The following is a 72,089-nucleotide window of genomic DNA, read 5'->3' on the forward strand; positions in this document are numbered from 1 at the left end:
GTCGAGTACATAACATGGAATACATGATAGATCCTATTGTAGATGCATATGGAATCTTATTCATGCGATCCCTTTCTTCCTCAGTTGAAGGGGATTGTGTTTTTGATAGACACAGGTCATATTGCATAGGTATGAATCCTTTCTTGGAATCATGCATATTAAAACGTCTCAGCACTTTGTCTATGTATGTACTCTGACTTAGGCCAAGCAGTTTTTATGATCAATCTCTATAGATTCTGATTCCTAATATATAGGCTGCTTCACCTAGGTCCTTCATAGAAAAGCATTTCCCCAACCAAGACTTTGCTTGTTGCAGGGTAGGGATATTGTTTCCAATGAGTAATATGTCATCTACATATAATACCAGGAAAACGATCATGCTCCCACTAACCTTCTTGTAGACACAAGACTCATCTTCGTTCTTGATGAATCCATATTGTTTTACTGTTTCATCAAAACGAAGATTCCAGCTTCTGGAAGCTTGCTTCAATCCATAGATTGACCTTTGTAACTTACATATCTTTTGGGCTTCTTCTGGTATGTCAAATCCTTCAGGTTGTGTCATGTACACATCCTCAAGAAGATTCCCATTAAGGAAAGCAGTTTTGACATCCATCTGCCATATTTCATAATCATGATATGCAGCGATAGCAACTAAAATCCGAACAGATTTAAGCATTGCAGCTGGTGAAAAGGTTTCATCATAGTCAACCCCATGAATTTGTTTATATCCTTTTGCAACTAGTCTTGCCTTATAGGTATGTACCTTACCATCCATGTCAGTCTTCTTTTTGAAGACCCACTTGCATCCTATAGGGTTGACACCTACAGGAGGCTCTACCAAGGTCCAAACTTGGTTTGCGTACATGGAATCTATTTCAGATTTCATGGCTTCTAGCCACTTCTCAGATTCGGGACCAGTTATGGCCTCTTGGTAGGTCACAAGCTCATCTTTATCCATGAGTAGTACATCACCTTGATCTGTTATGAGATATCCATATCTCTCAGGTAGGTTATGTATCCTGCTTGACCTACGCTGGTCTTGTTCTACTTGAGCAGGTTGCTCTTCCATAACTACTTGTGTTTCCTGCTCTAATTCCTCCATAGGTGTATCGATGCTTTGTGATTCTTGAATTTCTTCAAGCTCTACTTTCCTCTCACTGATTCCTTTGGAAATAAAATCCTTTTCTAGGAAAACTCCAGTTCGAGCGACAAACACTTTGCCCTCTGAAGGATTGTAGAAGTAATACCCTCTTGTTTCTTTAGGATACCCCACAAATAAGCATTTGTCAGATTTGGGCTCAAGCTTAGTTGAAATTTATCGTTTCACATAAACTTCGCAACCCCAAATCTTCATGTAAGACATATGTGGTTTCTTACCACTCCATATCTCATATGGTGTCTTCTCAACCTTTTTGGATGGAACACGGTTAAGTGTGTAAGCTGTTGTCAATGGTGCATGTCCCCAAAAGGAGTTTGGAAGATCGGCGTGACTCATCATGGATCGGACCATGTCTAAAAGGGTTCGATTTCTTCTCTCAGATACACTGTTCCATTGGGGTGTTCCAGGAGGAGTAAGTTGGGATAGGATCCCACACTCTTTCAGATGGTCATCAAACTCTAGGCTTAAATACTCACCACCTCGATCTGATCGAAGAGTTTTAATATTCTTACCTAGTTGGTTTTGTACTTCATTCTTGAATTCCTTGAACTTTTCAAAGGACTATGATTTGTGTTTCATTAAATACACATAACCATATCTATTGAAATCATCAGTAAATATGATGAAGTACTGAAAACCTCCTCTGGCTGGTATGTTCAATGGTCCACATACATCAGTATGTATGAGGGCCAAAATATCATTAGCTCTTTCACCTTTTCCTGTGAATGGAGACTTTGTCATCTTTCCAATTAAACAAGATATGCATGTCTCATATGATTCATAATCAAAAGAGTCCAACAGTCCATCTTTATGGAGTTTGGAAATGTGTTTCTCATTTATGTGGCCTAATCGACAATGCCAAAGGTAAGTTGGATTTAACTCATTAGGTTTCATCCTTTTAGTATTAATGTTATAAATAGGCATTTCAAGATCAAGGACATATAGTCCATTGTTCATTTGTGCAGAAGCATAGAATATATCATTCAAATAAATTGAGCAACAATTGTTCTTTATTATAAATGAAAAACCAAACTTGTCCAAACAAGAAACAGAAATAATATTCCTGCTAATTGCAGGTACATAATAACAGTTCTCTAACTAAATTATTAAACCACTAGGTAAAGTCAATACATAAGTTCCTACGGCTAAAGCAGCAACCTTTGCTCCATTGCCAACTCGTTGGTCGACTTCACCTTTTGCCAAATCTCTACTCCTTCTTAGTCCCTGCACATTTGTACAAATGTGAGAATTGCATCCAGTATCTAATACCCATGATGCTGAAGTAGATAAATTACTTTCAATAACAAAAATACCTGAAGTTGAAGTCTCTACTCCATTCTTCTTATCTTCCAGGTACTTTGGGCAGTTTCTCTTCCAGTGTCCGGTCTTACCGCAATGGAAGCAGGTTCCTTCATTTGCTATGCCTCCACTAGGCTTTAAAGCAGCAACAGTGGGTTTGGGTTTGGCAACTTCCTTTCCTTTCCCTTTATCACCCTGCTTAGTGGGTCTTTTATTCTGTCTCTTTCCATTTCCGATCATCAGAATGGACTTCCCTTTTGACTTCAGATTCTGCTCAGCAGTTCTTAACATGGCGAGCAGTTCAGGAAGAGATTTTTCCATATCATTCATATTGAAATTTAGGACAAATTGACTGAATCTATCTGGCAACGATTGCAAGATCAAATCAGTCGCAAGTTCCTTTCCGAGGGGAAAACCCAATCTTTCAAGGTTTTCCACATACCCAATCATCTTGAGCACATGGGGACCTACAGGGGCTCCCTCAGCTAACTTGCCTTGAAAAAGGGCTTTTGAAACTTCAAACCTCTCATGCCTCGCTTGCTCTTGATAGAGCATCTTCAGGTGTTCGATCCTATCGAACGCTGCCATGTTCTCATGTTGCTTTTGAAATTCTGAGTTCATGGTAGCTAGCATGAGACAAGCAGTTTCATTGGCATCATCGACATGCTTCTTATAAGCATCTCTTTCTGCCTTAGGTGCAGAACTAGGAGGTTCCTCTTCAGGAACAGGTTTCTCCAAGACATACAACTTTTTATCATGTTTGAGGAAAATCCTCAGGTTTCGGTGCCAATCCAAAAAAATTGTCCCAGACAATTTTTCTTTATCAAGGTATGATCGCAAGATGTTGTTAGAGGTGTTTGTTGTCATGGTAATCTACATAAGAATTAATGAAAATATAAGTATCATTGACATATTTAATTAGGCCTTTAATTAAATATGCTCCCACTATTTTACTCAAAACAAATGACCCTCATCATTTGATTCGGAAAATCCCGTTGGAAGATTTTCTAGTGGGTCGAGATCCATATTTCACTTCGTTCTAAGTCTGCGTAGGCGGATTACACAAAACTAGGTTATTTAGGTAGGAACTCCTTCCAATTGTATCTAATACAACTCTCGAATATTTTAGTTGGGTGAATAACTCCTTATTTCAATCCATCACATGGATAATTCCCAACTCTTGCTTCTAAACATATATAATCTTATTATAATTTGTTTAGTCAAGTTTGACCCATTGTTTTAACAATTGGATATTACAATTATCCCATCGCACCTTACTAATATAGAACATGCACCTCGCGTAGGCGAAACCTACAATATCCAATACTAGTCTTGATGAGTGTTAAAACTTGTAAAGCATAAACTTAATATTTAATTTGAGGGAATTTGCAATTATTCTGATCTCACCGGATTATTTATCATATAAATCGTCTCTCACATACATCAACATACATACACATGCATCAACATACATATATAATGAAACAGTTATGGCCCCTAGCGCAATTGTTCTCCCAAGCCAATGAGAGAACCTAAGCTAACCTAATAACGATCTAAGCTTCTCCAAGCAAGATCTTCAAGGTTGTCCTCCTTTGGCACTGACTTCTTTGCTTTCTTCATAACATTACATTACATAAAGAAACTCGTTTTACATACGAGGGAGTGAGATGAGAAAAGAAGTTACATGAGAGATTAAAAGAGAGGCACAACACGCAGATCGTATTTTAAAACCCAAAACAAAATAACGGAAAACTAAGGCCATAACCGATCACCACAAGACAATAATAAACACATTATTATTATTATTAATTATTTTAATTAATTAAAACCAAATTAAATCTCGACGACCGATCACATTACGCAGAGTTAGCCGAACGGGTGAATTTTGCCTTACGTTAACCGGTTAACCATATGCGTTAACCAGTTAACACTGTTTGAAAATTTGTTCATAATTTGTATTCTGTTTTGCGTTAACCGGTTAACCAAATACGTTAACCGGTTAACACTGTTGAAAAACTGTTAGAAAGATGTATTCCGTTTCGCGTTAACCGATTAACCATATACGTTAACCGGTTAACACTGTTTGAAAATCTTTTAGAAAACAGTATTCCGTCTTGCGTTAACCAGTTAACCATATGCGTTAACCAGTTAACACTGTACGAAAATTTGTTAGAAAGCACAACTCTTGTGCAGTCACAACCCCAATCGCATAACTCTCTGACAACACAACCCTTGTGCCATCACTAACCCTGATGCACCAATTTCAGACCGTCAAACACATCTCGATTGTTGATTCAGTATGATTGATCAACACATCATTGCTTCACCATACTAATGTCGGATCAAGAAGCAAACGACCATTGATCGCTCAAAGGAAAACAACCATTAAGTGTTTGAATGAACGAAACAAGAACACTATATCATATATAGTGTATTTTGCATCAGGATTACTTATATCATATATATAATTTGATCGATCTCAATTTAATCTTTGATTCATTCAGTTTTAATCGTATTAATACAAAAAAATAAACAGTTATCAGATTCATGGTTTCGTAAGTGGCTCTGATACCACTAAAGGAGAATTGCCATCCAAGGCGCAGCGGAATTTAAAAATTTCTCCATTTAGTGATCCTTACGAATGGGCATGATCAGTGATGGAATCGTTACCTCTTGTGGCGATCACGAATGTTGAACGATGACAACGTCTCTACTCAGACCACACGAACGGATTCCTGCAATCTTACTGCTAGCGGCTACGAATGAAGGCTTTGATTGAGAGAGAGAGATAGAAACGAAATGCAAGAGTGACAATGCTTCTACCCAAGGGTTCTATTTATAGAACCACTTGTGTGGGCTTCAAGCTAAAAAGCCCACTTAAGTGTATTTTGGCCGATATCTTATAATATGCCCAAAATCACTTAAGCGTGTGGTACCTTACCATATTTCGTATTCCACTTAAGTGCACCTTACCTTACGGTGTTCCTTAGTTACTCTATTTCTCATCAATCCGTCATTTGTGTGTGACCCTATAGGTTTTCACGACGTTGGCAATTATATTAAATCACACATTTAACATAATATACAGTGAGCGGTATCTAGCAACACATCACTGCTACCCAAGACACGAAAATGTCATGTGATCTGACAAATCCTTCTGTGATAATAATTATGTGTATAATTACCCTTTTGCCCTTATGTCTATATTGAACACAAGGCATAGACCGTGTTATCCTTGTCCAGTTCAATATTGGGCCCATAGACATTTATCCTGTTACGCAGGATGGGAAAATTCCATCTAGGTAGCTTATATCCCTTAGCATGCTTCGTGGAGTACCCATCAACTATCTTTATGGTTATCTAGTTACGGAAAATGTTGGATCATCAATAAAGCACTCGATTCTACATCGAGGGTCCATAGTGGTTTCAGGTCGAAGAGTGGTATACACCATTATCACCATGAGAATAACTTATGACACTTTGCATAACATTTTATATAGTATTCTCATAGCAGGTCAATCCAGTATGAATATTACTCTTAATATTCATACCTATGTTTAATACTTGAAAACTCTTTATCCATGATCCATGAGACGTGATCATCATTCTACAAACATAATAGTCTTCATGCTTTAATGTTATCCCACTTCACAATAAAGCTTGACTACGGATACTTTAAGAATAGTGTCCTTATGTTTAATGTGATCTCATGATTAAGTCATACTTGATACATTAAACGGACTATCTATTCTAGGGACTTTATTAAACAAACATAATAAAGAAAAATGCCTTTTATTATTAATAAATAATTCGATACAAGTACCAAAAGTATTGGCCTCTAGGGCTTACACCAACACAATCACACTCAAAGATCAAACAAGTCACACCACACAAAGCTCACGGGATGGCTCAAGTCATCGTCAATATAAATCATCCATTTTGGTGGATTATGTTTTACACCTTATTGTAAGACCCCAATTTTGTCCCTAAGATCCCTCATGGCATCATATTATATCATATCATTGCCTCAAGGATCATTGTGCACTTTGCCTCCTTCCTTGTGGGTGGGTTATCTTGTGAGTGTGATTCTTGATCACCAAGCATATTTTGCATATGTATATCATTGCTTTTCATTTGTTTACTAACCAAAAGTACCAAAATATGTCATCTAACCTTGTTACTTGCAGATGAAGCAACAATAGGTCAAACCAGTCAAAGGCAGCCATTGAGTAATGGATGGTGGCCATTCTTAATAATTTGGGCACCATGATCATTCATAAGAGTTCATGTGAACCATGATATCATTTTGAATCAATATCCCAAGTGGTAGAGGCTTGAATCTCATCAAGGCATTCTTCAGTCAACTCAAACCCTAGAAAAGTCAACACAAGTCAACTGTGCATTCAATCATGGATTTGAAGGTGGGAGATGGTTAGAAAGACCTCATTCATGTCCATACAAGTCTCATTTGACATTTCAAACATCAACAATGAAGAATTTGAGGTCAGATGAAAACTTTCCAAAAATAGTAAGTGACTTGTAATTTGAAATTGTCAAAAATGGAAAGGTTTTCTCCTCAAGATTACATGTCCAAGAAAGCTTCAAATGAAATTTTGTCCAACATGTAAGTTGAATATCTTGCTCTCACCTTTCCAAAAAGTCCAAGAACATGAATTTCTCATTTGTGTTTGGAAAGATATGATCAAGACATGGCCAAGTGTGGATGGAATTTCAAAAGGGCATAACTTTCAAACCATTGCTCCAAATCATGTGGTTCTTTTTGCCAAACTCTTGTCATGACCTATAATTTCCCAATCTTGCATTACATTGCATCATTTCTCATTCCATGAACATTTGCAAAAATCTTGATTTTTGGAGGGAATTTTTTAAATTCCAAATTGGTAATTCATTTGAACATTTTCCAATTACCAATAGCTCCAAAATATCATTTTAAGTGAATTTCCACCAAATTTGTGCAATGTTCATTGCCATGCACATGCATAAGGGTGATTTTGCCAATTTGTCCAAACACTTTGGTTTCACTAATTTTTCATTACCAATTGATTAATCATGATTAAGTTTGGTTAATTAGGAGTATATAAGTGAAATCATAACAGAAAAACCCTAACCACAATTCATTTTTTCAGATCTCAAAATTTTGCTCTCAATTTTCTCTCATTTTTTTCTCTCAATTTCTTCAAAGCAATTCCATAAATTCGTGCTTGCTTCTTCATCTAGCATCATCCTTGATCATTATTCAAGCAAGAATCCTTTGAATCCGTGCATATTGAAGTTGCTCCAAGCAAGAACATCAACAATGGTGAAGTCCTCATTCTGTTGATTCAAGCTCAATTAAGCATCAAGAACTTCTCCAATACACTACACAAGCATGCAAGAGAAAGATCCAAGCATTACAAGGCCAGGAACACACGATTTTGAAAGCTGCTATTCAAGAGGTGTGGAGTTCGACTCTCTCTTTTCTCATTTTTGTGATATGAATGTCGTAGATCTCGTTTGTGTGATGATTCTGAGCTTCGTTTCATGTAATTCCATGCTATATTGAGAGAGAACCGATTGATTTAAGTTTGGTTATTGATTTTCATTTTGCTCGATTCATGCATGATATGATGTTATTTGATGGAATAATTGTTGATTATTGATGCTGGATGTTGGATCTACATGATGCAATGCATGATTTGTGTTTCTGGAAACTTTCAATTTTTCTGGAAAAATCGTTGATGAAGATCATGAAGATCTTCATCATGTTCTTGCTGGCTGGAAATTACCTGCGGATTCTCTTATAACCTTCATAGCATTACCTGTGTTTTTTCCTGCGGATTCATGAGCTTTTCCTGCGGATTAACGTTTCCCAGCATGCATGCATGTGGCTAGGGTTTCGGTCTAAACGACCGTGTTTTGATAAGGCGCGCTTGGACATTTGAAATGGCGCACGGTTTGAATACGGATGTTGAGCATTTCCATTTAGGCCTTAGCATTTTATTTCATTTCACTTGTCCATGTTCATATACTTCATCATGCATTTTTTATTTTTTCTCATCATTCAAAAATCCATAACTCCAAAAATAATGATCCAAATCACATGAATTTTTTTGCATATTGTTCCTTATGATGTCTACTATCTTATGATGATTTTTCCAGAATTTGTGCTCGGTTGGAATTTAAAATTGCCTAGGGTTTGTTCATGCATATGCTATCTTGCACCTTGCTTGCTATTTTGGTTGTGAAATGATGATGATTGATCCAATGAATGTGAAAATTTACATGCTTAAACTAGACATCCTAATTGACATTGTGGCATTGAGTTTGCAATTTTTGCATTTCTGGTTGTTGAGATATGATGTGATTAATGTAGGTGTGACAATGTGTGTCACACCTTTGCTTGCTTGATTTGCTATTTTATTTACCATGCCAAATGATGTGAATTTTTGCATGATGCTTCTTCTGGATGTTAGGTTTTACCATGAATATTTGTAGAATTTTTGGATTGATTTCCAATTTGTTTGAGATTTTCCTTGCTGGTTGGTCATGTTTAGACTTTTGATGAGTGTTGAACTTTCATGATTTGTGAAATGCTTATGCTTTATCATATGAGCTTGAAATTTTTTACATTGATTGTTGACATGTTGAAGTTTATCTTGGCTTTGGTTTGAGTCATTTATCACTTGTCATTTCTGTTTTAGGATTGCCTTAAGTTGGTGTACCAATTTGTGCCTCCTTTGAGCTTGTTTATGCTTACCTTGACTTAATGAATTTGATTGACATGCTTATACTTGTCTAAATGCCTTGATTTTTGGTGTGTAGTTCCTTTGATGTGTTCTGTTTAGCCATGATTTTTCTTGGAATTTATTGAACCATTTTTGAATTGATGTAGAATTGATCATTCTGTTGCTCCAATGTGATTTCAAATTGCATACTTTGACATGATTTGTTTATGAAATGAAATTGGTTGATGCTTTTGACATGAGACCACTTGGATATGGTTATTGATTGAATAATCTTGATTCTTGTCAATTTTCATGTTCTGTTTTGGATTATTTCTCCTTCTTTTACCCTAGGCCTTGTCCTAGTGGTTTGCTTCTCATGTTTGAGTTTGTTTTCAGGTTAAGAAGCATATGGCCTTAAGGAGATTAATTCACATGGCTTGAGTTGGTTTATTTGATTGTTATTGACTAACATTGAGTTGTTTTATAGGATGCTCTTAGCTCATTTGAGTTGAGCTTGTGCCTTGCACAATGTAGCCTTGCTTGTGTGATTGTGTATTATCTGTTGACTGTTGGTTTATCTGTTTGACTTTTGTGACTTGTATACTGATTGAGTTGGATTGTTTTCAGGTACATTAGTTGCTTAAGTTCATTTTGAACTTTGCTTTTGCTTGGTTGCTTAACCAATTAGGTATAACTTCTCTTTTTCATGTAGTCTGGAAGACCTGGCCTGTTATTTGGTCAGGCACCTGTCTGAAGTCCTCCTTAAGAGGCAATGTTTGTGATTGTTTATCTTTGTCCCCAAGCAGGAAAAGTCCTTTGATAAGGCAATTGGAAGATCACAAGAGATGTACAATCCATCTCCTGCTATTCAGTGTGTCATCCCTTTGCTCACATTACATGTTGTAGCATTGTGGATATTAACCCAAGATCTATAGAGTCATTAACTTGTGGAGAGAGGTCCAACTTTCTGAACTCCCACACCTTCTATCATTTGAAGCTCTCCATGACCAGGGATAAGAGCATGAGGCACACCCCTCATATCCTTTCATCTGCCTCACCTTAACTCTCAATGTTAAGGTTAAGAGCACCATTCACCCCATTCCAGTTGACTTTAAAGTCTAACCCTTGCTTGAGCCTAATTGCTTGTGTATAGTGTGTGCTAACTGAATCATTGATTGCTTGTTGGTTCCTCCCTTTGTACATGTTTGCTTGTGTGACTTTGTGCATTTATCATCATTAATTGTTCATTATTGCATGATCATCATTTCATATCTTTGTGATATCTTTGATTGTCCATTGAGGAATCAATTGTAAGTCCATATGTTGGCCATTATTCCTATGATTTGGAAGGGATTGAGTGTAAGACCATTCATTGGCCACTTGTATCCTCTTTGCTTATTGCTTCTGTTTGTTTGTTGTATGTGAGGATTCAATTGTAAGTCCATGTTGTTGGCATTTGTATTCCTATGATCATCTTGTGGAGATTGGAATAAGTCCAGATAGATTGGCATCTGATATCCATGTTTTTTTTTGCCTTGGGAGATTGGAGTAAGCCCATTTACTGGCATCTGGTATCCTTGTTTTGTTTTGCTTTAGGAGATTAGTGTAAGTCCATTGATTGGCATCTGATATCCCTGTTTGTTTTAGGAGATTAGTATAAGTCCATTGATTGGCATCTGATATCCATGTTTGTTTTAGGAGATTAGTGTAAGTCCATTGATTGGCATCTGATATCCCTGTTTGTTTTAGGAGATTGGTATAAGTCCATTGATTGGCATCTGATATCCATGTTTGTTTTAGGAGATTGGTGTAAATCCATTGATTGGTATCCGGTATCCACCTTTGTTTGTGAGATTGGTGTAAGTCCATTGAGTGGCATCCGATATCCATTTGTGTTGCTTATTTGTTATAGCTCATTTGCCTATTCCAAAGGACACACTTGAATCATCTTCTATATGATCTCAAGAGGTGAACTTCTAGGAAGTTTTATACTCCTTCATCCATACCCTATTTGTTCCAAAATCCCTTTTCACATGTTGCTTTCAAAACTTGAGATAAATGTTGTGAAAACATCTTCATGTCTTTTCAAATTAGAAACCTGGACCTTAAGTCCTCGACTTTTCAAACTTCACTTTTGATAATACTTCTTTCTGAATTGAATCCTAATCATACTTTGACCATCCTTTTGTGAATACTCATAATCAATTAACTTCACTCATTCAATTGTTTTGTGGCTTTATCCATTCTTGTTAAGTTTTCATACATTAGCCATAGGTTTGATTTATCCTAGTTGGTTGATGTTAATCTCACCTTTTTGTCCTTAGTGATTGAATTGTAAGTCTTCCTTGCTTATTATAGGGTTAACCCCTCACTAGCAAGTTGAAGCTTTTCTCACATGGTGGACTTGTTGTTTGTATAAGGTTGAGTTTTCTCCCGTGGATAACGTAAGACCTTAGGGCTTGTGTTTTAAAATGAAGTCACTAACTTTTGGAAATCTTTTAGCCGAACTATGGCGTTTTGATCCTTTGCCTTTTCATGGAAAGGTACGTAGCCAACGGGTTCATCCGTTCAAACACAAAAATAATAACTTGTATATTCTTTTCTCATCATCCCATTCATGTTTGCATAATAAATATTTCAAAACAAATAACATTTTCATTCAACAAGTGTGAAAAGGGATCCCTAGGAGTACCTAGGATGTTTTGGGTGCCTAACACCTTCCCATTGCGTAATTTACCCCTTACCCCGATCTCTGATCTTTTCATTAGTTTTCTATGTGTAAAACTTCTTAGGCTTTTGTTCGCTTTTTAGCCAATCCTTTGGATAAATAAAAGTGCGGTGGCGACTCGATTCCTTGTATGCTTTGCTTTTGGTTTAATCAATAAATCATAAAGTGACGAATACACCGCTATAGAAAAATGGCGACTCTGCTGGGGACTCTCATCCTTGGTGGTATTGCCTACTTTTCACCCTTGTTGTGTGATATATTGTTATTTGTTATATGACATATTTTTGTACAATTTGGGATAACTGTATTGATTGTAATGTTTGAATTGATTGATATACAATTGCTGGCTGCTTTGGTGATCTCTGTGAGATGAGTTCTATACCCGAACTCGAGTGCACCTTAGCATAGGAGAATGGCATAGTCTTGTTGACTGGTGTGGAGTATTCCTTAGCCAGTTGACTTCCGAGTCCATTCACTTGGTGGAGGTCATGTTGGATTAATAATGTCACACAAGTTATTTGTGGTTAGGAATTATTCTTTCAATCATGTGCCGTAGAAGCCAAGGACCGTAGTTTACCAAGCCTATCTTGGCCTATTTTTAGGACGTAGTGCGGAGGTCGTTCAGATGTCAGTTCTGATGCGATTGTTACGCGATATTACACTCATAAGAGTCTCTCTTGAGAATATTTTTGGAATATGAGTATTCGTTCCTCCGATAATATCCGAAAGATGGGATGATGATTATGGGAACCTCTGGTAGAACATGTCTGGCAGGTTTAAACCCTAGTACACTCCCTTTGGGTGGTTCTTAACCGAGACTCCATGCTCGTGACTCTCAGCAAACCCATGATTCATGGTTGAGTCGTTCAGACAACCTTAATATCAATGGAACCTGGGTGTTGATAAGGTGTAAAACCTAAATCCACCAAAACGGATGGTTGATATTAAGGATGATTGAGCCGGTTCATGTACCGTTAATATCAATGGAACTTGGGTGTTGATAAGGTGAAAACCTAAATCCACCAAAATGGATGATTGATATTAAGGATACCATGAGCTTTCCCATGATATTTGTTTGGTGTGACTTGCTTGATCCTTGAGTGTGATTGTTGCATTCATGCATTCATGCATTCATCTGCATTTCATGTCATCAGAAAATCAGAAAATTTTCAAGGAACTTAAAAGGGTTTATTTGCAAAATTTTCAGACATGGAAAGACCGAAAAGGCATACAAAGAAGTACAGCTTTAGACAGCCTGATGTGAAAGAGTTAAGGAATCTGACATCTTATGTACTAGATCCCTTGGGTTTCAAGGCTCGTTATGGGAAGCTTCTGCCTCTGCTGACTACTCAGGTTGATGAGGGACTGATGAGTACTTTGGCTCAGTTTTATGATCCTCTGTATCATTGCTTCTCTTTTCCGGACTTCCAGTTGTTGCCTACTTTTGAGGAGTATTCTCATCTTATTGGGATCCGGATTCTGGATCAGATGCCGTTTAGTGGCTTGGAGAGTATTCCGACTGCTCGAGAGATTGCAAGCTTGTTGCACATAGATGAAGACTTGATTAAAGCTAATCTGACTACCAAAGGTGGAATTCAGGGTTTTCCTTCCGAGTTCCTCATTGCTCAAGCTACCTTGTATGGGAAGACCAGGAGTGAGGATGCCTTTGAGGCTTTATTTGTGCTGCTCATCTATGGTTTGGTGTTATTTCCCAACTTCGACAAATTTGTGGACATGAACGCCATTAGGATCTTCTCAGTTCTTAATCCCGTTCCTACTTTGTTGGGTGATGCCTATGTCTCTTTGCACCTGAGGAATGCAAAGGGTGGAGGAGTTATTGTGTGTTGTCTGCCCCTGTTATATAAGTGGTTTATTTCGCACTTACCGCAGACGGATGCTTTCAAGGAGAACAAGGGATGTCTACGGTGGTCTCAGAGACTTATGTCTCTCACTAATGATGATATCTCTTGGTATGATCGCGTGTACGATACTGTTCAGATCATTGACTATTGTGGTGAATTCCCTAATGTGCCTCTTCTTGGTGCATGTGGTGGGATCAGCTACAATCCTATCTTAGCACGTCGTCAGCTTGGGTTCCCCCTAAAGGATAAACCTCATAACATTCTGTTAGAAGGTGTGTTCTTTCAGGAGGGTAAAGATCCCCAAGGCCTGAAAGCCAGATTTGTCCACGCTTGGCGCAATATTCATAATAAGGGTAGGAATGAGCTAGGTCCTAAGAGTTGCATTGCTTTGGAACCCTACACTTCTTGGGTCAGACAGAGAGCTGTCGTGTACCTCATGCCTTATGATCATCTGAGACCTACACCGTTGGATGTGGCTGGGCCTTCAACCCTCCCCAACCAAGATGTAGAGGAGTTGAGAGAAGAAGACCTTTCACGTGCTTAGATCCGTGAAAGAGAAGAGTTGCTTCAGCAGCTTAAGGAGAAGGACGCTCTGATTGAGTTTCTCGAGCATCGGGTGATCGACGATCTGAATGATACTTGGACTTCTCTGCTTCCTCAGTCTTCCAAGTTCTGGAAGAGGAAGTATGATCAGCTTGCAAAAGAGGAAGCGGATATGGAAGCAGCCTATGAGAGGGAGATCAAGAAGCTTTGTGTATCTCATCGTCCAGCATCTCGAGCTTCTAGGGATCCATAGGATGTTTATTTTCCTTTTCTCTTTGTAATGATAAAAAAATGTTGTACTTTTTTTGTTCCGAATATATTTGATGAGATATTTTCCATATGCTATTAAATGCTTTAAATATTCAAAACTTGCAAATAATACCCTGAAAGTTCCTTGAAAATAAATAAAGCATATGCCTAAGCATTTCATGCATCATTTTGCATAAGTAGGTACCTTGTTTCTGATCTTCTTGTCTGTGGCCTAACTCTGTGCTCTTCATTTATTTTGAAGACAAGCTGACTCACCGGTACTACACAACAGCCAATTCTGCAAGAGTTATGGATCAATTGGAACAAGAGAACCGTGAGCTGAAGGAAGAGGTAGCTCGTTTGAGTGCTCTGATGGAGCAGTTTCTGTCTGCTCAGAATCAACCTTCTCTGCCTCCTACAACTCCTCCCCAGAGGACTGTTATATCAGAGGTCGTCGCTCCGACTGTGCCAACTGCTAGTGCCCATTTCGTGCCCAATGTTATGCCAGTCGGGTTTCCTTGGGGTATGCCTCCTGGTTTCATGCTTGATATTCCTGCTCCAACTTTTGCTCATATGCCGGCATCTAGCCCGGTCCTTGCTGTTGTTCCTCCTGTCGTGCATACCATGCCTAGGGTAGACGACACCATCTATCATTTTGAGCCGTCTGAGGGCCCAGATGTTAATGAGAAGATGGAAGCGATGAATGATCAATTCTTGAGCTGAGAAAGGAATTGAAGACCCTCAGAGGGAAGGATCTGTTTGGCAAGTCCGCTGCTGAACTTTGCCTAGTTCCCGGTGTTAAAATTCCGATCAAATTCAAAGTGCCTGACTTTGAAAAATATAAGGGGAACACCTGGCCTCTTGCTCATCTGGTCATGTACGCCAGAAAGATGTCTACTCAAATAGATAATGATCAGCTTCTGATCCATTATTTCCAGGATAGTTTGTCCGGTGCGGCTCTTCGTTGTTATATGATCCTTGATAGTGCAAACATCTAGTCCTTCAATGATCTTGGCGAAGCCTTCGTCAAGCAATACAAATATAATGTTGATATGGCGCCTGACCGTGATCAACTCAGGGCCATGTCTCAGAAGGATAAGGAGACATTCAAGGAGTACGCCCAGAGGTGGCGAGAATTGGCTGCTCAGATTACTCCTCCGCTGGAAGAGAAAGAGATGACTAAGATCTTTTTGAAGACTCTTAGTTCTTTTTATTATGAGCGGATAGTAGCGAGTGCTCCCTCTGATTTCACCAAGATGGTGAACATGGGGATGCGTCTGGAGGAAGGAGTCCGTGAAGGACGATTGGCTAAAGATGAGAGCTCTTCTAAACGGTATGGGGCGTTTAAGAAGAAAGATAGGGAGGCACATGTTGTGCAGTCCCATGCTAAGCCGAGAAGACCCTCTATTCAGAGGAAGCCTGCACGTCGTGCCAGTAGTCAGCATCAGGTGGCTCATATAGCACATGTCTTCAGAGATAATTCTCAATATCAGCAACCTCAGTATCAACATCAGCAACAACAACAACCTCAGTATCAGTAACAACACCGTCCACAGCAACAGGCTTACCAGCCTCGTGGCAGTACAACTAACATGGCTAATCTGAATTATGATAGGAAGAAGATCAGCTTCGATCCAATTCCTATGTCATACGCTGAGCTGTATCCTTCCTTGTTGGAAAGGAAGTTGGTTACTCCCAGAGATCCTCCTGTCGTGCCTGCGAATCCTCAGTGGTGGTACAAGCCAGACCAACACTGTGTGTATCATTCTGGTGCTCTAGATCACAACATAGAGAACTGCTTTCCATTGAAGACCAAGGTGCAAGACCTTATGAGATGTGGCATTCTGAGCTTCGAGGACTCAGGCCCCAATGTTATGAAGAACCCATTGCCCGCGCATGGGAAGTCGGTTAACATGGTCTAGGGGTGCCCGGGGAAATACAAAGTCAAATATGTCAGTCATATTAGACAGTCATTGGTCGAATTACATCGTTTGCTGTGTCAGTACAGTTACATGGAGCATGACCATGACAAATGCCGCATCTGTTCTGTCAATCGTTTGGGGTGTCGCCAAGTGCGCAGATAACTTCAAGAATTGCTAGATGAAGGAACCATTGAGATTCTTCAGAATCGAAATGTGGATGAAGATGAACCAGAGGTAAATGTGATCTCTCCTGTGTTCAAGCTACCCGAGCCTGTTGTCATTCGTTATGATAACAGCAAGCCGAAGGTCTCTCCTTCATTAGTGATCAAGCCTGCAGGCCCTGTGCCTTACTCTTCTGACAGAGCTGTGCCGTTCAGATATGATCCCGTTGCTGTGGAAGATGGGAAAGAAGTGCCTTTGCCTTCAACTTCTGTGACCAATATTGCTGATGTGAGCGGGTTGACCCGTAGTGGTCGCGTGTTTTCTGCACCCCCAAAGGCTCATGTTGTTTCTGATACTGTTGAGCGTCCGGTTGGGACGGCTGTTAATGTTCAGAGCCCGACACTTGCTGTTGCCAAACCCTCCTCTGTACAAAAGACTCCTGCTTCTTCTGTTGGCCCGAGTGGCATTGTAAATGAAGAATGTGATGAGATGCTGAGGCTCATCAAGAAGAGTGAGTACAACGTTGTAGACCAGCTTCTACAAACGCCATCCAAAATTTCCGTTTTATCTCTGCTGCTGAATTCAGAACCCCATAGGGAGGCTTTGCAGAAGGTTTTGGATCTGGAATATGTTGATCACGATGTCACTATAGAGCAGTTTGATAGTATCGTTGTAAACATTACTGCTTGCAACACTTTGAGTTTCTGTGACGCTGATCTCCCTGAGGAGGGAAGAGACCACAACATGGCTCTACGTATTTCCATGAATTGCAAGTCTGATGCCATTTCCAACGTGCTGGTGGACACTGGATCATCTTTGAATGTATTGCCAAAGACCACTCTCTCCAAGTTGTCATATCAGGGGCCTCCCATGAGGCAGAGTGGTGTTGTTGTGAAAGCTTTTGATGGGTCGCGTAAGACTGTGATTGGGGAAGTTGATCTCCCAATCAAGATTGGACCAAGTGATTTCCAGGTTACCTTCCAGGTTATGGATATCCACCCATCGTATAGTTGTCTCCTTGGTAGACCATGGATTCACGAGGTTGGCTCCGTGACATCCACCCTACACCAGAAGCTGAAATTCGTGAAGAATAAGAAACTGGTTGTGGTAGGGGGAGAAAAGGCTCTCCTGGTTAGCCACTTGTCTTCTTTCTCCTATATTGATGCTGAGGATGAAGTTGGAACGTCGTTCCAAGCTTTATCTATTGATTAACCAATTGAGAAGAAGTCTCCTTCATTTGCTTCCTACCGTGTTGCGAAACTGGCCATTGAATGTGGTGCAGTCGCTGGTTTGGGGAAGGTGATTGAGCTTGAAGACAATAAATCTCGGGCTGGCATTGGCTAGTGTTCTGGGGCATTCAATGAGCAAGGTCTGTTCAAGAGTGGAGGATTCATCCATGATGATCAACCTGAAGAGGCTGCTGCAATCTTGGAAGAGGATGCAGAGGATTTGAGCAACTTCATCATACCTGGTGGGGTCTGCCACAATTGGGTCGTTGTAGATGTTCCTACAGTCATCCATAGATCAGAGTAATTGTTCACTTTGTTTAAAACCCTTCTCCCATGCCAAAAGGAGAAGTGATGACATTGTTGGCAGCATTTATACAATGATATTTTCATTCAATTAACGCATTGTTAAACATTTGTTTTTCCATTTGTTTTCACTTTTTGCTTTTTGCATTAAATCAGTGATCACAAAAAACCATAAAAACAAGAATAAAAGCAATCCTTTTTCATCTGCATAATGGTTTTCTTGTTTAAATTCTAAGGTTTTTCATTAACCAAAATCATTATGCAGGTTGGTTCTAAAACCCGTTGAACATAATGATCCAACGCCATCTCCCAATTTTGAATTCCCTATATTCGAGGCAGAGGAAGATGATGTTGAAGAGATTCCTGATGAGATTACCCGTCTCCTTGAGCACGAGAAGAAGATCATTCAGCCGCACCTCGAAGATCTGGAAACAGTCAACTTGGGGTCTGAGGATTGTGTTCGTATGGTAAAGGTTGGGGCACTCCTTGAAGAGTCTGTCAAGAAGGGGTTGATCAGCTTGCTACGAGAATATTCCGATATCTTTGCTTGGTCATATGAAGACATGTCGGGTCTGGATACAGATATTGTGCAACATTTCCTGCCTTTGAAGCTTGAGTGCGTGCCTGTGAAGCAGAAGCTCAGAAGAACTCATCCAGATATGGCAGTGAAGATCAAAGAGGAAGTTCAGAAGCAAATTGATGCGGGGTTTCTGGTGACTTCTACATATCCTCAATGGGTGGCCAATATTGTGCCTGTTCCTAAGAAGGACGGAAAAGTCCGTATGTGTGTTGATTATAGAGATTTGAATAAAGCTAGTCCGAAAGATGATTTCCCTCTACCACACATTGATATGTTGGTAGACAATACAGCTAAATTCAAAGTCTTTTTGTTTATGGACGGATTTTCCGGATATAATCAAATCAAGATGGCACCCGAAGATATGGAGAAGACAACATTCATCACACCTTAGGGAACATTCTGTTATCGAGTGATGCCCTTCGGTTTGAAGAACGCCGGAGCCACGTATCAACGAGCTATGACTACCTTGTTTCATGATATGATGCACAAGGAGATAGAGGTCTATGTTGATGATATGATTGCTAAGTCCCGAACGGAAGTTGAGCATATTGAGCATTTGTTGAAGCTTTTTCAGCGTTTGAGGAAGTTTAGACTTCGTCTGAATCCGAATAAATGTACATTTGGAGTCCGTTTCGGCAAGTTATTGGGTTTTGTAGTCAGTGAGAAGGGTATTGAGGTTGATCTTGCAAAGGTCAAAGCAATACAAGAGATGCCTGCACCCAAAACTGAGAAGCAAGATCGAGGTTTTCTTGGCCGCTTGAACTACATTTCCAGATTTATATCCCACATGACTGCCACATGTGCGCCGATATTCAAGCTCCTCCGGAAAGATCAGTCTCATGATTGGACCGAGGATTGCCAGAAAGCTTTCGACAGTATTAAAGAGTATCTATCTGAACCTCCGATCCTGTCTCCGCCTGTGGAAGGAAGACCTCTGATTATGTATTTGACAGTTCTTGAAGACTCGATGGGTTGTGTATGAAGGTGAGAAAAACAAGAAAGGGGGGGTTGAATTGTTTGGAAAAATAAGCGCTTTTCAAAATGAAAATCACACAAGGATTTTATACTGGTTCGCTTATAACACAAAGCTACTCCAGTCCACCCGGCCGAGGTGATTTCGCCTTCAACAAGGACTTAATCCACTAATCTTGAAAGATTACAAACAACGTCTAAGAGAAAGATCTCTTAGTCCTCTCAAGTATACAGACTACACAGAGTCACTTGAGGAAATAAACAAACACTAGATAAAAGATTTATGTAATCTAGAGTGCTTCTAAGAAAGCAAATATTACAATGTTAAGAACAAGAGTTTTTCACGTAATAAGCAAAAGCTTCGTGAATATTTTGAGAGCAAGAAGATTTCTTGTGCGTTGATGTTTCAGTATAATTTTTGCTTGTTAGCTTCTTATCCTTCAATGTTGATTGCAGCCCATTTTATACTTCAGTGAGGTAGTGGTTGAAACTGGTGGATATTAAAATGAATTTACGCCATCACTTTAAATAGCTTCTGCAGGATGACTTTCTCTCCTTGAGATGACTACTTACCACATATAGTATCTACTTTATTGAAATTGGAGATTAACGTCTCTTTCTGTATTAGGAAATCCATTTGCAAATCTTTACTTGACTTTAACGTTACTCTTTCATAATTAGCAATTCCATGATCAGAGTCTTCGTGTATCTGAGAATCTTGGAATCTTGCTTCTGATGTTGATCTCTTTTGAGTTCAGATAGTTTCTTCAGACAGCGCTGATAACTTCTGGAATTTAGAGATAGCGTTGTTCAGAGTCAGAACATCTAGAGCTTACTTCTTGTTCAGATGCTTCTGATACTTTGCTGTTTTGCTCAGAGTTAGACTTTCTTGAACGTGTTTCCACTTCAGATGCTTCTGATCATTTGATAATTTGTATCTGATCTGGTTCTGTATCTGATGACGTTATCAGATTTCTCCCTTCTTGCTTTAGAATCCTGCACACTTAGAAACTTTTCGTTAGGGTGCCATTTTTGGTTTCATCCTTTGTTATCATCAAAATCAAGGAATCTGTTGTAGAACAATTTTTGTTCTTACAATCTCCCCCTTTTTGATGATGACAAAACAAACTTAATTAGCAGATGAAATATGAATAATATCAGATCAGATAGATAAGAGCTCCCCCTGAGATAGTGCTAGGGAGTTCAGAAGTTCTTACCAGAGCTTCCAAGCGATGAAATTTCTTGATACCTTCTGCAATTTCTTAAGTCTATTGTTAGATAAATTTAATTTAAGAAAATATATTGCAGAGTGCTTAAGGTATTTAGACAGTATTTTCATCAGAGCTATTAATGACTTCTCCCCCTTTTTGTCAGAATCAAAAAGACGTAGCAAAAATAAGTGCCTAGGGGTTCGGAGGTGGAGGCATTCTCTGAAGCAATAGAGCAAGCATGTTCTAGATGTTGTCGTTGACAGTATCTTGCTTGTCCATTCTGGCCCGGAGTTCATTCTAATCTTGCTTAAGTTCTTTCAGAGTCTGGAGAACCATAGGGATAACAGAAGAGGACTCCCCCTGAGTCAGAGCCTGCTGTGCTTCAGCTTCAGCAGCAGCTTGTGCTTCTGCATCCGCCAGAGCCTTAGCTTCAGCTTCCTTTATCCTTAGGATTTCAGCTTCCCTTGCTCTTTCTTCTTCCAGCCTTCGAGCTTCCTCTTCAGCTTCTCTTGCTAGCCTCTCTTCCTCTAGCCTTCTGGCTTCAGCTTCTCTTGCAAGTCTCTCCTAGAGTCTTGCCTCAGCATCTCTGATAAAGTCATTTCTGACTTGTTCAGAGATGTGCTTCAGTTTAAAAGCCTCGAAGGTCATCCAGCCAATGACTCTGTTCCAGTGTGTCCTTACAGAATCAGGATCATCACTGATGCCAGAGTTAGTGGTCAGAGACTTGACCTTTTGTACCGAAGCCCCTGCGAACAACATGATGACTTCCTAAAGGGTAGGTATAGAAAGGTCAGGTTCAGAGGTTTGAGGTGAAGATGTTGGAGGGCTGAGATTTAGTGTGAGAGGTTCAGATTCTGCTTCAGGTTGAGGTTCAGATCTTTGGGGTGAAGCGTAAAGAGGGTTTAAGTCTAAAGGTTCAGTTTCAGCTTCAGGTTCAGGTTCAGGTTCAGCGGCGGTGTTTCGAGGGGTGATATCAGAGGTGTGGAGGTCAGAGGGTTGGTCTTCAGAAGGTTGGTCTTCAGAAGGGATGTTGGTTGTTTGTTGTGGAGGTGAAGTTTGGAGAGGTGAAGTTACTTCAGATTGTGTTGGTTGTTGAGAAGCTAGGTTTTGAGCCTGAATTTGGGCTAGAGTTGGAGAGTTAGGGTCAGAGCATTCTTGGTCAGAGGAGATTTCAAGGTATGGGGGTGATTCTGGTTCTGAAGATGATAAAGAGGAAGTGCTTTGGTTTATTTGTTCAGGTTCAGAATGAGGTATGAATGTATGGGCGATATTTAAAATTGGTGAAGGTTGTGAGGTTCTGGTTGTAGAAGGTGGGATTTCAGAGGTTGTAAAAATAGGTGGTGTTGGGAGAGGATTAGAGGAAGGGGTAGAGGAAACCATCAGAGGTTCAGAGGTAATAGGAGGAACAGACGTACCAGTAGAAATTTTCAGAGGAGCTGGAGATCTGCTTCCAGAAGATTCTTCAATTCTTGCCTTCTTTGCCTGTGAAGCTATCTTCTTCTCAGAGAGACCTCTCTTGTATCTGACGAAGGCTTCTTCTGAATCCAGACAATCGTCGAGGATGAAGTCAGAGATGTCAACACTTTCATCCAGCAGACGCTGAAGATAGATAGCAACAACATCTCTGGGTTCATTTTTGTAGAACCTGGCAAGACCATGAGGCAGCTTCCTCTGATCTTTCAAGGAATCCCAGGATGTGTCCAGTGTGGGTCTGACTTGAATCTTCTTAATTATTCCCATACTCTTGAGATTTCTGGCGTTCAGAGGCTTCCCAGTATCTATTGCCAGATCTTGCATCAGCTTGACCTTCTCCAGATGATCTACCAGCCCATTCTCGATGAAAACATCAGATAACAATCTTCCCAGAGGGATGTAAGATCTGGGCTTCATGTTATTTCTGGTCTCCCTGACAGAGTCTCTGAGGTATCTGAAAAGGAGTGCAGGGAGGCAGATCTTCACACCCTTGTGAATGCAGTACATAACGCACTTCTGATCTGCATTGATGTAATCAGATGAGTTAGATGCTGGGCGGTGGTGAATAGTTCCCAGAATGATCTTCAGCCACACTTTGAGATTCTGATGCAGCTCTTTGTTCTTTGAAGGATTTCCTTCAGTGTTGGGTTTGAAAATGGTTGGATTGATTACTTTAGCAACGCGCCTTGATCTGGGGTTGATGTTGTAATACCTTTTTCCTCCGTCTCTCTCCATGTTCAGTAAAGAAGCAATTGATTTTTCATTGATTACTATCTTTACCCCCAAAACATAGGAGACGATGAAGTGGTTATCAGCATCTGCAAATCTCCAGAACTCCTTGATGAGAAGTGGGTAAACAGGACCATAAAGCCTTTGGAAATAGTTTCCCCAACCTTGTTGACGAAGTTCTTTAGTAAGATCAACGCCATTTCTCCTCAAGTTGTCGAAATCTACCAAAGTTTCACACAACACTTCCAGTCCCTCAAAAGGAGTTGATAGGTTAATATGGGGTTCACGATCAAGAACATGGGGTTCCTTGTAAACAGGGGTGATGGAGACGCCTGTAACCGTTGGAGTTGGAATGCTTGAAGTTTGAGCAGTAGAGCTTGATTCCATTTGTTGTGAAAAGTTGAAAACTTGTTGTTGTTGAGCGTCCATGGTTTGAAGAAGAAGATGAAGATTGATGAAGATGAAGAGTTTTCAGAGAATGCTTCAGAGAGGTTTAGGGTTTTAGAGTGAGTGAGAGTGATAACTGTGTGAAATGTGAGAAAAGTGTTTAAATACCCTAAGTTAAAACACATGCAAAACGACACATAATATCGCGTTAGCACAAAGCTCAAGTAAGCACGCTTGGGGGAGAAATGATTACAGCTAATTAATGAATGTCTAATCCCAACAGTACGCACACTGCTCGAGGAGAACACAAACGTCTGCCCTTTGAATTTCTTTTGACAGCTGTCTAGAAGTTCTAAGGTTAGATGCTCAGTGCTCCACGTGTTTTGATATATCTGATCTTCAGGAATACCAAAGGATTGGTTCCTGGAGATTTCTAACTAAGATATCTTCTTAACTGGTAGAAGTATCAGAGGCAGAGGCAGAAGCACATTTGTTTACATCAGAGTCTCATTTTACATTTTCAGAGCCATACTTCATTCAGGGCAATTTTTAATGTTCAGATTTTCTAAGATGAAAAGAAATCTATCTTCAGCTAGAGGATTAGTAAAGATATATGCCCATTGATGTTCTGTATCAATGAACTTCAATGTTACTATCCCTTTCTGAACATAGTCTCTGATAAAATGATGTTTTATTTCTATGTGTTTGGCTCTGGAATGTAGAATGGGATTCTTACTTAAACAAATAGCAGCAGTATTATCACAAAAGATAGGAATGTTACTCTCAAAGATTTGTAGATCTTCTAACTGATGCTTCATCCAGAGCATCTGAGTTGTGCACAGTGATGCTGAGATGTATTCTGCTTCTGCAGTTGATAGAGCGATTGTTGACTGTCTTTTGCTAGTCCAGGATATCAGATTGTTTCCCAGAAGCTGGCAATTTGCAGAAGTACTTTTTCGTTCTATTCTATCTCCTGCATAGTCTGCATCACAGTAACCCGAGAGTCTATACTCTGATGTTTTCTCATACATCAGGCCCAGGTTAGGAATTCCTTTCAGATACTTGAGAATTCTCTTAAAAGCTGTTAAATGAGATTCTCTAGGATCTGATTGGAATCTGACACAAAGACAGACACTAAAGAGAATATCAGGACGAGTAGCAGTCAGATAGAGAAGAGAGCCTATCATACCTCGATAGAGCTTCTGACAAACCTTGTTGCTTACCTCTTCCTTTTCCAGAATGCAAGTTGGGTGCATGGGAGTTTTTGCAGAGTTGCATTCAGTCATGTCAAACTTCTTCAGAACATCTTTAATGTATTTACTTTGATGAACGTACGTGGCTTCTGAAGTTTGATTAATTTGAATTCCTAGGAAGAACTTTAGTTCTTGCATTAAACTCATTTCAAATTCTGCCTGCATTAACTCAGAAAATTCTTGACAAACAGAGATATTAGCAGAACCAAAAATAATGTCATCAACGTAAATCTGGCATATCATGAGATCATTATTAATGTTTTTGCAGAAGAGTGTAGAATCAACTTTCCCTCTGATAAAATTTTGTTCCAGAAGAAAATTGCTTAAACGTTCATACCAAGCTCTGGGAGCTTGTTTAAGTCCATATAAAGATTTTTTAAGTTTAAAAACATGTTCTGGAAAGTTTGAATTTTCAAAACTTGGAGGTTGATTGACATACACTTCTTCTGAAATATAACCATTAAGGAATGCACTCTTGACATCCATTTGATATAATTTGATAGAGTGATTAATAGCAAAAGATACAAGAAGACGAATAGATTCTAACCTCGCGACTGGAGAAAAGGTTTCATTATAGTCAATACCTTCTTGTTGACTGTAACCTTGAGCTACCAGTCGAGCTTTGTTTCTGACAGCTTCTCCTTTCTCGTTCAGCTTGTTTCTGAAAACCCATCTGGTTCCAATGACGTGAGTGCCTCTGGGTTTAGGAACGAGATCCCAGACATCATTCTTTGAGAATTGATCTAATTCTTCTTGCATGGCTGAGACCCAGTCATTATCTTGAAGTGCTTCATCACAAGACGTAGGCTCAATCAGAGACACCAGTCCCAGAGGAGTATCTTCAGAAGTCCTGAAGGTAGATCTGGTTCTGACAGGTTCGTCTTTGTTTCCCAGAATCAAATCTTCAGATACGTAAATACGACTTTTAACTTTCCTTGGGATTTCTGGAGATTTAATTTCTTCAGAGTTCTTAGTGATAGTTGCTTCTGGAGTTTTATCAGATTCGACCAGAGTGATCTCTAAATCTGCAAACTTTTCAACTAGCTTTGACTTTTCAGGGTCAAGCTTATCATCAAATCTGACATGAATTGATTCTTCCACAATTTTGGTTTCTGTGTTGTATACTCTGTAGCCTTTAGAGCGTTCTGAGTATCCTAACATAATACCTTTCTGTGCTTTGGAATCAAACTTGTTCAGATGTTCTTTAGTATTTAAGATAAAGCAAGAACATCCAAAGGGATGAAAATATGAGATGTTTGGTTTTCTTCCTTTACACAGTTCATAGGGAGTCTTTTCCAGAATAGGTCTTACAGAGATTCTATTCTGAATGTAACACGCTGTATTTACAGCTTCTGCCCAAAAGTGCTTTGCTACATTAGTTTCATTGGTCATGGTTCTAGCCATCTCTTGGAGTGTCCTATTCTTCCTCTCTACAACTCCATTTTGTTGTGGAGTTCTAGGGAAGGAGAAATCATGGGATATTCCATTAGAGTCAAATAATTCCTCAAAATCTTTGTTTTCAAATTCTCCACCATGATCACTTCTGACTCTAACAATTTTAGAGTTAAATTCTTTTTGCACTTTGGAACAGAAACTGGTGAATACAGAGTGAGACTCACTCTTGTGCTTTAGGAATTTCACCCATGTCCAGCGGCTGTAATCATCAACAATTACTAGTCCATACTTCTATCCATTGACTGATGCTGTTTTCACAGGACCAAATAAGTCAATGTGGAGAAGTTCCAGAGGCTTAGAGGTAGAAACAACATTTTTCTTTTTGAAAGACGTTTTTGAAAATTTTCCTTTCTGACATGCTTCACACAGAGCATCTGAAGAAAACTTCAGTTTAGGTAGGCCTCTAACTAACTAGAGTTTATTTAGCTGAGAGAGTTTCCTCATGCTAATGTGGCCCAAGCGTCTATGCCATACCCATTGCTCTTCGTGAACTGACATTAGACATTTAACATTTTGATTTTTTAAATCAGAAAGATTTACTTTATAAATGTTGTTTTTCCTCTTGCCTGTGAAAAGGACAGAGCCATCGTTCTGATTAATGGCTTTACATGTTTTTTGATTAAAGATTACATCATAACCGTTATCACTTAATTGACTTATGGATAACAAGTTATGCATTAATCCTTCTACATAAAGGACATCAGATATAGAGGGAAGAGTACCATTACCAATAGTTCTGGAGCCTCTGATCCTTCCTTTCTGATCTCCTCCGAAGCCTACAAATCCAGCGTCTTTAAGTTCCAGACTTTGGAACATAGACTTTCTTCCCGTCATGTGTCGCGAGCATCCAGAGTCCAGGTACCATGACTGGTGTCTGAACTTTGCTGCATAGGATATCTGCAACATAGATAATCTTATCTTTCGGTACCCAGAATCTCTTGGGTCCTTTCAGATTAGTTTTTCCAGAGTTTCTTATAACTTTGGGTTTTCTAGCATTTTTAAATTTTTGTTCTTGTGTGTGTGTGTAATGATATGAAAAAGGAGATTTAAGCTGGTCACTTGTAGAAGTTTTATCTTCCTTAGGATCATACCCAATTCCCTTTTTATTGTTTCGACTTACTCCATAAATCATGGATGCCATAATACTCCTATCTATCCCATTCTTCAGAAATTCTTGAAAGGCTTCTTCATATTGATAAATTATTTTATTTGAAGTTTGTGGTGCTTGAGACAACGCTTCTTCTAATTCTGAGCTTTTTGTTTTTGCTCCATCTCTTTCTAACGTTAAAGATTTGATTGTATCTTCTCGTGCTAGAATTGTTATCTCAAGCTCACTACATTCTTCAAATTTTGCTTTAAGACAGCCTTTAATGTTTTTAAACTTTTGTTTTAATTTCTGATATGAGCTAAGAGTTTCTGACAAGCATGATTCTAAATCAGATCGAGAAAGTTTAGAGAATACCTCTTCAGATTCTTCATCTGAGCTACTGGATGTGGTAGCCATAAGAGCTACGTTGGCCTGTTCATCAGAGTCAGATTCTGATGATCCAGATTCACTATCATCCCAGGTAGCCATCAGTCCTTTCTTTGTCCTGAAGGTATTTTTCTTGAAGCTTTCTTTTCTAGAGTTGTCTTTCTTTAGCTTGGGGCATTCATTCCTGTAATGACCTGTTTCTTTACATTCATAACAGGTAATATCTTTGTTAGCTTTACCTTTTGAAGTTGACTCTGATCGATCCCCTCTGGGTCTTGGTCTTCTGAAGTTGTTGTTCCTCTTTTTCCAGAGTTGCTTAACTCTTCTGGTTAGTAGGGATAACTCTTCTTCATCATCAGAGTCTTCTGGTTCAGAGTCGTCAGTATCTTCAGTTTTTGCCTGGAGAGCTTTGGTTCTGTCAAGTTTCCGTCTTTCAAATCTGGACTTTAGCGCTACGGACTTGTTCTTTTTCTGAGGCTCATCCTCCTCTAGTTCTATCTCATGGCTTCTGAGAGAACTAACAAGTTCTTCAAGGCTGATATTGTTCATATCCTTTGACAGCTTCAGAGTAGTAACCATAGGTCTCCATTTCTTTGGCAGACTTCTGACTATCTTCTTAACATGATCTGCAGTTGTGTATCCTTTGTCTAGCACCTTGAGACCTGCAATAAGAGTTTGGAATCTAGAAAACATGGCCTCTATAGCCTCGTCATCTTCCATTTTGAAGGCTTCATATTTCTGGATAAGCGCCAGAGCCTTCGTCTCTTTGACTTGGGAGTTTCCTTCATGAGTCATCTTCAGAGAGTCAAGTATATCTTTGGCTGTCTCTCTGTTGGTGATCTTTTCATATTCGTTGTATGATATAGCATTTAGAAGTATTGTTCTGGCCTTGTGGTGATTTTTGAAGACACGTTTCTGATCTTCTGACATCTTATTTCTGGGAACTTCAACTCCATTTTCTAAGACTGGAGGTGTGTATCCATTTGTGACAATGTCCCAGAGGTCAGCATCATAACCCAGAAAGAAACTTTCGATTCTATCTTTCCAGTAGTCAAACTTCTCTCCATCAAAAACAGGAGGCTTAGCATTGTAACTATCTCTTTCGTTTGAGTGGGCCATAGTTTTTCTCGTACTGGATCTCTCTACACGGTTTAGTGTTTGATTAGAAAATCAATAACAGAGTCGGAGCTCTGATACCAATTGAAGGTGAGAAAAACAAGAAGGGGGGGGGTTTGAATTGTTTGGAAAAATAAGCGCTTTTCAAAATGAAAATCACACAAGGATTTTATACTGGTTCGCTTATAACACAAAGCTACTCCAGTCCACCCGGCCGAGGTGATTTTGCCTTCAACAAGGACTTAATCCACTAATCTTGAAAGATTACAAACAACGTCTAAGAGAAAGATCTCTTAGTCCTCTCAAGTATACAGACTACACATAGTCACTTGAGGAAATAAACAAACACTAGATAAAAGATTTATGTAATCTAGAGTGCTTCTAAGAAAGCAAATATTACAATGTTAAGAACAAGAGTTTTTCACGTAATAAGCAAAAGCTTCGTGAATATTTTGAGAGCAAGAAGATTTCTTGTGCGTTGATGTTTCAGTATAATTTTTGCTTGTTAGCTTCTTATCCTTCAATGTTGATTGCAGCCCATTTTATACTTCAGTGAGGTAGTGGTTGAAACTGGTGGATATTAAAATGAATTTACGCCATCACTTTAAATAGCTTCTGCAGGATGACTTTCTCTCCTTGAGATGACTACTTACCACATATAGTATCTACTTTATTGAAATTGGAGATTAACGTCTCTTTCTGTATTAGGAAATCCATTTGCAAATCTTTAGTTGACTTTAACGTTACTCTTTCATAATTAGCAATTCCATGATCAGAGTCTTCGTGTATCTGAGAATCTTGGAATCTTGCTTCTGATGTTGATCTCTTTTGAGTTCAGATAGTTTCTTCAGACAGCGCTGATAACTTCTGGAATTTAGAGATAGCGTTGTTCAGAGTCAGAACATCTAGAGCTTACTTCTTGTTCAGATGCTTCTGATACTTTGCTGTTTTGCTCAGAGTTAGACTTTCTTGAACGTGTTTCCACTTCAGATGCTTCTGATCATTTGATAATTTGTATCTGATCTGGTTCTGTATCTGATGACGTTATCAGATTTCTTCCTTCTTTCTTTAGAATCCTGCACACTTAGAAACTTTTCGTTAGGGTGCCATTTTTGGTTTCATCCTTTGTTATCATCAAAATCAAGGAATCTGTTGTAGAACAATTTTTGTTCTTACAGTGTACTCGGTCACCAAGATGAATCAGGGAAGAAAGAATCTGCTATATACTACCTCAGTAAGAAGTTTACTGATTGTGAGTCTCGGTACTCAATGCTTGAGAAGACGTGATGTGCTTTGGCTTGGGCTGCTAAGCGTTTGCGCCAGTACATGATGAATCATACAACTTGGTTGATATCCAGAATGGATCCAATTAAGTATATCTTCGAGAAGCCTGCTTTAACTGGGAGGATTGCCCGTTGGCAGATGTTGTTGTCTGAGTATGATATTGAGTATCGAGCTCAGAAAGCTATCAAAGGTAGTATCTTGGCTGACCATTTAGCGCACCAGCAGATTGAAGATCATCAGTCTGTTCAGTATGACTTCCCAGATGAGGAGATTCTGTATTTGAAAATGAATGATTGCGATGAGCCTACACTTGATGAAGGTCCAGAACCTGGTTCCAGATGGACGATGGTGTTTGATGGCGCTGTGAATCAATATGGAAATGGAATTGGGGCAGTAATTGTTACTCCTCAGGGTACTCATATTCCGTTTACAGCAAGGCTAACTTTCAAATGCACGAATAATATGTCTGAGTATGAGGCCTGTATTATGGGACTAGAAGAGTGTATTGATTTGAGAATCAAGCATCTTGATGTGTATGGTGATTCGGCCCTCGTTGTTAATCAGATCAAGGGTGAATGGGAGACGAATCAGCCTGGTCTCATTCCATATAGAGATTATGCAAGAAGGATTTCAACGTTCTTTACAGAAGTTGACTTTCATCATATTCCTCGAGAGGATAATCGGATGGCAGATGCACTTGCTATGCTTGCTTCAATGATTGTTATGAAGTATTGGAATGAAGTTCCCAATATTGCTGTGATGCGCTTGGATAGACCAGCTCATATATTTGCAGTTGAAGAAGTGAATGATGACAAGCCCTGGTATTTTGATATCAAGAATTTCCTCCAGAACCAGGTCTACCCGCCTGGGGCATCTGTGAAAGATAGGAAAACTTTGAGAAGGTTGTCAGGCAGTTTCTACCTCAGTGGTGAAGTGTTGTATAAGAGAAATTTTGATATGGTTTTGCTCAGATGCGTGGATAGATACGAAGCAAACCTGTTGATGACTGAGGTCCATGAGGGTTCATTTGGTACTCATTCCAATGGACATGCCATGGCTAGAAAGATGTTGAGAGAAGGCTACTATTGGCTGACAATGGAGTCTGTCTGCTGCAAATATGTGAAGAAATGCCACAAGTGTCAGATTTATGCGGATAAGATTCATATTCCTCCGACACTTCTGAATGTGATTTCATCACCATGGCCTTTCTCTATGTGGGGAATTGACATGATTGGCATGATTGAGCCAAAAGCGTCCAACGGACACAAGTTTATTCTCGTAGCAATTGATTACTTCACCAAATGGGTTGAAGTTGCTTCATACGCGAATGTGACCAGACAGGTGGTTGTGAAGTTTATCAAGAACCAGCTGATTTGCCGTTATGGTGTGCCAAATAAGATCATTACTGATAATGGATCTAATCTGAATAATAAGATGATGGAAGATTTGTGCGCTGAGTTCAAGATTGCACACCATAATTCCTCTCCCTACAGACCTAAGATGAATGGGGATGTTGAAGCTGCTAATAAGAATATCAAGAAGATTATCCAGAAGATGACAGTGACATACAAAGATTGGCATGAGATGCTGCCATTTGCTTTGCATGGATATCGTACATCTGTACGCACTTCAACAAGGGCAACCCCTTTCTCTCTTGTTTATGGCATGGAGGCTGTTCTCCCAGTAGAGGTGGAGATCCCATCAATGCGAGTCTTGATGGAAGCCAAGTTGACTGATGCTGAATGGATTCAGAGTCGTTACGACCAGTTGAATTTGATCGAAGAGAAGAGATTGACTGCCATGTGTCATGGTCAGTTATATCAGCAGAGAATGAAGAAAGCATTCGATAAGAAGGTCAAGCCTCGTGTGTTCCGAGAAGGTGACCTCGTGCTCAAGAAAGTCTTGTCTTTCGCGCCCGATTCCAGGGGCAAGTGGACTCCAAACTACGAGGGTCCATATGTTGTCAAGAGAGCCTTTTCAGGCGGTGCTTTGATGCTTACAACTATGGATGGGGAGGATTTCACTCGTCCTGTGAATTCAGATGCAGTCAAGAAATACTTTGCATAAATAAAAAAGTATATGCAAAAGAAAAACAGAATGGTTCGCTAAGTTGAAAACTCGAAAGGGCGGCTTAGGCAAAAATGAGCGTCTCGGTGGAGAACCCGCAAGGGTAATCCAGGCAAAAGTTAGAGACAAAAAAAAAGGTATATTTGCATCCCGCTAGATTGAGTACCTCACCCTGGGGCAATCTAAGCAAAAATTATGGATTTGGCAAGTAACTGCATCCGGACAAGACTTTATGTTCACCAGCTGTCCATTCGTCAGAGATTCTCGATTCGTCGTCAACTGAAGCTTCGAATACATCGAGATTCAAATTGGTAGAGAAAGGATCATTATGTTCAATGTAGCCCTCTTCCAATATATATCACTGATTTCAAATTTGTACAGATCCATGGAGTCTTGCCATTTGCAGGCTACCATTCCATCAAATAAATTTGAGCTTTTTATCCAATTATTTGCACTCTTATTTGTTTCAATTCAACAAATGTTTTTCATGTTTTAATTGATAAAATGTCATTGTTTTAAAAAACAAAGAATTTTTCAAATTGTTGTTTTAAACAAAGTTAATATTCACAATGTTGAAAGGATACTTAATAATTTCTCAGTGCTCTCCCAAGGGTGGCATGATTTCCAACAGGTAAGACATTTGTTCACATTCCTGGCTTGGTTGTATCCTTTTCTCCATATTTTGCTGTTGGGGATGTTTCTCAAACAGAGTTGTTGTTGGGGTTGTTCCCCAAGCAGAGTGTTGTTGAAGACTCAGTTTCTTCTCCAGCAGTAGTCTCTCCTCAGCATGGTTGCTTTCCTATTTGGAAGATTCGGTGGTTGTTGGGTTGCTATCCCGGTACCTCGTCACTCTCACCAGTGCAGTTGCCAGCGGAGTTGCTGTTTTCTCTCCATCAGAGTGCTTATTCCTTCCAGCAGAGCAGTGTTTTCCCACTCAGCGGTTGTCGGGTTTTCTTTGGAAGATTCAGTGGTTGATTGGGTTGATATCCTAGTATTCTATCCATTCTCCTCAGCTTAGTCTGCAGAGTGGTTGTTGTGGCAGTTTCTGCCTATTGAAACCTCTTTTGATCCCCAGTAAAGTCAGTTGTTGGTAGCATCCAGAGATTGGACCGATTTCCTGATTGTTTTTGATCCTCAGTAGAGTGGCTATTGTGGCAGAATCTACTTGTGTGATCGGGTGACTATGTGTGTTCTCCCCAAGTAGAGTGGCTTGTTGCAGAATCTACTTGTGTGTTCCATTCTCCCTCAGTGGGTTGTTCCCAGCGGAGTTATTATGGAGTTGCTTTTACAGCAGTTCTTGCTTGTGCAGTGAACTTTTTGTTCCTCAGTTGATACTGAGATCCCCTGCAGAGAGTTTGAGATTTCTCTTGTTCCCCAACAGATTTGTCTTAGTGGCAGTTTTGCCTGTTGTGACTTTCTGTGCCCTGGTTGGGTTGTTTATTGATCCAGCACTCAGAGATTTTGTGATTCCCTGATATCTCTGATCTTTTGCCTCCCCGCATATCTTTGCTTTTTAGCATGTGGATCTCCAGCAGATTGGCTTTCCAGTTGGTCTTATCTGGAAGTATAGTACCGGGCGGTTGGTTCCTGGACCTGTTGTGTTAGATATGTCTGTTTTGTCAGCATTCATCAAACATAAATGATGCATATTCATGCATATTCATGAACATTCAGATATTCATGTTGCATTGTTTGCCATATATCTTTTGTTTGTTATTCCTGCTAATGGGTGATATAGATCTCCATTAGATCTTCCCAAGCAGATGTCGGGTGTTTAATCTCTCTATATAGAATCAGCCCCATAAGCAGAAAGTGTTTGTCTTTCCTTCTGCAGTTCCCCACTGAGATATGTCCTCGTGGATGACGATTGTTTTCGTTTTCTCCCAACACATATATTGGGATGAATGTTCCTTATTGGGTTATATCCCCATAGGACGTGTTTTGATCCAGTCTGTCTTTTCGGTTTGATCCCGAATTGGCTATTCGTCAACTGTTTCTTGTGCTTCCCTGTGGAATAAATGAATGAACTGCCCAGTAACTGGCAATAATTCTTTTTATCCCCCAGCGGAGTTTGCGGCCTCTACCCTTATACCGGTAGTTGTAAGTCCTATTTTCCTTGCCCTTTTGACGGAATTTGTGGTTATATATATTTTATTCCTCGGCAAGAGTTTGTGGTTTGTTATAAACCCTATTTTGTTTCCCGTGCGGATCTGTGATTCTTTCCATCCCCACGTGGAATTGATGGTTTTCTACCCAGTATTCGGTGGATGTAAACCCTGATCCTTTTTATCCTCATCAGAGTTGATGGCTACTACCCAGTATTCGGTAGTTGTAAGTCCTATCTCTTTTCCCCTAGCAGATGTAACCTTTTTGGTTCGTTCTGGTTGATGGTGGATTTTGTGTTGTTATGGTTTTACCCCCATTTGACCCTGTGGAATAAGTTGAATAATTGCTCAATATTTGGCATTCATTCACCTTATCCCCAGTTGAGTCTGTGGTCTTCTACCCAGTATGTCGGTAGTTGTAAATCCCAGGTTGTGTTTTTTCTCCCCAGCGGAGTTTGTGCCTTGTGGTACAGGTGGATAATTGCCGGATGCTAGCAATTTATCCCTAGCTGAGTCTCTGGTTTTCTGCCCAGTAGTCGGTAGTGTTAAACCTCTTGTTTCCTCAGCCAGATTTTTGATATTCTACCCCGTATTCGGTAGTTGTAAACCCTAATTTCTCCCCTTTCTCCCCTTTGCAGAGTTAACCTTGTTGTTCATCCTAACCGATGATGGTTACTCTTTGTGGTTATCTTCATTCGTTGTTCGATGTTGATATTCCTTCCTTTGCTTTTGGACAATTGTCGGTTGCTAGCAATTGTATCCTCAACAGTCTTCTGGATCATTGTCGTATGCTTGCAATGTTATCCCCTTTCGAAGTCGCCAGTGGGTCTTTTCACCGTTTGCTAGTGATTTGTTCCCCGGATCATTGATTGTTTATCAATGCATCCCCAGCTAGTCCTCGTGGGTAATTGCCGGTTGCTAGCAATTTATCCCCAGCGGGTCTTCTTTCATTTACCCTTTTTGTTGGTAATGTTGTTGTTCCCTTTGATTGGTCATCTTTATATACCTAGTTTTGGTATCTCGATGCCTTTCTTTTCGGTTGATTTATCCTTTGTTAACCCAGTAACCGGTTGTGGATAATCTTCCATGCGAGTGTGTTATCCACGTTCTGACGGTAATGGATAATATATCTCATGCACTCTTCAGTCGAAGCCTTTGGTGTTTCCCTAGTCGAGTAAGATTCGTTATTCCTTTGTGGAACCGAATATTCTTTGTTTCTTGGATAATTGCCGGATGCTTGCAATTGATCCCTTTGAGTTGTCTTTCGTTTACCCGTATGCTTGGTATCGATTGTCTCTCTTTTTGGTTAGTCACCTATTATATGCCCTAACCGGTATCTCTGGTGTCTTTTCCTTTTTCGAGTATATTATTCACGTTCTGACGGTAATGAATAATATATCTCATGCGCTCTTTGGTTGGAGTCCTTGGTTGATTTTCCCCAGTAGAGTAAGATTCGTATTCTTTGTAGAATCGAATATCCATCCTTTAACCAGTTTGTGTTTTGGATGATGAATGTTTTGGCAGTAAAAACCAATCCACGTTTTTGGTAGATCACCTATTATATACCCAGTAACCGGTATCCCTGGTGTTTCTTACCATGCGAGTATATTATCTACGTTCTGACGGTAATAGATAATATATCTCATGCGAATATTGTATCCATGTTCTGACGGTAATGGATATTATATCTCATGCACTCTTTGGGTTTGTGTCCCCAGTTGAGTAAGATTCGTTTTCCTGTTATGGATCCGAATGCCCTTCCTGTAAGTCGATTTGCTTTTTCAAGCCCTCCTTTTGGATGATGAGTGTTTTGGCAGTAAAAACCAATTCACGCTTTGGTCGGTCACCTATTATATACCCCGGTATCCCTGGTGTTCCTTCCTTTCTGCTCCCTATTATGACCTTGGTCCCCTGTGGAGTCAGGTTTTCCTGAGGTAGTGTACCTGTTTCAGGTCTTTCTCAGATGGTTGGTTGATTGATATCTCTCACCCTTATATCGGTCTTAGATATTCTTTCTTCTTGAGCTTGTTACCCTTATACCGATAACACCTCATCTTGGTGCTTTTCCCCAGGAGTTAGCTTGTGTCTTTCCAATGGATGTTTTTTCCTTTGGAATCTTCTACTCCCCAGTGTGAGTCCTTCACTCCCAGTGAGGTCTCCAGTCCAGTCGTGTCTTGTTCACGTTGTGTCAATGATATTTTCCCTAACTCAGAGTCGTGTCCTGCTCACGCATTTTTTCTTTTCTATCCCCAACAAGAGTCCTGTTAGAGTCTTTGTTCCTAGTGAGTATATTACTCTGATGGATTGTCTTTTCTGCTGTGTGAACTATATCCCCACAGAGTTTGTGTCCTTTGCATGCATACATTTGCATCATGAGGTCTCTTAGGGACCAAAATTTGTCTCATTACTGTTATTTAAGCCCATTCTACTGCGTCGAGATGAAGATTTCTAAACTTCACTTCTCCGGCTAGAATGACCTTAAATAGGGGCATCTGTAAGACCCCAATTTTGTCCCTAAGATCCCTCATGGCATCATATTATATCATATCATTGCCTCAAGGATCATTATGCACTTTGCCTCCTTCCCTGTGGGTGGGTTATCTTGTGAGTGTGATTCTTGATCACCAAGCATGTTTTGCATATGTATATCATTGCTTTTCATTTGTTTACTAACCAAAAGTACAAAAATATGTCATCTAACCTTGTTACTTGCAGATGAAGCAACATTAGGTCAAACCAGTCAAAGGCAGCCATTGAGCAATGGATGGTGGCCATTCTTGAGAATTTGGGCACCATGATCATTCACAAGAGTTCATATGAACCATGATATCATTTTGAATCAAGATCCCAAGTGGTAGAGGCTTGAATCTCATTAAGGCATTCTTCAGTCAACTGAAACCCTAGAAAAGTCAACACAAGTCAACTGTTCATTCAATCATGGATTTGAAGGTGGGAGATGGTTAGAAAGACCTCATTCATGTCCATACAAGTCTAATTTGACATTTCAAACATCAACAATGAAGAATTTGAGGTCAGATGAAAACTTTCCAAAAATAGTAAGTGACCTGTAATTTGGAATTGCCAAAAATGGAAAGGTTTTCTCCTCAAGATTACATGTTCAAGAAAGCTTCAAATGAAATTTTGTCCAACATGAAAGTTGAAGATCTTGCTCTCACCTTTCCAAAAAGTCCAAGAACATGAATTTCTCATTTGTGGTTGGAAAGATATGATCAAGACATGGCCAAGTGTGGATGGAATTTCAAAAGGGCATAACTTTCAAACCATTGCTCCAAATCATGTGGTTCTTTTTGCCAAACTCTTGTCATGACCTATAATTTCACAATCTTGCATTACATTGCATCATTTCTCATTCCATGAACATTTGCAAAAATCTTGATTTTTGGAGGGAATTTTTTAAATTCAAAATTGGTAATTCATTTGAACATTTTTCAATTACCAATAGCTCCAAAATATCATTTTAAGTGAATTTCCACCAAATTCGTGCACTGTTCATTGCCATGCACATGCATAAGGGTGATTTTGCCAATTTGTCCAAACACTTTGGTTTCACTAATTTTTCATTACCAATTGATTAATCATGATTAAGTTTGGTTAATTAGGAGTATATAAGTGAAATCATAACAGAAAAACCCTAACCACAATTCATTTTTTCAGATCTCAAAATTTTGCTCTCAATTTTCTCTCATTTTTTTTCTCTCAATTTATTCAAAGCAATTCCATAAATTCGTGCTTGCTTCTTCATCTAGCATCATCCTTGATCATTATTCAAGCAAAAATCCTTTGAATCCGTGCATATTGAAGCTGCTCCAAGCAAGAACATCAACAATGGTGAAGTCCTCATTCTGTTGATTCAAGCTCAATTAAGCATCAAGAACTTCTCCAATACACTACACAAGTATGAAAGAGAAAGATCCAAGCATTACAAGGCCAGGAACACACGATTTTGAAAGCTGCTCTTCAAGAGGTGTGGAATTTGACTCTCTCTTTTCTCATTTTTGTGATATGAATGTCGTAGATCTCGTTTGTGTGATGATTCTGAGCTTCGTTTCATGTAATTCCATGCTATATTGAGAGAGAACCGATTGATTTAAGTTTGGTTATTGATTTTCATTTTGCTCGATTCATGCATGATATGATGTTATTTGATGGAATAATTGTTGATTATTGATGCTGGATGTTGGATCTACATGATGCAATGCATGATTTGTGTTTCGGGAAACTTTCAATTTTTCTGGAAAAATCGTTGATGAAGATCATGAAGATCTTCATCATGTTCTTGCTGGCTGGAAATTACCTGCGGATTCTCTTATAACCTTCATAGCATTACCTGCGTTTTTTCCTGCGGATTCATGAGCTTTTCCTGCGGATTTACGTTTCCCAGCATGCATGCATGTGGCTAGGGTTTCGGTCTAAACGACCGTGTTTTGATAAGGCGCGCTTGGACATTTGAAATGGCGCACGGTTCGAATCCGGATGTTGAGCATTTCCATTTAGGCCTTAGCATTTTATTTCATTTCACTTGTCCATGTTCATATACTTCATCATGCATTTTTTATTTTTTCTCTTCATTCAAAAATCCATAACTCCAAAAATAATGATCCAAATCACATGAAATTTTTTGCATATTGTTCCTTATGATGTCTACTATTCTATGATGATTTTTCCAGAATTTCTGCTCGGTTGGAATTTAAAATTGCCTAGGGTTTGTTCATGCATATGCTATCTTGCACCTTGCTTGCTATTTTGGTTGTGAAATGATGATGATTGATCCAATGAATGTGAAAATTGACATGCTTAAACAAGACATCCTAATTGACATTATGGCATTGAGTTTGCAATTTTTGCATTTCTGGTTGTTGAGATATGATGTGATTAATGTAGGTGTGACAATGTGTGTCACACCTTTGCTTGCTTGATTTGCTGATTTTATTTACCATTCCAAATAAATGTCAAATGATTTGAATTTTTGCATGATGCTTCTTCTAGATGTCAGGTTTGACCATGAATTTTCGTAGAATTTTTGGATTGATTTCCAATTTGTTTGAGATTTTCCTTGCTTGTTGGTCATGTTTAGACTTTTGATGAGTGTTGAACTTTCATGATTTGTGAAATACTTATTATTTATCATATGAGCTTGAAATTTTGTACATTGATTCTTGACATGTTGAAGTTTATCTTGGCTTTGGTTTGAGTCATTTATCACTTGTCATTTCTGTTTTAGGATTGCATTAAGTTGGTGTACCAATTTGTGCCTCCTTTGAGCTTGTTTATGCTTACCTTGACTTAATGAATTTGATTTACATGCTTATACTTGTCCAAATGCCTTGAGTTTTGGTGTGTAGATCGTTTGATGTGTTCTGTTTAGCCATGATTTTTCTTGGAATTTATTGAACCATTTTTGAATTGATGTAGAATTTATCATTCTGTTGCTCCAATGTGATTTCAAATTGCATACTTTGACATGATTTGTTTATGAAATGAAATTGGTTGATGCTTTTGACATGAGACCACTTGGATATGGTTATTTATTGATTAATCTTGATTCTTGTCAATTTTCATGTTCTGTTTTGGATTATTTCTCCTTCTTTTACCCTAGGCCTTGTCCTAGTGGTTTGCTTCTCATGTTTGAGTTTGTTTTCAGGTTAAGAAGCATATGGCCTTAAGGAGATTAATTCACATGGCTTGAGTTGGTTTATTTGATTGTTATTTACTAACCTTGAGTTGTTTTGTAGGATGCTCTTAGCTCATTTGAGTTGAGCTTGTGCCTTGCACAATGTAGCCTTGCTTGTGTGATTGTGTATTGTCTGTTGACTGTTGGTTTATCTGTTTAACTTTTGTAACTTGTATACTGATTGAGTTGGATTGTTTTCAGGTACATTAGTTGCTTAAGTTCATTTTGAACTTTGCTTTTGCTTGGTTGATTAACCAATTAGGTATAACTTCTCTTCTTCATGTAGTCTGGAAGACCTGGCCTGTTATTTGGTCAGGCACCTGTCTGAAGTCCTCCTTAAGAGGCAATGTTTGTGATTGTTTATCTTTGTCCCCAAGCAGGAAAAGTCCTTTGATAAGGCAATTGGCAGAACACAAGAGATGTGCAATCCATCTCCTGCTATTCAATGTGTCATCCCTTTACTCACATTACATGTTGTAGCATTGTGGATATTAACCCAAGATCTATAGAGTCATTAACTTGTGGAGAGAGTTCCAACTTTCTAAACTCCCACACCTTCTATCATTTGAAGCTCTCCCTGACCAGGGATAAGAGCATGAGGCACACCCCTCATATCCTTTCATCTGCTTCACCTTAACTCTCAATGTTAAGGTTAAGAGCACCATTCACCCCATTCCAGTTGACTTTAAAGTCTAACCCTTGCTTGAGCCTAATTGCTTGTGTATAGTATGTGCTAACTGAATCATTGATTGCTTGTTGGTTCCTCCCTTGGTACATGTTTGCTTGTGTGCCTTTGTGCATTTATCATCATTAATTGTTCATTATTGCATGATCATCATTTCATATCTTTGTGACATCTTTGATTGTCCATTGAGGAATCAATTGTAAGTCCATATGTTGGCCATTATTTCTATGATTTGGAAAGGATTGAGTGTAAGACCATTCACTGGCCACTTGTATCCTCTTTGCTTATTGCTTCTGTTTATTTGTTGTATGTGAGGATTCAATTGTAAGTCCATGTTGTTGGCATTTGTATTCCTATGATCATCTTGTGGAGATTGGAATAAGTCCAAATAGATTGGCATCTGATATCCATGTTTTGTTTTGCCTTGGGAGATTGGAGTAAGCCCATTTATTGGCATCTGGTATCCTTGTTTTGTTTTGCTTTAGGAGATCGGTGTAAGTCCATTGATTGGCATCTGATATCCCTGTTTGTTTTAGGAGATTAGTATAAGTCCATTGATTGGCATCTGATATCCATGTTTGTTTTAGGAGATTAGTGTAAGTCCATTGATTGGCATCTGATATCCCTGTTTGTTTTAGGAGATTAGTATAAGTCCATTGATTGGAATCTGATATCCATGTTTGTTTTAAGATATTGGTGTAAATCCATTGATTGGTATCCGGTATCCACCTTTGTTTGTGAGATTGGTGTAAGTCCATTGAGTGGCATCCGATATCCATTTGTTTTGCTTATTTGTTATTGCTCATTTGCCTATTCCAAAGGACACACTTGAATCATCTTCTACATGATCTCAAGAGGTGAAATTCTAGGAAGTTTTATACTCCTTCATCCATACCCTCTTTGTTCCAAAATCCCTTTTCACATGTTGCTTTCAAAACTTGAGATAAATGTTGTGCAAACATCTTCATGTCTTTTCAAATTAGAAACCTGGACCTTAAGTCCTCGACTTTTCAAACTTCACTTTTGATAATACTTCTTTCTGAATTGAATCCTAATCATACTTTGACCATCCATTTGTGAATACTCATAATCAATTAACTTCACTCATTCAATTGTTTTGTGGCTTTGTCCATTCTTGTTAAGTTTTCATACATTAGCCATAGGTTTGATTTATCCTAGTTGGTTGATGTTAATCTCACCTTTTTGTCCTTAGTGATTGAATTGTAAGTCTTCCTTGCTTATTATAGGGTTAACCCCTCACTAGCAAGTTGAAGCTTTTCTCACATGGTGGACTTGTTGTTTGTATAAGGTTGAGTTTTCTCCCGTGGATAACGTAAGACCTTAGGGCTTGTGTTTTAAAATGAATTCACTAACTTTTGGAAATCTTTTAGCCGAACTACGGCGTTTTGATCCTTTGCCTTTTCATGGAAAGGTACGTAGGCAACGGGTTCATCCGTTCAAACACAAAAATAATAACTTGTATATTCTTTTCTCATCATCCCATTCATGTTTGCACAATAAATATTTCAAAACAAATAACATTTTCATTCAACAAGTGTGAAAAGGGCTCCCTAGGAGTACCTAGGACGTTTTGGGTGCCTAACACCTTCCCATTGCTTAATTTACCCCTTACCCCGATCTCTGATCTTTTCATTAGTTTTCTATGTGTAAAACTTCTTAGGCTTTTGTTTTCTTTTTAGCCAATCCTTTGGATAAATAAAAGTGCGGTGGCGACTCGATTCCTTGTATGCTTTTCTTTTGGTTTAATCAATAAATCATAAAGTGATGAATACACCGCTACACTTATCAACACCCAAGTTCCATTGATATTGAGGATATACGAGAAAGGATCAACCGCGAATCAAGGGTTTGTTGTAAGTCACGAGCATGGAGTCTCGGTTAAGAACCACCCAATGGGAGTGTACTATGTTTAAACCTGGCGATCATGTTCTAAAGAAGGTTCCCATAGTCATCATCTCATCTTTCGGATATTATCAGATAAAACGACTACTCGTATTCCAAAAAAATTCTCAAGATAGACTCTTATGAGTGTAGTATCGCGTAACAATCATATCAAATCTTACACTTGAACGATCTTCGCACTACATCCTAAAATAGGCCAAGATGGGCTAGGTATCTAAGGTCATTGGCTTCTAAGGTTTATATTGGAAAGAGTAATGCCTAACCACGACTACTCGTGTGACATTATTAATCCAAATAAGACCTCCACGAAGTGAATGGGCTTGCAAGTCAACTTTCTAAGAAATAACTCCACACAAGTCAACAAGACTATGCCATTTTCCTATCATAAGTGCACTCGAGTTCGGGTAAAGAACTCATCTCACAAGAAACCACCAAGCATACAAGCAATTAATATATCAAGCATTTCATACATTACAAACAATACATTCATCCCAAATTTGCACAAAAATATGTCACCAACAAATATAAACATACAACTCATACATAAGCAAAAAGTAGGCTAAACCCACTAGGAAAGTTCATCCCCAGCAGAGTCGCCACTTTTCTGTAGCGGGGGTTTTGTTACCTTTAGGTTTATTGACTAAACCAAAAGTAAACATATAATTCGAGTCGCCGCCGCACTTTTATTTGTTCAAAGGAAAGGCTAAAAAGCAAACAAAAGCCAAGTAAGAAGTTTTATCAAATCAAAAAATAATAAAAATGTAAGAGATCTATGTAAGGGGGTTGGTTATGAAATGGGAAGGTTTTACGCATCCAAAACATCCTTAGTACTCTAAGGGAACCTCTTTTTGCAAATATGTGTTGTAGGTTAGTATTTGTGAAAATATATGCAAAAGGATTGGAGGGATGAGAAGAGAATAGGTTATATTTACAAATTTTGTTGTTAGAATGGATGAACCCATTGCCTACGTATCATCACAAAGGAGGATCAAAACCTCGTAGTTCGGGGTAAAAATCTCAAAGATTGGTGAATTGATTTGATCAAAAGCCTTAAGGTCTTTTGTTATCAAAGGGAGAAAACTCAACCTAAACCCACAATCCACCATGTGAGGAAGGCTTCAACATGCTAGTGAGGGGTTAACCCTATAATAAGCATGGAAGACTTATAATCCAACCACTAAGGATGAGGTGAGATTTACATCAACCACTATGATAACTCAAACCTATGACTAATGTTTATGAAAAGGTTTTAATAAGGTGGTCATTGGAACCACAAAACAACTTGAGATGAGTTATATTTACAAGTTAGATGTATTTACAAAATGAAGTCAAAGTTGGATTAAGATTCATTCATAATGAGTATAAATGAAAATATTTTGAAAAGCCAAAGGCATAAGGTCGGGTTAGAGTGAGGAGAAGAAGAGAAAGGCTAGTCCTAAAGTATACAAAGATAAGAGATAAGATAAAACCCTTGGAGTTCCTTTTCTTGAAATCATAGAGATGATTCAAGATGCTCCTTTGCTTTGGACTTAGCACATAACCAAGCAATCAAACAATTTAGATTCAAGTTCCTAGGATCTCCATTTGTCTTGTCTCTCTTAACTTGGTTACATATGACAATGTCCTCCTTACTATCTCAAGATGGAATCCCTATCACACAAGAGCAAACATCAAAAAGTTCATAACAAAATAAGAGGAATGGACAAAGAAAGAGTTTAGATGAGAGGTCCTTTGAAGTCAACTTTGAGATTTAGCATTCTAAAGGCATGAGGCATAGTTGCTCTTCAACAAGTTTAGCATTCTAAAGGCATGAGGCTTAGTTGCTCTTGAACAAGTTTAGCATTCTAAATGCATGAGGCCTAGTTGCTCTTGAACTCCTTTAAGCATGGGTATGTCCTAATTCTAAGTCCTTTCTCCATTTTGCACTAGGTTCACACAAAACAAATACAAAACAACCACAAGACAACAATATACTTATATACAATAATGAGCTCAAATGAGCAAAAGGAAAATGGCATAAACATAAAATATGTGTTCAAGTGAGCAAAATGAAAAGGCAATATGAATAAATGAGCAAGAAATAAAGTGAATTAAAGTAAAAGGCAAGAAATTAAATGCTCAAATTTAAAGTTAGTAATTAGTGAAGTTATGTTAGTTTGTCATAAGATAATGTAGTGCTATGTTAAGCAATCGTAAGTGGACTAATGTAATAGGCACACTTATCTGAGGCCGGTCAATAAAACTATAGGCAAATAAACACAAGTTAGAGGTCATGACTAGTAAGCCAAGCTCCACAAACTTGCCATGCCAAAATAAAAGGGGAAAGGCCTTGTATGGACTTTAGGTTTTTTGCTTGACCAAGAAGCAACCTATCTTGGACACAAAATAACTCACTTGATCTTGGATCAAGTTGAGTTTGGTTTGGATCAAAGAAGGTTAAACCTCTCATTTGTCAAGACCAACCATAATACATTAATGAAGATGAAATAGATGGAAAGAGAAATAAAGTATCAAACTCAATTGATCAAATGTGAACCAAGTCATCATCCGTTAATGCCAAACAGAAGAGAAATGAAGAATACAAGTCAACAAGTCAAACATTTTTTTTGGTATTTTTGAATTAAAAAATAAATGCAAAATAAAATAAACAAAGTATGGTCAAACCTCAAATTTAATTCAAATCGACTTCAACAAGTCCAATTAAATTCTCATAGGTCTAAAACATGGTCAAACAAACTTTGACAAAAAATTTCAACAATTTTTTAAATCAGAAACTATTTTAAAACAATTAAAAACAATGAAAAATAACACAATATGAATTTAAATCTCAAATAAATCTCAAATCAATTAAGAAATTGATGAGACTATTTTTCATTGACTTAAAACTATGTTAAGAAAATATTTTTGGATTTTTCAAATATCAAAAAGTATTTTAAAATGAATTAAAACTATTAAAAACCAAATAATTCACAATAAATATTAAATGAAGTCACAAAAATAATAAAAAATCAAAATATGAAACTAGATTTTTCAAGAATTTTTTTGGCATTGGTCTCATATTTTTGTGACTTCAAATAAAATATTTATGAATTTTTGAAAATAAAAGGAATTAACTGAAATTAAAAGAAAATAAGAAAAATAGGAAAATCCAGCGCCATCAGATTAATTCATTAATTGACGTGGCATGGATCTCATGGCTCAGAGGCGCAGTCACATGGTGATCCCTGGTCAAACGCGTAACACACGGATTTAAATGAAGTAAACACATTGGACGCTCGTGATTTAAACGTTGGGACACGATCCAATGACTGGGAAGCTCCCACGTGGGGATGGTGGTGGAAACCACCATCTTTTCCTGCGATCTAACCTGTTTCGGCCACCACGCGCGGGAAAGTAAATGGCAATGAAAATGAAAAATGAAGGCATCAAGATGAAGCTGAGGTGATGTACATCACCCCTGTAACCATGGATCATCCTCACAGTTCCTATTTAGAGAGAAACATGAGCTTGAAGATCTTGATGCATGAACTGAAATGACACGATTTGCAAAATTAAGGCCACCACTGGTCTGCCTCAAGCATGAGGACCTCAGAAAACCACACAAACCAAAGAGATTCACATTATATTGCAAAATCTAGATCAATAAAGTTTGGTGTTCTACCTCTGAAGTGAAGCTTCAAACTGCACGAATTCTCCAAGCTCTTGATCTACTTTTGCCCTGGAAATGTGATGGTGATGCTAGGTTAAGGAATTGAGCTTTGAAGATCAACTAATGATGTTGAAATTCAAGCTTGAAAGAGAAATAGAAAACTGAAAATTCCTTTAGTGAGGGTTTGGATTTCAATTCAGCAACAATTCAGATCTCCACTTGGTTGCCAATTGAATGAGAATGCACACTTATTTATAGTTGAAATGTGATGAAAAGCATGGTTCCCTCGTGTGCATGAAGTTTGAATCCTCCTTGCATGGGCCTGTACAGGCGCATGTGAGGCCCAAGAATGAATGAAAATCCCTGCTGAGATCAAATGGAATTGAATTGGACGTGCACAAGGGACTGCACAAGCTTGCACACCAAGTTATAATGTGAATTGCAAAAATGACCATAAACATAAAGCTCTTCGAAACTCCCAAATGGAAAGTCCAAAAAATTAATGTGAGTAATGGTTAGAAAGCCCTTAAAATAAGGAACAAAAGCCATGTTGGGAAAAAATTAATTTGGAGTTTAGAACTTAATGAAAACTGGCTGTGAAAGTTTGGGTACAAAACATGTTTAAGTCACCTTTGAAAATTTTCCCTAAAAGCAAGCATCTTCAAGCCCTTTTGTTTCTATGATGCATGCCTCAAATGAAAAAACCTCCAACATCAAAGTTGTATAAATCTACAAGATGATTAATTTAGACTCAAATTTTTGCATTATTTGGATTTTTCATGAGAAAGTTATGGGCACTTGAAGTTGGGCATTTTTCAAATTCAATGACTTAGGTCCAAAGTGACCTATAATGTTTTGTAGTATCACATGTATTTCTTTTGGGATTATAAACTTTTGTCCAACATAAATTATGACGTAGACATCTTAAGATTTCCAATGAATTTGGTCTCACCTAAAAATAATAAAAATTAAGGGAGTTAGGTCTTTGGGAAGTTGACCCAAAATTAGGGTTTTAGTCGAAATGACCTATAATGTTTTGAAATGAATGATAACCTTCCCAGTTTCAAATGGATTTTTGATGAACATGAAAGTTGTTAATATGGTTCTTAAGAACATTGTTTCTTCCGGGGTCATCTTCATTTGACAAACACATCAAAAGTTGTATCTCAGTGATCCTCAGTTTAGTCAGATGATTTGACTAGTCAACTTTTCAAAGCCAAACTTCCAATCTTGATGAATAAATGATTGAGGGGCCTCACATAGGATCATATATGCATAAAATAATGAATTAAAGATCTTCCCTTGATTAAATTTTATCATAGGTTGAGGTTGCTTCATGAGCAAGGCACAATCAAAGCACAGTTGAATTAGGGTTTCCTTGGGAAATAATCCTCAAGCCCTTTGGGTTATCTTGATCAAATTGGAAAATTGAGATACTTAGGAGGCATATATGATGATTAGGAGCTTTGTGGACCATTTTCATGCTTTTTCTCATCTTCATCTAGCTATTTCATTGAGCTTTGGAGTCTCCTAGGAGCAGGGGAGCACATGATCACTTGAGCTTCAAAACAAAAAGAGTTAGCGACATATTTTTATGATTTTGGTTAGTAATAAAATAAGAAAAGTAATAATATACAATAAAAGTATGCTTGGTGGTCTCAAACCACTCACACAAATCCCACCCCTAGGGTTAAGAAGCCAAACATGCTATGATCCTTGAGGCAATGCACTGAGCAATGGTATGATGCCATGAGGGATCTTAGGGTCAAAATTAGGGTCTTGCAGTAACTGCGGAATTAATGTGTTTTTCATTTGGAATTGGAATGACCAAATTTGAAGAGTTGCTTATTGATATACCCCTTTATGATTTTTCATTGATATGGTCCATTAATGAGAAAGAAATTCAATTTATTATAACATAATAATGAACTCCATTTTATGGTAATATTAAGGAGAGAAGAAGTTATTACCATGTGTCATTTCTTTTAGGGTTAAATAATTTTTTAGTCTCTTTAAATATAGAGAATATCATTTTTAGTTCTTCTCAAAAATTTCTTTAAGAAATCGTTCGTTTAAAAATTTTCGTCTGAATAATTAGTCCCTAGTGTCAAAATGTTACTAACGGATTCTTAAGTGGTAAGACAGGCGGATTAATTTATTTATCTTTTTCATGAAATATAGCATATAAAATTCCACAATTTAAAGCTGAGTCATTTTCATTTTGACCTAATAATTGGCAAGATTGATGTTCCAAACTACAAATTTTATAACAGAATAGTACATAAGGTTCAGGTAACATAATATTGATGTTCCAAACAAAATAGTACATAAGATTTAAATTAAATAACATTGATGTCATTGAGTGAAAAACATATTTAAGTTCGAATTACATAAGTTCAAAAAAAAACATATTTCATAACATAATGTCATTGAGTGAAACTCTTCTGGATGTCATTCCATGTCTTCTTCCCCCTAGCACTGCCAACACTTATGTCTTCCTCGAGAATGACAAATGGATCTTCTGCATGCCTCCCAGGTCCCACACATCACGTGTCTTTAGAATCTTAAGTCTATCATTCTGTCCTTTTTCCTTGATGGTATCATTATTTTCACCTGTTATGACAGCATAACGTTACCAAACTAATAAATATAAAATACCAAACAAATTTAGTTGGTATAAGTTGGTAACTTACAAGATCACTCATACTTATCTTATCTTAGACGTAAATATTTGGTCTTTTTTCTTATTAGCTTTAGTTGACATTGATTGGACAGTATACTTGAACAATTTTAGTCTTGAATCAATGAAGGTTCTTAGACACTTTAAGTACAATATATTTTATAGATTAACAACCCCCTGCAACTAAAAAAACGCTATTATTGAAAATTAGAAAAATATACTCACAACTCAAACAACACTCAAAGATAAATTAATAATTATGCAAATAATTATATATACTTGCACATTGAAATCTATTAAATAATTACACATTCAAAAGCAATTTTCATTATCACTTTAGAAATGATATTCTTTGGAAAAATACTACAAATCATTTTAACTCACGTTTAATTAAGAAATTAGGGCCAATTTATTTTAGCTATTTCTTTAAGAATTTTTATAGAATTACATTTTTATTTTAAAAAATTGCAAAATATATGTTTTTTAAATTTCAAATAAAATTTTTATTTGAATAATTATCCCTAAAATATTATTTAAATATTTCATCATTTTATTCGATCTTTATTTTAATATCAAAACTTCAAAAAAATTACTTAATTTTGAAGCTATTTGAAATGACTTTTAATAAAAAATTATTTTTGAGATATCATTTTTAAAACAAATTACAATTTCAATTATGTTTTGATCTTTAATAAGATATGTTTATGTTATAGGATATCAAAATTAGTGTTTTAATTTCGATTTTTTTTTTAAAAAACTTTTAGATTTTTTTTAAAAAATATTATAAATTGTTTTTTAGAAAATATTTTTTTTTTAGTTTTTTAAAGCTAAATCAAACATATGCCCTTAATTAATTCAAATTCGATTCTCATCCACCGATGAACCAAAGACACACATAATCTGAAACCATTTTTAATTTTAAAAAGTTATATTAAATAGGATATTTAAATTTTAAAGGATTGAATATGATTTTCGTCCATATAAATAATCCATCATTCAATTTTAGTTCCTATAAAAATTTCTTTCGAATAATGGTCCTTCTAAAGTTTTTCGTTTGTAAATTTGGTCCATATCGTCAATTTTCTCTAACGAAAGTTGATGAGACACGCCATATTACTCGCCACATCAGTTAAACTCAACATCATGTTTGACTAATAAAAAATGATTTAGATTCTAGGGGTTTTAAACCTCTTCAAAGATTAACACAACTTCTTACTAATAATCCCCAAATAAATATGAAATAACAATATTTCTAATAATTCTAACCAATGTCACGTTTACCATAATCCTGCCCGACCAAATAGTAAATTAATCATAATGATTAATTCTAATAATAACAGTTAATAACTTCATTAATAATAATACAAAAAATACGATTTAATAATAAAAATATTTAACTAGCCATAAAATAATATAAATTAAATAATAATAATATCAATTAATTTATACTATTAATGGTAGATATTTTTAATCATTTTCAAAAATCTCTTTCTAACAAATTATTTTTAACTATAAAGCTATATATAATATTTTTCCTAAAAATTATTAATAAAACTAGATCTTAATTTTGTCTGAAAAATGCTACTATTTTAATGCTTATAAACAATTCATAGTATTTTTACTTTCACTAAATTATATAATTTTAATTAATTAAATTAAAACAACATATTAAAATCTAAATAAGACCTCTAAAATCAACTCCTAAAAAAAGTCAAAATAGTTTCCTTTGACCTTTTTCGGTCATTAAGGGGACCAACTGACTTGTAGGGGAATCTGGACATGTTAGTGCTCTAAACTCTAAGTAGTTGAAAGTAAAAAAGAAGAGTGGTCAAAATTTGGGGTAGGACAATAAGTTATAACGTCAGAATCAATTATGTATTAATTGATCTTCTCTTTATATTGATCACAATCCAAACATATACACCTAAGTGCTTAAAATAATATGAATGAAACTTTAATGACTATATTTGAAAGTTCATGCAGAAAGTTTCATATTTGAAAGTGTAGAAACTTGTTTGAATTATGAGATGTGAAAGTTGTATGTCAAAGAATCTCTTTTGAAATATAAAGTTTTTGTGTCTAAGAGTTTCTATATTGAAAACTGAAACCACAAGTACATGAAATATACCTTTCTGAAAGAGTTTATATTCATGAAACATTGTCATGTTTGATGTATAAAATTTGCAAAATATTGAAATAGGATTTTTCATGAAAAGGTATTTAAAATTTTTTTTTTTTGAATATGTAATCGATTAACGAAATGTTGTAATCAGGTACACATGATACACAGATTTTTAACCGATGTGAATTGTGTCGGTTTTATAGTGTTTTTACTGCTGTTTCGAATGCCACAATTTACCAAAAATTGAATATTTTCAACAATCTTCTGAAAAAACCATTTTTACGTTGATGTAACCGGTTAACTAATTGGTGTAGCTGTAACACCCTTCTAAAAAACCTCAAATATTTAATTAAAACAACAAATATATATCAGAGTAGATATGCAATTAAGGATGTCACACAATCACTTCACACCATGTTCCAAAATAACTGTCATGCTCTTTATTTAATCAAAATAAACATTGCATAATTCGCAGCGGATAGAAATCAAATCAATCATGCAAAACATGGAACACATTACATGTTAACTGGTTCAACAACCAACAATAAAACAATTAAAACATCCCTTCCCGATGTTACATCTACCAGAGCATGACTCACTAAGGAACTATACTAGACTCCAAGTACTAGCTCCTACTCAATCACTGCTCGTTACCTGAAAAATAGTTGTAAGGGTGAGTTCCTCAATCGATATAATAAGCATTATAAAATATCATGTCATGTTAAGTAATTTAACACACTACATCACCCTAATCATGACACACATTCAGTAACGGCACATCAACTCAAACATCATACTCAACATCAACATAAAGCACACGTATAATCTCAAATCATACTCCACACCAACACAACACACGTATAATCTCAAATCATACTCAACACCAACACAAACACACGTATAATATTGGAATACATCCATTCATATTATACGTCATACATACATTATACAATGAGACTCCATGCATGCGGTACCGACTATTCGTGAACACATAGTTCAACCTCACCGACCAAATTCAGGTACGGCTACCAAGCTCACTAGTCCCACTCATTTGAGACCTAGTGACTCACTCACTAATTCCTCACCATGGGAATTAGCTACCACCCCAAGGGCTATGCTATGCACGCTAATCACCTAGCATGCAAACATCAACAACAGTCCACAATGACTAACTCACTAATTCCTCACCATGGGAATTAGCTACCACCATAAAGGCCACATTATGCATGCTAAATCACCTAGCAATGCAACATCAACAATCATCCACAATGGACATATGCTCACACTCTAAGCCATAAACAGTCCATTCATAATTGCATACATAATATATACATTCACAACATTATGCATACAATCATACATCATCAACATATTTATCACATAATCATATCATATCATGCCACATAATCAATCACAGTATTAGCACACTCTACTAATACCCCTACTGCTCAAAACAACGGGAAATGATCCCTACTATATCACACACCGATATAGGCCAACCATCAAATATGTACACAACATTTAAATATCAATTTTCCCACTTTTCAACAGTGTTAACCGGTTAACGCCCTGGGTTAACCGGTTAACGCCAACAGAACACGCTTCCTGGCAAAGCTTAACAGTGTTAACCGGTTAACACCCTGGGTTAACCGGTTAACGCAAGCAAAACATCAATATTTCATAATTCGCAACAGTGTTAACCGGTTAACACCCTGGGTTAACCGGTTAACGCAAGACAGAAAGCTGTTCATGCGCTAACACAAAGCAGAATGCAGAATTCTCCGCATTTTCCGCCGTTGGAGGACTTCCGGACCTCCGATTCCAATTCCGTAAAAAGCTACTGTCATACGGTGAACTGGACTTTTTTGTGTTTTTAATCGCAATGTCGCGGTTAGCAAGAGTCGCCACCGACTTTTCTTTTATCCAATAAGGAAAGGTGGAAAAGAACAGGAAAAACCTTAATTTAGATTTTGGGTTCGGGAGGTACATTATACAAAGGGAAGGTGTTAGCACCATTTGTATCCATGGTTATCCATGGGCTCTTAATTGCTCGATCACTTATATTATTTTAAAAAAAAAAAAAGTGTTTGTGAATTGTTTAGAAAAATTGTTTTGAAAAGAGAATTTAACTTTGTAATGATTCTTGTATGAATGTATACAAAGTGATTATCTCGTTTAGTTTTGAAAATTGTTTAGAAAAATATAACTCGGTAATGATTCTAGTATGAATGTATACCAAGTGGTGATTTTCTGAAGGTATTTTGAAAGGTGTGAGGTGTGAAAAAATGTTTTAGGTTGTGAGCCAGCAATTAAGAGTTATACCGACCCAAGGTCTTTATGAGTATTTCCTATCCTTATGAGGGTAAAACTGTCCTTATTATTGAGAAATAAGTAGTTTTATCCTTTGGATGTAAAAGGGTCATCGTAGGGTCATCGATTGGTCATTGAAGGCAACAGTTATGAGGATACCTTAGCATTCGAAGGGACTATCATCATTTAACCGTAGGCAACATCGGAGGGTCATCGAGGGACAAAGTTGTATATTCGAAGGCAACATCCGAGGGACTATAATTTATTTTATGATGATTTAACCGAAGGGTCTTTGCTAAGGGTATCCCCACGTTCGCGGGACATGACCGTAATATCGTAATCGTAAGGCAACAAAGAGAGGTCCAAGATCACTTATTCAAAGGCAAAGTTTTACAATTAATTATATAATTAGGATGAAACTCCACATTAAAATTATTAAAAATAATATATTAAAAAATTAATACATTAGAAATTAATACATTAAAAAATAATTTAGGGTGAAACTCCACAAGGGTACCCCACAAATAAAGTGGAATACTTAGCCAATAACCTTTTCCTGGGATATGTGAACCTTTACGAAACTCAAAAAAAAGAAACATGTCAGAACACCAAATCAGGGTGCAATCGAAGATTACACCAGAGAAATATCACAACAAGGGCAAAAAGGCAGTCCTTGACGAAGGAACCGCGCTACCTGCAGGGATATGAATACAAAACACAAAACATGTATCTCAGAGTAAAATGCCACCAAGGGGCTCAAACATTGCCTCCTATCGAGGTCTTCCAGCTAAGAAAGCGATAAAGTATGAGAAAGGGAAAAAATTACCACACGGATAAAGATCCGAAGCTATAGCAGTTAAAGGGGCAAGAAACCCTGAAATGTCTCCAGCTGGACCGTCAAAGGAAATCAGTCAACACGAATAATCAGAATAAAACTCCAGGGGGTATCCCACAAATAAAGTGGGAAACCACGCGAGTGTCTCTGATGGGAAAGCTTGATTGAAATTGAGTTGCACCCGTGAGGTTTACAAGTTGAGTTCCCTTCAGGGTTTGGAGGTTGCTCTGAACTCTGTTGGCTTTTCTCTCACTATCTTTTTCCTCAGGGTTTTGTTCCAAGGAAACCTCAGAGTGTTTTGCTTCTCTTCCTTCTTTCTCCAGTGAATCTCCCAGTGTAAACTCCAAGTCTGAAGCTTCAGTATTTATAGACTAATTTCGTGGGTAATGGGCTTGGAATGTTATATTTTATTTATTTATTTATTTTAATTATTTAATTAATTAATTAATTAATTAATTAATTTAATTTAATTTTTTTTTCGTTTTTTTTTTTTTTTTTTTTTTTTTTTTTTTTTAGGAAAAATGATGGGTAATTTTTGGGGTATGACAGCTGCCCCTGTTCAATATTCTTGAACCGAGAGAGTTAGGATGGCGTGTATGCCATTCGTGGTCTGGAGGTGGAAGATTATTGAACACTAGAATGCCCCAAAAATTTGCACTTGAGAATCGACAGTTGGTCTTGATGGAGATGGGCTTAAAGATGCCATCCGGGAGGTTTGATGATGAAAGCTTCAGATCGAGCCGTACATTAGGCCAATTTGAAGACATGGGTGCCACACTGGGTCGTACATTAGACCGAATAATGAGTCATCCATTAGGCTGCCGACTTCGTTGGGGAGTCGGAGTGTGTCATATGCTGTTGGGGATAAAGGATCAGAATGGACCATACGCTAGATCGTATCTGAGTTGCAGAATGAGCCGTACGTTAGGCTGAATCTGATGACGAAAGGGGTAGTCGTACGTTAGACTACACTTCAGAAATGTACCGTATGTTAGGTAGCATTTGAGGGGATGGACATCCGAACGGGTCGTACGTTAGACCGTCGCAGAATGAGTCGTCTGTTAGGCCGCATCTGATGATGAAAGCGGTAGTCGTACGCCAGACTACACTTCAGAAATGTACCGTACGTTAGGTAGCATCTGAGGGTTGTAAGATCCAAACGGGTCGTACGTTAGACCGCGTTGGAGTTGCTGGAGTTCAGAATGGATCGTACGCTAGATCGTATCTGAGTTGCAGAATGAGCCGTACGTTAGGCTGTATCCGAAGAAGAAAGTAGTCGTACGCTAGACTACACCCCTGAATGTACCGTACGCTAGGCAGCATCTGAGGATTTGAAGGTCCAAATGGGTCGTACGTTAGACCGCATTGGAGTTGCTGAAGAAGTCATATGTTGGGCTGAATCAGAATGAACCGTACGTTAGGCTGTATCTGATAACCTGTATATGTTGTACTTGCAATAAATGTCTGGGATGGGCTTAAAGATGCCATCGTTAGGAGGATATCGAAGTGTTGTCAGAATGAATGTTCCCATGAACTGTATTTGAAATATGTATCTGAATCTTGAATGTGATTGATAAAGGTGTCTGTCTGAATGAACCTTTTATTTTGACTATATCAGGAGGATAAATAACCTGCAAAGAAAAGTTAGCTTCATGCTATGTCATGATGTATGAGATGTTTCGTGTTATGCTAAAATAAATGCGAATGTTGTATGCATGCGTATGCTGTGAAATGATGTAATGAATGAGTTATGCGTATGAGAAGTTCTGCTTGGGGACTCTATTGGGGAAAATAAATCCCCATCTACTGATTGGAGATATTTGTAACGATGACCCTTTCTCGGCAGGGGGTTCTTGATTCTGTCTGATGGTAGAAATATTCCACAGATCTTGGCTGAGGATGGATGAGATGATCAATCTGTCTGATGATGCCGACCTCTGTTGGGGAGTAACTGGCTGTGCCGGGGAATACTGCTAATTTCTTCTGAGGAATAACAGACTTGCTGGGGGAATAGAATTGGTAGCGGATTCATTGGAAGCATGGTTAGACCTTCTCCTCGATCCTGAAGTCGGGTAGTAATTGCTATTGCTATTCTACGCATATATTTTGGTAAACTTTTATCATATTCAAATGCACATATTAATTCAAATTAAATCAATGGACATTTACGCAAACAAAACAGAAAAAGTAAAACAAAAGCATCTTTTTTTTTGAAATGAATTGCATTGATTTTGAAAGGAGGCCTATGAACAGGCAATTTGTGTACAAGGAGACAGAAATCCTAGTAAGAGGAAATTGTCAAAAACAAAGAGAAAGCTATGCAGAAAAGTCTTATTGATTTTAAGTCTACTACTGTCATTATGTCTTCAAGCATCTCATCCCTTGCTGTCGGATAGAAGTGATTGGCTTGGTCAATCCCTTGAACTTGGATAAAGTTGACTGAGAACGGGACATAGTCATACGCTTTAATCCCTAATTTTTGCCTGGACCGCCTTTTCAGGTTTTCAGTCCACCAGGATACCCTTTTTTGCCCAAGCCGCCTTTTCAGGTTTTCGACTTGCCGGGTGTACATTTTTTTATATATATCCCTAATTTTTGCCCGAACCCTTTTGGTTCGCCGGGATGCCCTTACTTTTGCCTAGATACGTCGATCTAGCGGGTCTCTTTCATGCGTAGTATTTTTTAACTATGTCCGCGTTCACGGGATGCGGGAAATCTTCGCCATCCATTGTAGCAAGTATCATGGCTCCACCAGAGAATACCTTCTTAACTATAAATGGCCCTTCGTATGTGGGAGTCCATTTGCCTCTGGGATCAGTTTGTGGTAGGATGATACGCTTTATCACCAAGTCGCCCATTTGATACACTTGTCTCTTGACCCTTTTGTTGAATGCCCTGGTCAGGCGCTTCTGATATATCTGCCCGTGACATACAGCCGCAAGTCTCTTCTCATCAATCAAATGTATCTGATCAAGTCGAGTCTGAATCCATTCGTCCTCGTCTAAACCCGCCTCTTTCATGATCCTTAGAGAGGGAATTTGAACCTCTACTGGTAAAACGGCTTCCATTCCGTAGACTAAAGAGAACGGAGTTGCCCCTGTCGAAGTGCGGTAACCATGAAGAGCAAAAGGTAGCATCTCATGCCAGTCTTTGTATGTTACTGTCATATTCTTGATATTGTTAGCAGCCTCCACGGCGCCGTTCGTCTTTGGCCGGTACGGAGAAGAGTTATGGTGTTTTATTTTGAACTGCATGCAGAGTTCAATTTAGTACCATTATCAGTGATAACTCTTTTAGGAGACAGCAGGTTTCTCGAATGTATATTTGATAAGATCCATCTTAGAAATCAATAAAGTGGTATGATTCAACATATACTGTCTTAGTCGGCGAGCAGCCCAAGCCAAAGCGCAGCAAGCTTTCTCGAGCTGTGAGTATCTTGTTTCACAGTCGGTACCTTTTGCTAAGGCAGTGTATGACATGCTCTTTTCGACCAGACTCGTCATGTTGCCCCAGCACACCCTATTGAATTTTCTAACACGGTCAAATACATAGTTAGAAGTCTTCCTTCAACTGGTAGCATCAGAATTGGAGGTTCTTGGGGATACTTCTTGATTTTGTCATTCATCATTCCATACCATCTCTTGATTTCTCTTTTTTAGTAATTTGAAGATGGGTTTGCAGGTAGCAGTCAAGTGTGGAATGAATCGGGCAATGTAATTCGAGCGCCCCAAGAAACCTCTGACTTCTCTCTTGTTTATTTCAGTACCCAGATTTACGATTTCAATTGATTCCTCATGCGGCTGTATAGTCTTTTGTAGTACCAGTCTGGCAAGTTCTCTAGGGACTTCACAATCTTCCTCACTTCCATCCTCGGCTTGGTAGATCGGATTTTCAAAGTCATAATGAACAGTAGCAGAGTCATTACCAACAGGATCCAGAGTGGATATGGATCGGCAAATTGTTACGTGAGTGTGTGCAAGAAAACATAGCTTGTTTGAAAAATGACAGGAAAGATAAAGAGCGCAATATTTGAATGCAAAAAGTCCATTGATTTATTGAATATGAATATGCTTATGAAAATGACAAAACCCTTGAAAAATTAGCTATTGTGCCCCGGGTATAGACACAATGCTTTAAAACACCAAATAGCAATAACAATTACTCCTGACTAAAGGAAATCGGGATAGTGTCCTCAGCCTTCCAATTATTGAGTCCGTCACCAATTGTTGGAAAAATCCAGCTATCCAAGTCATAATCGTTATCGGCATCTTCCACAGCATTAACAGTCTCGTCATGCTTAGACAGAGGAGCAGTGATGACATTAGGAGTCTCCGGAGGATCAGAGGTAGTCGCCTGTATCTTTCCGCTTCGAATGCCGCTTTCAATATGTTCACCTGTTAATATAAGTTCAGTGAAACCCAATGAGGAACTCCTTAATAGATGGCCGTAGAATGGGCCAGTCAGTGTACTCATGAACATGTCCACTAATTCTCGATCAGTCATAGGGGGTTTGACTCTGCCAGCCAAATCTCTCCATTTTTGAGCGTATTCTTTGAAGCTTTCTTTAGATCCCATAGTCATATTCTGCAACTGTAGCCGGGTAGGCGCTAGTTCAGAGTTATACTGGTAGTGCTTGTAGAAAGCTGTCGCTAAATCCGTCCATGTGCGGATGTCAGAGCTCTCGAGCTGATAATACCATTCCAACTGTGTGCCAGACAGGCTCTCTTGGAAGAAATGGATTCATAGCTTCCTGTCAGTGGTATGCGGCTGAATCTTTCTCACATAAGCTCTCAGATGCATCTGAGGACAAGATGCCCCATCATACTTAGTGAAAGCGGGGATTTTGAATTTGCGGGGAATGACCACATCAGAGACCAGACCCAAGTTTTCGAAATCCAGACCGGGCGCCTTCTGAGCCTCCATAGCTAGCATACGTTCTAACTTGTACTTGCCATCTCTTGGAGAGTACTGTTCATTCTCATAATCTTCATTGTCGTCCTCAGGGTTGAAGAGATCGACATTCTCATCTTCTGAATCTGTCTCTGTTTCCTCTTCTTGATCCTTCGGAATCCTGATTTTGACACCCGCAGTCTATCCTTTAAGCCTTCTTCCCGTGTTAATGTAACTCACAGGTTTCTGGTCTTTCTTTTTCTCGAGCAAGAGAGCCTTCAGTTCTTCCTGCCCCTTAGATAAGCTCAGCATCATTTCCTGGAATTGAGCATTCTGGGCCTGGAGATCTTTGACAGTTTGTTCGAGAGCCATTGTTCAATCTGTTTGAATCTGCTGGAATCTGTTTGCCAGGAAAATCGTGAGAACATTGATCCTTTAGAATACCTGTTATGCGATGCAATGCAATGTATGAAATGTTTTCAAGGACTTTCGGGATTTAACTTTGCATAAACTAACAAAAAGAGCCCTTTTTTTTTTCTCTTTTGTTTTTGCTTTTGTTTTTGTTTTTTTCCTGTTTTTTTTTTTTAGCAGAGTTAAATCCCTAAATCCTTGAAATGGTTAGTACAATGCCATGATGTTATGATGTTATGTTGTTATGATGTCATGTTGTTAGATAAATAACAAGCACAAGCAAGTCACACAACAATCATTCCTAGGTTTTAAGGCTTGCGTGAGTTCCATAGGTAAATACCCTCCCCACTGAAGTTTGGTTGGTTCAACCTGTCTTAGAATAGTAACCGGGTTCTAGAAGGATCTCAAATCATTGACCTTTCCTTAAGTCCACTTCAGTGCAACACCAAGTGGTTGACCGAAGCTTCCCTAAAGTCCAATCTCAAAGAGTGTAGTATCGAGTCTCAACCAACTCCAGTCGGAACCGAAGCCAGTTATCTCACTACTTTCTAATGGCCAGGATGAGTCAATTAGGGTTCTAAAAGTCTGGTTAATGCTTTGATGACACCATACGGAAGCCAAAATTTTCCTCAAATAACATGAGGACCATCAGGACAACCAAAGTGTCACATTAACCGTAGCCATCATTTTAACCATTCCAGTATACGCCGGATAGTCGCGATGATCTATTGCTACTTACCTAAGGTACACTAGATCCGGGTGTAGGATCTTTCACTCAAGCATAGGATACCCAAGCAATCCCTTAAAAGTAAATCAAACAATTCAAATAAGTGATCTTGTTTTTAAGGTAACCTCTCTTTTTAAATATCTTTCATCCCCAGCAGAGTCGCCAGTTCTGTCATACGGTGAACTGGACTTTTTTGTGTTTTTAATCGCAATGTCGCGGTTAGCAAGAGTCGCCACCGACTTTTCTTTTATCCAATAAGGAAAGGTGGAAAAGAACAGGAAAAACCTTAATTTAGATTTTGGGTTCGGGAGGTACATTATACAAAGGGAAGGTGTTAGCACCCTTTGTATCCATGGTTATCCATGGGCTCTTAATTGCTCGATCACTTATATTATTTTAAAAAAAAAAAGTGTTTGTGAATTGTTTAGAAAAATTGTTTTGAAAAGAGAATTTAACTTTGTAATGATTCTTGTATGAATGTATACAAAGTGATTATCTCGTTTAGTTTTGAAAATTGTTTAGAAAAATATAACTCGGTAATGATTCTAGTATGAATGTATACCAAGTGGTGATTTTCTGAAGGTATTTTGAAAGGTGTGAGGTGTGAAAAAATGTTTTAGGTTGTGAGCCAGCAATTAAGAGTTATACCGACCCAAGGTCTTTATGAGTATTTCCTATCCTTATGAGGGTAAAACTGTCCTTATTATTGAGAAATAAGTAGTTTTATCCTTTGGATGTAAAAGGGTCATCGTAGGGTCATCGATTGGTCATTGAAGGCAACAGTTATGAGGATACCTTAGCATTCGAAGGGACTATCATCATTTAACCGTAGGCAACATCGGAGGGTCATCGAGGGACAAAGTTGTATATTCGAAGGCAACATCCGAGGGACTATAATTTATTTTATGATGATTTAACCGAAGGGTCTTTGCTAAGGGTATCCCCACGTTCGCGGGACATGACCGTAATATCGTAATCGTAAGGCAACAAAGAGAGGTCCAAGATCACTTATTCAAAGGCAAAGTTTTACAATTAATTATATAATTAGGATGAAACTCCACATTAAAATTATTAAAAATAATATATTAAAAAATTAATACATTAGAAATTAATACATTAAAAAATAATTTAGGGTGAAACTCCACAAGGGTACCCACAAATAAAGTGGAATACTTAGCCAATAACCTTTTCCTGGGATATGTGAACCTTTACGAAACTCAAAAAAAAGAAACATGTCAGAACACCAAATCAGGGTGCAATCGAAGATTACACCAGAGAAATATCACAACAAGGGCAAAAAGGCAGTCCTTGACGAAGGAACCGCGCTACCTGCAGGGATATGAATACAAAACACAAAACATGTATCTCAGAGTAAAATGCCACCAAGGGGCTCAAACATTGCCTCCTATCGAGGTCTTCCAGCTAAGAAAGCGATAAAGTATGAGAAAGGGAAAAAATTACCACACGGATAAAGATCCGAAGCTATAGCAGTTAAAGGGGCAAGAAACCCTGAAATGTCTCCAGCTGGACCGTCAAAGGAAATCAGTCAACACGAATAATCAGAATAAAACTCCAGGGGGTATCCCACAAATAAAGTGGGAAACCACGCGAGTGTCTCTGATGGGAAAGCTTGATTGAAATTGAGTTGCACCCGTGAGGTTTACAAGTTGAGTTCCCTTCAGGGTTTGGAGGTTGCTCTGAACTCTGTTGGCTTTTCTCTCACTATCTTTTTCCTCAGGGTTTTGTTCCAAGGAAACCTCAGAGTGTTTTGCTTCTCTTCCTTCTTTCTCCAGTGAATCTCCCAGTGTAAACTCCAAGTCTGAAGCTTCAGTATTTATAGACTAATTTCGTGGGTAATGGGCTTGGAATGTTATATTTTATTTATTTATTTATTTTAATTATTTATTTAATTAATTAATTAATTAATTAAATTTTTTTTTTTTTTCGTTTTTTTTTTTTTTTTTTTTTTTTTTTTTTTAGGAAAATGATGGGTAATTTTTGGGGTATGACAGCTACGCTTTCGGAAATTCACTACCCATCCAATTACAGATTTAATTACAGTTTTCACATCATCTATTCATCACAATTTTTCAACATTCATAATCCAATTAGGGTCAAATCAACGGCTTATCACTACCCATTACATGTTAACCCATAATACCCATTAAACGACGATAAACCCCCCTTACCTGAGTTAATCCGGCGAATCTTTTAGCTTCAAGCTCTTCCGTCTTCAACCTTCTTCTCTTGCTCTTTCTCCACTTCTCTGCCGCTTCTCTGTTTTCACGTGAAAACCCTCTTTACCAAATGAAACTCTTTTTCTTACTCCAACTTATATATTATTCCAATAATAATAATAATCCAATAATATTCCAATAATAATAATCCAATTATTTAATTAAATTAATAATATACTATTAACTTAATTTAAATAATTATTTTATTTTATTGGGGTGTTACAACTCTCCCCCACTAAAAGAGTTTTCGTCCTCGAAAACATACCTCAAGCGAACAACTATGGGTAAGACTCCTTCATCTGACTCTCAAGTTCCCAAGTCACATTGCCACCTGCTGGTCCTCCCCAAGCTACCTTTACCAAAGCAATCTCTTTACCCCGCAACTGCTTCAACTCTCGATCCTCGATCCTCATAGGTGATGTTTCAACAGTCAGGTTATCTCTCACCTGTACATCATCTACTTGGACCACATGCGACGGATCAGGAATGTACCTCCTCAACTGAGACACATGAAAAACCTCATGCAAATTCGCAAGTGACGGCGGTAAAGCGATACGATAGGCTACCTCCCGTATCCTCTCCAAAATCTGATAAGGACCAATAAATCGAGGTGTCAACTTCTTCGACTTCAAAGCTCGACCAACCCCAGTTATCGGAGTAACGCGAAGAAACACATGATCTCCCTCTTGAAACTCAAGTGACTTCCTCCTCTTGTCGTGATAACTCTTTTGACGACTCTGAGCAATCCTCATCTTCTCCTGAATCATCTTAATCTTTTCCGTAGTTTGTTGAACAATCTCCGGTCCAACCACAACACTCTCACCGGACTCATACCAACATAAAGGTGTCCGACATCTCCTACCATATAAAGCTTCAAACGGTGCCATACCAATGCTCGAATGAAAACTATTGTTGTAGGTGAACTCAATCAAAGGTAAATAACAATCCCAAGCACCTCCCTTTTCCAAAACACAAGCCCTCAAAAGATCCTCTAGTGACTGAATCGTCCTCTCAGTCTGACCATCAGTCTGCGGATGATATGCAGAACTCAATCTCAGCTTAGTTCCCAAAGCCTTCTGCAAACCTTCCCAGAACTTCGATGTAAATCTAGGATCTCTGTCCGAAACAATACTCGACGGAATACCATGCAAACTTACAATTTTCTCAATATACAACTCAGCTAATCTCTCTAACGGATAATCCATTCTGATCAGAATGAAATGAGCCGATTTTGTCAATCTGTCAACAATCACCCAAATAGCTTCAAAATTCTTAATTGTCCTCGGTAAACCCGAAACAAAATCCATACTGATACTATCCCACTTCCACTCTGGAATAGCCAACGGTTGCATTAGCCCAGATGGCTTCTGATGCTCAATCTTTGACTTCTGACAAGTCAAACAAGAATAAACAAAACTCGCAATTTCTCTTTTCATTCCCGTCCACCAAAATAACTTTTTCAAATCATGATACATCTTCGTAGCCCCAGGATGAATACTCAGGCCACTACGATGTCCTTCCTCAAGAATACTCTTCTTAAGTTCGGTAACATCCGGAATGCACACCCGATTTCCAAATTTCAAAACACCATTCCCATCAACTCTGAACTCACCACCTTCACCTTGATTCACTAGAGTCAACTTATCAACCAAAAGCACATCGGATTTCTGACCCTCTCTAATCTCATCCAGAATACCACTCGTTAACTTCAACATTCCCAATTTAACACTATTGTGAGTACTCTCACACACAAAACTCAAGTCTCTAAACTGCTCAATTAAATCCAATTCCTTAACCATTAACATAGACATATGCAATGATTTCCGACTCAATGCATCAGCCACTACGTTTGCTTTACCCGGATGGTAATTCAAACCAAAGTCATAATCCTTCAGAAACTCTAACCATCTCCTCTGCCTCATATTCAGCTCTTTCTGATCAAACAAATACTTTAAACTTTTATGGTCACTGAAAACCTCAAATCTTGACCCGTACAAGTAATGCCTCCATAACTTCAGAACAAACACCACAGTTGCCAACTCTAAATCGTGTGTCGGGTAGTTCCTCTCATGAACCTTCAGTTGTCTCGAAGCATAAGCTACAACCTGCTTATTCTGCATCAACACACCACCCAAACCCAACAATGAAGCATCACAGTAAACCTCAAATGATGTCGACGGACTTGGTAATATCAGAATAGGAGCAGTAGTTAACCTTCTCTTTAACTCTTGGAAACCTTCTTCACATTTTGAGTCCCAAACAAACGCTTGCCCCTTTCTAGTCAACATCGTCAATGGTAACGCCAACTTAGAAAATCCCTCAATGAATTTCCTATAATAACCTGCAAGTCCAAGAAAACTCCTTATCTCAGAAACTGACTTCGGAGCTTCCCACTTAGATACCGCTTCTATCTTAGAAGGATCAACAGCAACACCACCTCTTGAAATCACATGACCAAGAAAACTAACCTCTTCTAACAAAAATTCACACTTGGAGAGTTTAGCAAATAACTTCTTTTCTCGTAGAACTCCTAAAACCACTCTCAAATGTTCAGCATGCTCTTCTTCAGATTTCGAATACACCAAAATATCGTCAATAAACACCACAACAAACTTGTCTAGGTACGGATGAAAAATCCTATTCATATACTCCATAAATACTCCAGGCGCATTAGTCACACCAAAAGGCATTACAGAATACTCATAATGTCCATACCTTGTTCTGAAAGCAGTCTTCTGAATATCCTCAGTTTTCACACGTATCTGATGATACCCCGATCTCAAATCTATTTTGCTGAACACACTCGCACCAACCAACTGATCCATCAAATCATCAATCCTCGGCAAAGGATACCGATTCTTGATCGTCACTTTATTCAGTTGCCTGTAGTCCACACACAACCTCATAGTACCTTCTTTCTTCTTAACCAATAACACTGGTGCACCCCACGGTGACACACTCGGACGAATAAATTTCTTATCCAACAGATCTTCCAGCTGACTCTTCAATTCAGTTAACTCAACAGCAGACATACGATACGGAGCCATCGATATCGGTCTAGTACCAGGTACCAAATCAATCGAGAACTCAACTTCACGCTCTGGCGGTAATTCATTCACTTCTTCCGGAAACACATCAGGAAAATCACACACCACGGCTAGATCGCAAATCACCAGTTTATCTTTAGCCTCCAAAGTCGCTAACAGCATAAACAACTCTGCCCCATCTGCTACTGCCTCATTCACCTGCCTTGCTGATAGAAACAAACTCTTCCCTTCCTCAATCTCAGGAAAGATCACAGTCTTATCAAAACAGTTGATATAAACTCGGTTAAACACCAACCAGTTCATACCCAGGATAACATCAATCTGCACTAGTGGAAGACACACAAGGTCCATCCCAAAGTCTCTACCAAAAATACTCAAAGGAAAATTTAAACAAACTGAAGTAGTAGTCACTGAACCCTTCGCAGGAGTATCAATCACCATACTTCCATGCATCTCAGATATCTCTAATTTAAGTTTCACAGCACAATCCAAAGATATAAAGGAATGAGTCGCACCGGTGTCAATAATAGCTACAAGAGGAAAGCCATTAATATAACACGTACCTCGGATCAAACGATCATCTGCAAAAGTCTCAGAACCTGATAAAGCAAAGACCTTGCCTCCTGACTGGTTCTCTTTCTTCGGCTTAGGACACTGTGGACTGATATGACCCACCTCTCCACAGTTGAAACAAGTCACAGTCTTCAACCGGCACTCTGCAGCTAAGTGACCACCTTTTCCACACTTGAAACACTTCTTCTCAGTACTGGTACACTCATGGATACGATGTCCAGCCTGACCACATCTGTAACACTTAGCAGGAGCACTAGAGTCTCCCCCACTAGGCCTCTTCATCCCACTCTGTCTCTGGAAACCTTTGCCAGCTGCATACGGTTTCCCACGATCATTCTGATTCTTGCCTTTCCTATCAACCCTCAGCTGATAGCTCTCCGCTCTGGCTTTGGAATCCTGTTCAAAAATCCTGCAACAGTCAACCAAGTCAGAAAACACTCTGATCCGCTGATACCCAATAGCCTGCTTGATCTCGGGACGTAACCCATTCTCAAACTTCACACATTTTGAAAATTCTTCAGCAACCTCATCATAGGGAGTGTAATACTTCGACAGCTCTGTGAACTTAGCAGCATACTCAGTAACAGACCTGTTACCCTGCTTCAATTCTAAGAACTCTATCTCTTTCTTTCCCCTGACATCCTCTGGAAAGTACTTCCTCAGGAATCTCTCTCTGAACACAGCCCAAGTGATCTCATCATTCCCAGCAGCTTCCAACTCAGTGCAGGTAGCAACCCACCAATCATCTGCTTCCTCTGACAGCATATGCGTACCGAACCTGACCTTCTGGTTCTCGGCACACTCGGTCACTCGGAAGATTCTCTCGATCTCCTTCAACCACTTCTGAGCGCCATCTGGATCGTATGCTCCCTTGAACATTGGAGGATTGTTCTTCTGGAACTCACTCAGTTGACGAGCAGCTCCCATTCCCACAACATTCGGATTTCCTCCAAGTACTCCAGCTAGCATACCCATAGCCTCAGCAATCGCAGCATCGTCTCTACCTCTTCCAGCCATCTCTCTTCTGAAAACCCAACAAGCTAAAACAATAAGTACTGATAGGGTTACACAACACCTATCCCGTACAGGGGAAACAGAATAATTACGACTCGACTCGACCGACTATGCTCTGATACCACTAATGTAACACCCTTCTAAAAAACCCCAAATATTTAATTAAAACAACAAATATATATCATAGTAGATATGCAATTAAGGGTGTCACACAATCACTTCACACCATGTTCCAAAATAACTGTCATGCTCTTTATTTAATCAAAATAAACATGGCATAATTCGCAGCGGATAGAAATCAAATCAATCATGCAAAACATGGAACACATTACATGTTAACTGGTTCAACAACCAACAATAAAACAATTAAAACATCCCTTCCCGATGTTACATCTACCAGAGCATGACTCACTAAGGAACTACACTAGACTCCAAGTACTAGCTCCTACTCAATCACTGCTCGTTACCTGAAAAATAGTTGTAAGGGTGAGTTCCTCAATCGATATAATAAGCATTATAAAATATCATGTCATGTTAAGTAATTTAACACACTTCATCACCCTAATCATGACACACATTCAGTAACGGCACATCAACTCAAACATCATACTCAACATCAATATAAAGCACACGTATAATCTCAAATCATACTCCACACCAACACAACACACGTATAATCTCAAATCATACTCAACACCAACACAAACACACGTATAATATTGGAATACATCCATTCATATTATACGCCATACATACATTATGCAATGAGACTCCATGCATGCGGTACCGACTATTCGTGAACACATAGTTCAACCTCACCGACCAAATTCAGGTACGGCTACCAAGCTCACTAGTCCCCCTCATTTGAGACCTAGTGACTCACTCACTAATTCCTCAACATGGGAATTAGCTACCACCCCAAGGGCTATGCTATGCACGCTAATCACCTAGCATGCAAACATCAACAACAGTCCACAATGACTAACTCACTAATTCCTCACCATGGGAATTAGCTACCACCATAAAGGCCACACTATGCATGCTAAATCACCTAGCAATGCAACATCAACAATCATCCACAATGGACATATGCTCACACTCTAAGCCATAAACAGTCCATTCACAATTGTATACATAATATATACATTCACAGCATTATGCATACAATCATACATCATCAACATATTTATCACATAATCATATCATATCATACCACATAATCAATCACAGTATTAGCACACTCTACTAATACCCCTACTGCTCAAAACAACGGGAAATGATCCCTACTATATCACACACCGATATAGGCCAACCATCAAATATGTACACAACATTTAAATACCAATTTTCCCACTTTTCAACAGTGTTAACCGGTTAACGCCCTGGGTTAACCGGTTAACGCCAACAGAACACGCTTCCTGGCAAAGCTTAACAGTGTTAACCGGTTAACACCCTGGGTTAACCGGTTAACGCAAGCAAAACAGCAATATTTCATAGTTCGCAACAGTGTTAACCGGTTAACACCTTGGGTTAACCGGTTAACGCAAGACAGAAAGCTGTTCCTGCGCTAACACAAAGCAGAATGCAGAATTCTCCGCATTTTCCGCCGTTGGAGGACTTCCGGACCTCCGATTCCAATTCCGTAAAAAGCTACGCTTTCGGAAATTCACTACCCATCCAATTAAAGATTTAATTACAGTTTTCACATCATCTATTCATCACAATTTTTCAACATTCATAATCCAATTAGGGTCAAATCAACGGCTTATCACTACCCATTACATGTTAACCCATAATACCCATTAAACGACGATAAACCCCCCTTACCTGAGTTAATCCGGTGAATCTTTTAGCTTCAAGCTCTTCCGTCTTCAACCTTCTTCTCTTGCTCTTTCTCCACTTCTCTGCCGCTTCTCTGTTTTCACGTGAAAACCCTCTTTACCAAATGAAACTCTTTTTCTTACTCCAACTTATATATTATTCAAATAATAATAATAATCCAATAATATTCCAATAATAATAATCCAATTATTTAATTAAATTAATAATATACTATTAACTTAATTTAAATAATTATTTTATTTTATTGGGGTGTTACAGTAGCCGGTAAAATCTACTATAAAAGTGAAAAATACTCAAAAGTTAAGTTTCATACAAATTTCCAAATGATGTTAAAATGAATGCATGCACAAGATATAATGATTATGATAATTCTGAGCAATTAAGATACATATACTTGAATTGTAAATAATACTCAACCATCTTGATTCTTTCATTGACTTTCCAAAATTTATGATCATTTGAACTTTATTGCTCTAGTCTTCATGCTTTGCCTTCTTTTTATTGATGTGTTTGTCTTCGTCAAAACTATAAATAAGGACAAGAAGAACTCTTCTTCATAAAAAAATTCGATCAAAGTTTATCGAGTCTACCGGCGATTGAATGCAATACGCGGACTTGTAATCTTTCTTCTTGTCCTACTTGTTTCAACTCTCTGAGCATCAATTGCATTCTAAACAAGCTCAGGGACACCATTAGTAACCAGTTCAAGAGTTTCATGAAAGCCAAATAGAGATTGTATCCGTTTTCTCCATCAGATCTGATTCTAGTTGTCAAGAAATGAAAGAGACTTCAGAATATCGTTGGTGTCATCCATCTTTGCAGAAAACATGATTAACAATCCACGATCCAAGAAACACGATCACTGACGTGTGATTTTTGAAAACATGATAAATAATCTAATTTGGAGCTATAGATACCAATTTGTTCTTGCGTGAGACACTTTTAGTGAGGAGAGAAAAAGAGAGAGAGAATAAGGAAATAAAAATTGTATTATTGAATTATGATTGTACAAACTGAATTAAAAAATACGTCCACTTAGTATGCAACTAACTTGTATATTAAGTAGCTCCCCACAATATCTACCACTCCTCCCTTCAGGATCGGGGTGAGGAGTCATATGTTTTTGGTGACGAATGTGAGAAGGAAAACCCGCGATCTCTCCCTACGGTACGACCTCCCTAGCTAAGGTCGGTTTGGGAATGATAACTTGATTGCCTTGGGAGGTCACCTCTCGCACGAAATTGTTTCTTGGTGTGATATGTTGCTTACTTTCTTCAATTTTGTAGAGCCTTTTTTGTCAAGTATTGTGAATTTTGTTATTGTAACATATTATAAACGCTGCTAGTAGATCGATAGCTCCATGTATCCCAAGACCGACCTATAACAACTAAAGACCATATATTATTTTCTATCCGGGTAACACATATAGTAGTGAAGGTTGATGCAATGGTTATCCTTGGTGTAAATTTTGTGTAGACCCGAAGAACATAAGAGATGGGAATGCATTTCACATAAGGCGCCAAGATTCCGTTGGTGGAACCATAGTTGTTTGGTGAAAGATGCAATAATGGTTTGTTGCGGGGGTCCCGAACTTCCAGTGTGGTGGAGTGAGGGCTAACCGATAAGATTAGCACCTCAACGCCTAAGTCATGGAGAATGAAAAGTGATGTGAGATTGTGAGAATAAACTTGAATACTTGAGAATGACATGTCTTTCATTTTATATATTTGGAGAGTTTAAACTGCACATGAGGGATGCAACTTACTACACATATATTGATGTATCAAAAGTTGGAATTGTCTATTTTGGCTGAGAGCGAGAGTGCACTTGTTTCTCGCACCGGCCTCCTACGGGCCTTTCTAACTTGGACATTGCAGACGACTAAAAATATACACACTTTGGATTTGCGTATGATTCATGTAGTAAAAAGATGCGACAGATTTGATCACAAATTGAATAAACAATAAGAGATGTTCTTATGAACTTATATTTTTGTAATTTTTTGTTTCTAATATCTTATTTAAGACTCTTGATTGGTACTAAATAAAATAACATCTCTCATCTCCAAATATATATCTTGAAACTGCTCATGAATTTCGATTTCTATATGCTCTTACTCTATCTTAATCTTGTTTTTCTAGATTTGTTTACACTAATTAATAAACTAATTTTATTGAGAAAATTAAGGGTGATTGCTACTAATTTTTCCCTATAATTTAAATTATTCACGCCTTTGATCGTCACATCCATATGACAATCGTTAGCTTCAAATCGAATGTTTAGAATTACAAGTTAAGGTCCTTATTTTAGTAATTGGAAATACTTGAATCTCTTTGACATAGAGGATATATATATATATATATATATATATATATAATATATATATTATATATATATATATATATATATATATATATATATATATATATATATTGTGCAATTAATATTTTTTGTCATTTATTTGGAATTGAAATGAGCAAATTCTCCGAAACCAGAAGAAGAGCTGGGCAATTAATCTATAAAAGCCTTCATGATTTTTCTTCAACCTATCCCTATGTTTCTAAATAAATGATATCAAGCATCCACATGCAAATAAACAGTACTCTTCTTCAAAGGTAAACGAAAATTGTGTTGACTCCATCTTCTCCTTCTTCTTCCCCTATCTATGGACTTCAACCATTCTTTTCCAACCTCCTCTCCTTCAAAATCCATTCCAACCTACCTACGACACAACAATACAAACCCTGATATCCCACCCGACCACAACCATCACCACCGTGACATTATAATAGTCATCGTCATTATTGCTGCTGTGGTGGTAACCGTGTTTTGCTTGGTATTTTGGGCGGTCCGGAGTGCAAACCCTCCATCTCGTCGGATTGTGGTGGGCCAAGCACCGGTGGTGGATTTGACCACCGAGACTTCTGATGAGCCGACATCCTCTAGCTCAGTGGTTTGAAATGGAAGAAGAAGAAGGGTGAGTGAAGAAGAAGACATTTTCTTTTACATATTCTAGTATGATAAATTTATTTTTGCCTTCTTACTATCAAATGTGCCGTGTGTCCAGTCTGCCTGCATACTGTCTTATTATAGATATAGTAGCAGAATAAAAGTAAAAATGGAGTCAATGATTTTACTTTCATACATTTATATGTATACCAA

The sequence above is a fragment of the Lathyrus oleraceus genome, chromosome 2, assembly GCF_024323335.1.
Source record: "Lathyrus oleraceus cultivar Zhongwan6 chromosome 2, CAAS_Psat_ZW6_1.0, whole genome shotgun sequence".
NCBI lineage: Eukaryota > Viridiplantae > Streptophyta > Magnoliopsida > Fabales > Fabaceae > Lathyrus > Lathyrus oleraceus.